Source organism: Lepidochelys kempii, chromosome 14 (genome assembly GCF_965140285.1).
Source record: "Lepidochelys kempii isolate rLepKem1 chromosome 14, rLepKem1.hap1, whole genome shotgun sequence".
Classification (NCBI taxonomy): domain Eukaryota; kingdom Metazoa; phylum Chordata; order Testudines; family Cheloniidae; genus Lepidochelys; species Lepidochelys kempii.
In genome coordinates, this window is record NC_136393.1 from 42,410,055 (window position 1) to 42,481,106 (window position 71,052).

General features: G+C 49.2%; 1 protein-coding gene across 5 annotated transcripts; it reads left to right on the forward strand.

The window, feature by feature from the left end:
* The first annotated feature begins 18,105 nt into the window (after window positions 1-18,105).
* LOC144929315 (butyrophilin subfamily 1 member A1-like) lies at window positions 18,106-37,397 on the forward strand. 5 transcript variants are annotated; one of them, XM_078848491.1, is made up of 10 exons: window positions 18,106-18,354; window positions 19,729-19,838; window positions 25,656-26,003; window positions 27,378-27,509; window positions 30,997-31,281; window positions 32,978-33,082; window positions 33,713-33,733; window positions 33,930-33,950; window positions 34,078-34,104; window positions 35,377-37,397. In XM_078848491.1, the coding sequence occupies exons 2-10, from the start codon at window positions 19,739-19,741 to the stop codon at window positions 35,895-35,897; spliced, it is 1,560 nt and encodes a 519-aa protein (XP_078704617.1). In that variant the 5' UTR covers window positions 18,106-18,354; window positions 19,729-19,738; the 3' UTR covers window positions 35,898-37,397. The 5 variants fall into 5 exon arrangements, with proteins under 5 accessions (XP_078704617.1, XP_078704618.1, XP_078704620.1 ...); XM_078848492.1 differs by having other exon boundaries at window positions 19,735-19,838; XM_078848494.1 differs by lacking the exon at window positions 19,729-19,838.
* Window positions 37,398-71,052: the final 33,655 nt, after the last annotated feature.

Genomic DNA, 71,052 nt, shown 5'->3' on the forward strand with positions numbered 1-71,052 from the left:
ATGAACCAATCTGAAGTGTATTGCTTGTCACATAGGCTGGAAGGGAGAGCATATCCTCTGCCCCACAGGCAGGAACTGCTTAATCCATCCCAACACTCACTGGGGATTGAAGTGGGGACCGACAGCGCTTAGCACAAGTCTCTACAGCTGGAGCTAAAGAGTCAGTTTGTGAAGTTCAGAGCTGTAAAAACCCATAAACCCTGTGGCTCAGCCATCAAGGGGGGTGTGAATGACACACACTCACCAGAGGGTTACAAGTGCACTGAGGGATTTTTCGGCTCCCTCAGGAGAAAAGGGGGTGTCACAAAGCTCAGGTAGAAAGTTAGGGTTACGGATGCTTTGGAAATTTCTGTAAATATAAATGCTACAGGACACTAAGGATTCAAAGCCCCTGTCATTTTGAACCTCACTTTGCTTTGTGTGGCAACCTTTGGCCAAATTCTCCTGTCCTTTAGACAGTGGAAACCGGAGACCATTTAGGTTATGTCTACACTGTGCAGCTGTTAGCGACAAGGCTGTGTCAACAAAGCGCTGTTTACACTTGCACTTGCCACAGCAAAACTTTTGTGGTTCAGTTGCAAGTGTAGCCTAAGCTACAGCCCTGAGCTCTGCCTTGCCCGCAGTGAGGGCACTCTGCAGGCAGGCCGTACAGCGCAGGCTGGCACTGCGTGATGGCACAGCTGAGATTCAATTCCATGCAGAGAACAACATTAAAAAAAAGTTCAGGTGGCGAAGTCAAGCATGTAAACACTGTGAAATGCCAGAATTAAGGTGCCTGAACAGCCACATCACCAGTATCAAGAGTCGACAGCTCAGGTAAGAGCATCAGAGGCAGGATTTTTAGTGCAGTCACAGTAGCTTTATTTCTCTGTGGGCTCCATGGGAGTGTTGACATTGACTCCGATAGAAGCAAGATCAAGCCCTATATAGGCAACCTGGGGGCTTGGAGCCAACTGCTAGAAAGGTCCAGGTGCTGCACCTTGGTTTCTGCTGCATTGTTTTCCCAGAAGCCACTGGTGTCCAGACTTTTTGGCTTACTCTGACAAGCTGACAAGTTGATCTCATTTTGAAGGTACAGCCTGAGCCTCTCCATTTTGATGGCACAGTCTGGGGACACACATTGTCAGGCTGTAGGAGGATTCGGGTTTTATCTTTGACCCCTGCCCCTCGTAGTTTATGCAGCTGTAGCCATGGATCTCAGCATGCTCAGAGCTGCACACCTCAGGGGGGCATGGGAAGGAAATGCCTTGGGGACGTTCCCCTCTGGGAGCCCCATGACCCGCTCCTGGGGGCACACAGATCCCAGAGCTCTTCGGCTTCGTTGGAGGAATTTACAGTGTCTGCTGTGACTCGGAAAGCTGCACATCTCTTCAGCTACCTGCTAAGAGCATCCTGACCATTAACAGCAAGTTGTTGCTGATGTCTGGCTCACAGGCCAGAGAGCCCATCTAGTGGGTTGTAAAGAATGAAACATGGGAGGAGCACAGACATGACGAGAAGTTCATACCAGGGTGGTTTGATCAGGGGTTCATGGGCGCACTGACGTCCGCAAAAACCCTGCAGTGATGTCTTCTGTCCCACAGGGCTGGGCTTGGCTCCCTGCTGTGGGTGTTGTGACCTGGGGGCTCTGACCACTTGCAGCAACACCTTCCACCTCTGCACTGTGACCCTAAACCCAGACTGGTGGAAAGGGGCAATGGGGGGAGGGGCTATAGTGTGAGCCTGCCCCTCACTCAGCCTGCAATGGGGAGCCAGGCACAGCCCCATGGGACAGGACACAGCACTGCAGAATGAGTGTGGGCTGGGCTCACTCTCCAGCCCCCTGCCCTCTGGCCTCCCCTCGGCACTTGGCTAGGATTGGGGCTGCGGTGCTGAGGCAGAAGGTGCTGTTGTGGTTGGTCTGAAGAGGAGGAGGAGGAGGAAGAGGCAGTGGCTGAGTGAAGTGGTCGTTAGGGAAGTCCATTTGTGCAAAGCCATCCACGATGTCACGCATGTTGCCCAGAGTCACGGCCTTTCAGAGTCCAATGGTCAACTTTCCCACTCCGCACTGGTAAGTGGCCGATCAGTAGCAGTCTGGAGTAGCTAGCTTCCACAGTGCAATCACCATGTGCTTCTCCAACGACAGGGCAGCTCTCATTCTCATGTCTTTGGGCTGCAAGGCTGGGGCAAACTCATCACACGGTCCCACGAATGTGGCTTCCTCATCTGAAAGTTTTGCAGCCACTGCTCGTCATCCCAGACGTGCATGATGATGTGATCCCACCACTCAGTGCTTGTTTTCTGAGCCCAAAAGCAGTGTTCCACTGTGGTCAGCACCTCCATGAATGCCACAAGGAATCACGTGTCGTAGCTACTACACATGGGAAGATGAATGTTGCACTCCTCTTGCCTTTGTAGCTTAAGGAATAACTCCACTGCCACTCGTCATGTTGTGACACTCTGTACCTTAGGGGAACACCCTGCACCCCCATGTTCATCCTTATAATATGATTGTGTGGTATCCAATGCAAAGTTTGTCATCTTGGGTGTCTTTGGAAGGCTCATGATGCACTGAGCATTGTTGTTATAGTAATGTTATAGGTTGTAATTTCAGGTATATAGTTATGAGGCTGAAAATGTGTCCTCATGGCTTAAAAGAAGCTCAGGCAAAACTCTCCAGGAGCAGAGGGGCAGTACACACCTCATCAGGGTATGTATGGGACAAACCCAGCCCAGCTTCACAGGAACAAAGGACACTGGCTTAGGCAGCAACAAAGGATCTATTGGACTCTCAAGTGAGTCACCCCCCTTCCCTTGGTCAGTTTGGGACTACAGTGAGGTAATGCTCACCTGACTCTGAAGCGGGAGGGGGGGGAAGCCAAGAGGGAAGAAAGAACACGATAAAAGGGAGAGACCTTTGCCATGCTCTTTCTTTTCCACCTACATCTACAGACACCACCACCAAGTGACTGAAGCACTGATCAAAGGGGAGAGCCTGGTTGAAGGGCAGCCAGCCAGCTGTGGTGAGGCGTATCTTAGTTTGTAAGGGAACTGAAAGTGTTAAGATCAGCTTAGAATGTGTTTTGTTTTTCTTTCATTTGACCAAATCTGACTTCTTGTGCTTTGACTTATAATCACTTAAAATCTATCTTTTGCAGTTAATAAATTTGTTTGTTTATTCTACCTGAAGCAGTGTGTTTGGTTTGAAGCATGTCAGAGCCTCCCCTTGGGATTTCAAGCCTGGTACATATCAATTTCTTTGTTAAATTGACAAACTCATATAAGCTTGCAGCGTCCAGCAGGCGTAACTGGACACTGCAAGACGGAGGTTCCTAGGGTTGTGTCTGGGACCGGAGATATTGGCTAGTGTCCTTTGATTGCAAAATGCAAGCAGCGGCTGGCCAAAAGTGCTCACTCATGTAGCTGGGAGCAGCTTACATGCTAGAGGCTGTGTGTGAACAGCCCAGGAGTGGGGATTCCCACAGCAGAGCAGGGTAAGGCTGGCTCCCAGACTCAAGGATTGGAGTGACCTAGCAGATCACTGGTCTAGACAACACCAGGGGAATGTCACAGTGTCCCATCTATGTGCTTGACTAAGCTGTCTGCAATATGGGGCTACTCATGCATATGTAACCCACTATTTTTTGTGGATGTTGTGTGGACGGTAACAGCCTACTGCTGCTGCCAGCTATTGTAACTAGTTCTTTAGTTCAAGTGGTGAAGAGCTGCGCTGCAGTGAGGAAAGACCAGCGTTCAAACCCTTGTGATGATGTAGAGGATATTCCAATTATACTGAAAATAACTTTTATGTTTTAAACAGTAGGAAATGACTTACCAAAAGCTACCTTACCAACATTGTAAATAACAAGAATTACTGTGGCCATGGGGAGCATTGAGCATTTGCAGGATTCCTGTTTGCTAAGACAACCTAGAGCCAGTGGGGTGTGAGTGTCCTGGGGAGCTGACCCATGCTTGGAGATCAGTGGTAGCTCCTGGGCCCCATATTCAGCATTATTCACATAGTTAAATGTGTCCAGAGCATCAATGTGGTGACAGTTTATGGTTCGGGCAGATGCCAGCCATAAGGGCGAATGGTGATGAGGGGAAACATCTCGGTTGGTGTTTCACAGGGTAGAGGCCCATCTGAGTGCACTGGAAATGCACATGCAGAAGCGCACAGACATTTGCACGCACAGCTACCAGAACCCCCCCTCCCCCCACACACTAACGTCCTGGCTCCTCTTCCCTCACTCATTGGAGGAGCCCCATTGATGTCAGGGCACCAGTGAGATGGCTCACGTGAACCAGGGCTGCAGGATGGGGCCCACGGGGGGGATTATGCCCACAACCAGCCCGTGCAGCAAGGCCCTTCGCAAGCACATTCTGCAGTCTCCAGGGCAGAAGCAGGTACAGAGCTGAGCTCCCATTTTCAGTGCACGAAGCTCCATCCTCCAGTTCTGAAACTTTGAGCCCATAAGTTAATTCAACATGGAAAGAGACTCTGCCAGTCCTAGCTCTTGCTGTGCTGTTCTCTGTGGCTGGGGCACTTCCCCTCTTCTCACAAACACCCTCCCTGCGGAAGTGCCGGGGCTGCAGCTCCCCACACATGAGAGATGGTTCCTTTAACCCTTCAGCTGCTGCAGATACTAGCTCACTCACCGCCCACTCTGGAGCAAAAAGGGCCAGAGTCTTGGGCCAGGCTGAGCTGCTATTTCTGCAGGACCTGAAGGGACCAGGGCAGAGTCCAGTGGAGACATTTTCAGCCCCATCTGGGCCTGATCTGGAGATTAAAACCCTGCAAAAATTCCTGCTACAGAACGAACTTTGAAAAGCTCCACCCCCCGCCCACCCCCTGCCATCCTCAAAGACCTGAGGAAATTCATAGATTCGGGGGAGGGGAGCGATTTTGTTAAACTGGAGCTAAAGGTGGCAGGGGAGAGAAGTCTCACTGAAGGGGAAAGCTCCCCGTACTAAGAGAATATTGTAGTTTTCTCAAAACCACTAAGGTTCAAAAGCCTGGAGATTCTAAGTGAAGGCGACCCTTTCAAAACACACCCCAGTATTGGACAGTCTGCCAGTGCACAGTTAGGTCACCAAACAACCCAGGTTCTGTCCTGTGCCAGCACCAGCCTCTCACCCCCACCCCAGTGAACCATGTGTGTGTCCTGGGCACGGAGTGGGCTTCTGTGGGGGAGGACTCTTTCTAAATGAGCGTTTGTTCACGGAGTCTCCAGGTTGGCGGGAGCTCGAACAGGCCCACAGCCACAGGCCACGTCTGCACTTGAAAATTAGGTCAACCCAGCTACGTTGCTGAGGGGTGTGAAAAATCCACACCCCTGAGAGATGCCGCTAAGCCAGCCTCGCCCCCGGCGAAGACAGCGCTAGGTCCATGGTAGATTGCTTCTGTCGACCTCGGGAGCTGGATTTCCTACTGTGCTGCTGTAGTGTTTTTAGTGTAGACATGGTCTCTGGTTGCAGAAACCTTAAAGTCTGACAGTCCCCTGGATTTGCATAGTTCATCTACCTGTGCCACAGACCCATCCAGCCATTACCATCTGGCAACGGTTAGGCAAGGGGCGAGTTCAGACTTCTATTTTTCTGCTGAACTCTGTCAATTGTATTACCAGATTGGAAAGGCCAGATCTTGAAGACATTTTGTAAAGGACGAAGTGGTAAAATTCAGACATGACTCGGAAGTGTGGGGCTACAGAGAGGGCTGAATCGAAGGCAAAGCCCAGTTCATGGCCTGAGTGACCACCCCTATGCCGCTGCCCATGGTGACTGAGAATGGAGGGTGAGTGGGAGGTTGGATGTGGGGAGATTAGGAGCTTTGTTTTAACTGTGTTGCGTTTAAGCTGATGGTGGGATATCAGTGAGGACAGAGACAAGGAGACAGACTGGAGGTTTCAGTCTGGACTGACAGAAACAGGCCCAGAGTGGATAGGCTGATCTAGGAGTTGTCAGCATAAAGATGATAATGAAAGCCATGGTTTTTAATGAGATTGCTCAGAGATAAGGTGCAGAGGCAGAAGGGAGGAGGGGAGGTGTGGAGTGAAGCTGAGGTGCATAGACTGTGAGCAGGGGAAGAGGAGGAGTAATAGTTTTACAGTAGTGCCTAGGGACCCCACTCATAGACCAGGGCCTCATTGCGCTAGGTGCTGTACAAAACCAGAACAAACAGAGAGTGGGATGCTTGTGGCTAGGCCCTTCCAGAGATGCATTGGGGACACCACTGGGATGATCCAATGGCTCTCCTCCAGCTGCCTATCGCAGCACAGTACTGAGGGCAAAGGGGAATTCTGCCACTGACTTAAGTGGGGCCTGGGTTCTCCCTGAGAGTATCAAGGCTGAAGGTCTCATTGCACTCGGCTGCAGTGACTGTCTGTGTCACTGATCTCCAGCTCTTCCAGATCACTCTCAGCCAGTTAAAGTGACTTTGCACCATAAGTGCAGTTTCAAGGGGATTTTGGAAGGTGGCTGTTTTTAACTGTAGAATTGTTTCGTTTGTTTCCGAAGCCCTTGCACAGGATGTGGTATGACTGAAAGAGAATTTATAGCTGTGCGGCTCACGCTCTGACTACAGCCGGCCTTTATGTCCTCTGCAGGTTCAGTTTCTAAGACACCAAGGCTGAGAATTGGTCAGAATTCAACTAAAAGAAATTCAGTTAGGACAAGTGCAAAGTATTTCATTTAGGAAGGACAAGTCAAATGCATAACTACAAAATGGGGAATAGCTGGCTAGGAGGTAGTACAGCTGCAAAGGATCTGGGGGTCATAGTAGATCACAAATAACAATAGGAGTCAACAATGTAACAGAACTGTGAAGAAGGCTAATATCAGTGTGGGAAGTATTAACAGGAGTGTTCTGTAAGACAGGGGATGTAATTGTCCCGCACTGAAGCCTCAGCTGGAGTAGTGAGTACAATTCTGGGTGCCCCTCTTTAGGAAAGATGAGTCCACAGGTGAGCAACAAAAAATGATCAAAGGTTGAGAAAACCTGACCTCTGAGGAAAGGTTGAAAAAACAGCTAGGCATGTTTAGTCCTGAGAAAAGAAAGCTGAGAGGGGATCTGAGAACAGCCTTCCAATCTGCTAAGGGCTGCTCCAAAGAGGACTGTAAATAGGCTTCCAAGGGCGGTTGTGGAATCCCCATCACCGGGGGGGGTTTAAGAACAGGTTGGACAAACACCTGGCAGGGATGGTCTAGGGTTTACTTGGTCCTGCCACAGCTCAGGGCCTAGATTGATGAGGTCTTGTGGCCCCTTCCAACCCTGTATTTCAATAATTCTGTAATCCCAGACTGATGACAATAGCCCACAAGGTGTCCTGCAGAGAGCAGAAACCAGTAGGAAAGACAAAAATTAAGTGAGTAAGTGGCCAAAACATTAGTGACCTAGAACAAAGTGGAGCTAAGGGCAGCAGTCCCTGGCAGTGGTTGAAAGCTGGGGCAGGAGGAAGGGGTGGCAGCCCTTTTAGTGCCCCTGGCCACCACCCTGTTCCCTCTAGTGCACATCAGGTCTGATTCTCCCCTGCCTGTCCCCTTGCGTCGGTGTTCACACCTGTGCAAAGTGAGGGCTAACTTGGTTTTAATGCCACTGTTGGTGTGAGAGGAGAACTCTGGCTGGCAGGGTTTACCCCCCACTCTGCCCAGGCGTAAATGGCAGCAGGAGGGGCAGGGCAGGGGAGAATCCTGCCACTGTTGCTTAAGGCCCCGGCTGACAGTCAGCATCTGCTCCCTCCTGATCACTCGCATGCAATGGAGCTTTCCGGAGGAAGCCCGGTGACCATGTGAGTTTCCTTCACTACAAACTGTCTCTCTCTCCTGCTACTGCCCTGCCCGCTGCCTTGCTCAGCGGCTCTGCTTCTGCCCTCACACTGAATCCCACACACACAGCCCCAGCTCTCTCTCTGGGGACGTCTACGTTGCAGCTGAAGGTGGAATTTCCAGCTGGGGTGGACGTACCCCATAAGCTTTGACTGAGCTTGTGAGCTAAAAAGACCAGTGTCGCTGTGGCAGCGGGGGCAGCTGGAGAGGCTGGATGCTCAAGTATCTACCTAGAGTCTGGGGCGGGATCGTACTTGGGTGTCTGGCCTATCCCACCACCCGCACCTTCACGGCTACTCTGCTATTTTAGGTGCTCTACCTTGACCAAAGCCAGCACGTGTACGTCTCCCCTGATCCCTTTAGGATCCCTTGATGAGGGGGCTGGACTAATTCAGGGAGATCAGGGGGTTAAAAAGCCAGCTCATAAACAACCAGAGCAGCTAGTGAAGAGAAGCAGCAAACAAGGGAGTTCTGTGAGGGAATTTAGAAAGGGAGCGTGATAGCCAGATAGACCTAATAAACAGTCTCTAAACTCCCTCCAGCCCTCAAGAAAGAAAAACACATATGTAAGCAGTGTCAGGATGAGCTCCACCCTGACATCTGGTGGTGAGGTGTGGCAAGTTGTGGAAAAGAACTTCAGGGGCCAATCTCATTTGCATAGGCACACCCACCATGCCTAGAATGAGCTGCCCAAATGGTCACTTTGGCTGCTGTGGGATCCCCAGTGTCTCTGTTATTGGGGCAGGAAGAATAAATTGTTATTACCCTGATTATGGGAATTGTGCTTGGAACTGTATGTGGCCTTTTGTTATGATAGAGGGATTCACCATCAACTAAGTAGCACTCGCTAGGCAAGGGTCATGGGTTCCAAAACTGTGTGAATGAAGAGAGGCTGGGGATAAGTATTAATACTTGGTGGCATGGGCCCTTTGGTGAGGGCCTTACATGCTGATTGCACTTCCTCTTCTCTCCACTGTGGAATATCAGAGCTAATTTTGATTTCATTAGAAGTCTGGTTATAGGCTGCTGAGCTCACTTTGGGCTGACAGTGCACCAGCACTGGGGCTCCACTACTACAAGCTGAATTCACCTAAGAGCTGAAATCACTGAGTGTTGTGTTAAGTAGTGGGGGAGCCTGAAGATATATTGTGGAGCAGTTTGTGGGACAGCTGGAGTGCCTTGCGGACTGGCTGGTGAAGCAGTTCGACGTGGAGCAGTTTGTGGATGGCAGGAGCTGCTTGTGGGCCGTGGAGCTGAGCGAAGGAGCTCGTGGGGCGGCTGGCGGAGCAGAGCGCAGCTGAGGGAAGGAGTTCGTGGGGCGGCTGGCGGAGCGGAGCGCTGCTATGGGGCGGTCAGCTTCAGATCATGTAAGGTGCCTCTTACCCCCGTCCCATTTCCACCCTGGTTGGGAGGTAAAGCTCCACAAATAAACTTTCAAACTCTGGGGCTGCCCTGACCAGGGACAGAGACTTTTGGGGCATTGGACTTTTGGGACTTTTGGGACTTTGGGTGATTTGGGGTTGCTGGACTCAAGAACCCAAGGGAAAAGGGCATGCCCCAATTTGCTTGGGGTGGGTTTTTTTTGCTCATGGGTTGTGTTAGGAATCCTGTTGGTGGTGTTTCCCCAACATAATGCCACATTGTTTCTCTCTGTTATTAAAAGGCTTTTCCTACACTCAGACTATGTGCTTGCGAGAGGGGAAGTATTGCCTGTTGGAGGCGCCCAGCGGGGGTGGTATATATTTGTCCCAGGTCACTGGGTGGGGGCTCGAGCCGGTTTGCATTGTGTTATTGGAATGGATCCCCTAGATATTGAACCCGGCCCTTGTTGCTGCCAACTCTGACGGGCAGAAGGGTTACACATACAAGGAGCAAACATACAACCCCCCTTACGAGAATCAAAGTAATGCAGGCAGAAATCCAGCAGCAGGATGGGGGCTCTCCAGTTCATTACACTGAATGCAGTGTGTGTTATTACCTCCCCTGTGGGCAGGTGGCGTATGTGGGCATTAGGTGCAAGCAACCCCTGGCCCCCAGCGACCGAGTACAGGCTCTGGAGACCGGAGTGGCGGAAGGTTAATGGGGAGACATACATACACTGGAAGGAGAGATACCGGGATTTCTAAGACCATAGATAAGCCCCACGCAGTGAAACCCCACACCGTCAGACGCTCCCAGGGTGTGAACTATGGATGGAGGCTCCGGGTGTAAAAGCCTTCCTGCTGCCTGTGTCACAGATTTCTACCCAGCCCCCGGAAGGGTCGGGGGTGCGGGCTGTAGCTGTGCTGTCCGGTTTGCCACGTTCTTTGCTTGTGGGGAATGATGTTCTGGCTGTGAACACAGAAGGGCTGGATCAGCCCCCTCAGGTAGCTCCAACAGGCAAAAGGATGTGAGCAAAACCGCAGACAGAACAGCTGATGGGGAACGGGGGGGGGGGGTCACATTCCCTGGTTAGATTCCCAGAGCATGGGCGGCGCGTTCAATAGGCAGGGGAAGGCTGAGCCTGCCCAACCAGCCCCACGTGGCTCCACCCATGCTCCGCCCAGAGGCCCCCTCCCTCCGCTGCTACTTGGCCCCAGCCCAGGCAGGCTGCTCCTCTCCCAGGAAGGGAAGCCGGCTGGGGCTGGGGGTAGGGTGGCTGGGACTTGGCATAGCTGGGGCTGCCCAGTGCCGGGGGGGCCCTGGCACTGGGGCCATGCCACCCAGCGCTCCAGAGCTGGGGGCAAAGGGGGGCTGCCTGCCACCTGCCACTCCAGGCCTGGGGGGGGGGTGTCTGCGCCTTCCCCGTGCTCTGGGGGGCTGCTGCTCTGAGGCTGGGTACCGCTTTGTGCTCTGGGGGGCTGCATGCCATCTGCCAGCCCAGTGCTTTGGGGTTGGGGGGGGCCAATCAGCGCTCTGGGTGGTGCTCACGGCTGCAGGGGGATCTGGCCTTGGGGGGAAGTGGAAGTGGGGACCATGGCCTCAGGTGGAAGTGGTGGCCAGGGGCCTAGCCTCCCTGAGCCGGTCACTCACCCACCGCCCATGTCCCAGAGCAATTAGGTGACACCCCCAGGTTTGCAGGCAAGTGGGTGAGATCCCTGCTGCTCCGGAGAAGGGACAGAACCTACTGACTGAAAGGGAAATCCGCTGGGCCCTACAGCTCAGCTCTGGGAATTAAGCTCTCTGCTAACCCATCGGAGGGACCCAGGAGCTGTACAGACCATGAGGTTGGCAGTGTCTCAGGCCACAAGGAGGGACACAGAGGCAGCTGCAGAGCACTGCCAATCTATGGCACCCAGCCAGGGGGGAAATGCCCAAGCGGTGGATCAGAAGCTGCTTGGGAGATGGTGAAAGATCCTGAGTCAGAGGGGAGAGGGAATTCAGCTCACCTTGACTCAGGGGGCGGGGAACCTCCATCCAGCATTGGGGCAGCCTAGGCACTGCATGGGAGGAGAGAGGGGGAGAACCAGGTCAAGTTTATATGCAAAGGTTTGGGGATCTAGCAGGGGTAAGAATTGGCATGAGAAAGTTCAACCCCATGGCATCTGAACTGAGAACTTATTCAAGATGGTTGACAAGCGACTCTATGGATTTTGGAAGAATGTTTGCTGGCTTACTAGCAGAATGTTTGTTATCTAAACACACCTTATGGAATTAGAATAAACTTTCTTGAATTAAGTTAGACCTCATTGAATTAGGGTTAATACTTTTGGGGTCCATTGTCTTAAAATTGCAGTTGTGTGAGTGTTGTTGTTGCATTGTATGTAGGGAGGAGGGATGCTAATGAACTTCCCCCATTATCAACCCTTGAAGTCGCTCTTTCCCCCACCCCCCAAGTCTGCATATGCTAGTTGGAACTGGATTCTGTAGAGACCCAGAGACAAAGCAAAGCTTTTTGTATAAAAGCCTGAGTTTAAAATGACACAGGGCCTTCTTCCTGGTCCAGCAAATGGACAGAACCCTGGTCCCCCCGAGGGCCCCAATCCTTAGGGGAGGACTGGAAGGACTTGGCCTGCTGAGGCCTCATAACATTGGGTGCTTGTTCTGAGCTGAAGCTCTGAGGAGCTTGAACCACAAGGAAACCCCTAAGTGGGGGGATGCCCGATAAGCTTATTAGCATGTGTGTAGGTTCTTCTATTATTTTTAATGTCATCTTTTTACCTTAAGAATAAAGCTAACCTTGCTTAGAAAGAGCTGGGTGGTTGTTTATTCCTGTAGCAATTACACTGTATCCATCTCTGAAGGGAAAGCAAGCAGGTGTCCGAGGGCAACCTGTCTGGGCTGGGAATTACACAGTGAAGGCAGGGCACTGTGCAGCCTGGACTTACCCTGGTCAGAAGGGAGAATGACGTGGGTCTCCACCCAACAGAAGCAATGGCTGGGGAGCTGGGAGCCTGAGAGTGGGTGCCCTTGCTGATTCACTGAGGGGAGATACAGGTGCAGTTGTCCTGAACTGTGACACCTATTTCTGTGAGAGGGACAGGGCTTAGGTCACATCCTGCTCGTCAGCATCACCCACTGGCTATCTTAGGAGGTGTCACAGATCCACAGGATCCGTGCTATGCCCCCAGCTTTGAAACAGTCTCTAAGAGGAATCAGTTCAGTGTGCCAGACCCCCTTGGGCGTCTCACTCCTCCTCCAGGGTAAGCCACATGGCCTCACCGCCTCCTTACACTGAGCCTCTGAGCTCCAGGACTCCTGCTTCACACGAGGAGCTCTGTTCAGCGAGTCCAGCTGAGAGACTCCTGGGGGAGACTCGTCCACTCTTCAAAGACTAATGCACCTCATCTGGCATTTGCAGGGACACTCAAACAACATTGTCCAAAGAGTAGGATTTATTAATCATCTGGAAACAGTATAGGAAGTCCTTAGGTTAGCACAGAGAACTGAGGGTTAAAGCATAGACCTTTCTATGCGGGTGCAATTCATCCCATCATCCAGATCATTCATAAAGATGTTGAACAAAACCGGCCCCAGGACCGACCCCTGGGGCACTCCCCTTGATACTGGCTGCCAACTAGACATGGAGCCATTGATCACTACCCGCTGAGCCTGACGATCTAGCCAGCTTTCTATCCACCTGATAGTCCATTCATCCAATCCATACTTTTTTAACTTGCTCGCAGGAAAACTGTTGGAGGCTGTACCAAAAGCTTTGCTAAAGTCAAGATATATCACATCCACCGCTTTCCCCATATCCACAGAGCCAGTTATCTCATCATAGAAGGCAATCAGGTTGGTCAGGCATGACTTGCCCTTGGTGAATCCATGTTAACTGTTCCTGATCACCTTCTTCTCCTCCAAGTGCTTCAGAATGGATTCCCTGAGGACCTGCTCCATGATTTTGCTGGGGACTGAAGTGAGGCTGGATGGTGTGTAGTTCCCCGGGTTCTCTTTTTTCCCTTTTTTAAAGATAGGCACTCCAATAGTCCAGGACCTCCCCCGATCGCCACGAATTTTCAAAAATAATGGCCAATGGCTCTGCAATCACATTAGCCAACTTCCTCAGCACCCTTGGATGCATTAGATCTGGACCCATGCACTTGTGCATGTCCAGCTTTTCTAAATAGTCCTTAACCTGTTCTTTCACCACTGAGGGCTGCTCACCTACTCCCCATGCTGTGTTGCCTAGTGCAGCAGTCTGGGACTGCCCTTCTCTGTGAAGACTGAGGAAAAACAAGCATTGAGTACTTCAGCTTCTTCCACATCATCTATCATTATGTTGCCTCCCCCATTCATTCAGGGTCCCACACTTTCACTAACCTTCTTCTTGTTGCTAACATACCTGTAGAAACCCTTCTTGTTACCCTTCACATCCCTTGATAGCTGCAACTCCAATTGTGCCTTGGCCTTCCTGATTACACCCCTGCATGCTCTAGCCATACTTTTATACTCCTCCCTAGTCATCGGTCCAAATTTCCACTTCTTGTCAGCTTCCTTTTCGAATTTAAGATCACTGAAGATTTCACTGTTAAGTCAAGCTAGTCGCCTGCCATATTTGCTATTCTTTCTGTACTTTGGGATGGTTTGTTCCTGGGCCCTTAATAAGGTGTCTTTAAAATACAGCCAGCTCTCCTAGACTCCTTGCCCCCTCATATTAGCCTCCCAGGGGATCCTGCCCATCAGTTCCCGAAGGGAGTGTAAGTCTGCTTTTCTGAAGGTTAGGGTCCGTATTTTGCTACTCTCCTTTCTTCCTTTTTTCAGGATCCTGAACTCAACCATCTCATGGTCACTGCTGCCCAGGTTGCCACCCACTTCTACTTCCCCTACCAATTCTTCCCGGTTTGTAAGCTGTAGAGGAGCATGGCCCCTAGTCGGTTCCTCCAGCACTTGTACCAGGAAGTTGTCCCCAACACTCTCCAAAAACTTCCTGGATTGTCTATGCGCTGCTGTATTCCTCTCCCAGTAGATGTCAGGGTGATTGAAGTCCCCCATTAGAACCAGGGCCTGTGATTTGGAGATTTCAGCTAGTTGTCCGAAGAAAGCCTTGTTTATCTCATCCTTCTGATCTGGTGGTCTATAGCACATACCCACCACGACATCATCCTTGTTGCGCTTGCCTCTAAACTTAACCCAAAGACTCTCAACAGGCTTTTCTCCAGTTTCATACTGGAGCTCTGAGGGGAATCATACTGCTCTCTTACATTCAGTGAAACTCCTCCACCTTTCCTCCCGTACCTGTCCTTCCTGAACAGTTTATACCTCAGACTATGGGACTTCTGCATAGCCCATGACTTCTCCCAGAGGGCCTTCCACCTGCCGGTGGACCTGTTCGTGACGACGCAGAACAGGCATTGCCCCCGGTTCTGTTCTGGGGGGGTCTGGGACGGGGCGCTATCTCAGATGCCCTCCTCCTGTTCTGGTCAGATCAGCTTCTCTATGCCTTCCCCACATTCCCTCTCATCAGCAGGGTCCTGGAGAAAGTAAAAATGGACAAGGCACGGGTCCTCTAATTGCCCCAGCATGGCCCCAGCGGCATTGGTAAGGGACCCTCATGGGCCTGACACTGGCCATGCTGAGGCCACTGCTGCTCCGCCCGGACCTGCTCTCCCAGGACCGGGGCCATCTCCTCCATCCCAACCTAGCGGCTCTCCACCTCATGGTGTGGCTGCTCAGTGGCTAGGCGGGAAGGAGCGGACATGTTCGGAGGGGGTCCAGTGCATCCTCCTGGAAAGCAGACAGTCCTCCACATGCCGCACCTACTTGGTGAAGTGGTCCAGGTCCTCTAGATGGGTTGGTGAGCAGGGTGTTTCCCCAGTGGCCGCCCTAATCCAGCTTATCCTAGACAACCTAGGGCCTGGCACCCTCATCAGTCAAGGTGCACCTGGCGGCCATATCGGCCTTCCATCCTCCGGTGCAGGGACACATGGTGTTCTCCCATGCTACGACTGGATGTTTCCTTAAGGGATTGGACCGTCTTTTTCCATATGCTAGGCCCCCTGTCCCACAGTGGGACCCGAACTTGGTGTTATCCCATCTCACGGGGCCCCCGTTTGAACCTCTGGCCACGTGCTCTTGGTCTCACCTCTCATGGAAGGTGGCCTTCCTGGTTGCTATCACGTCAGCCAGGCGGGTCTCGGAGCTCAGGGCTCTGATCTCTGAACCCCCGTACATAGTCTTCCATAAGGATAAGGTTCTGCTCCGCCCACACCCTGCATTCCTCCCTAAGGTGGTCTCCGCCTATCACATGGGCCAGGACATTTTCCTGCCTGTCCTCTGCCCTCACTCGTCCAATGAGGAACACTGCTCCACACGCTTGACGTGCGTAGGGCACTGGCCTTCTACCTGGAACAGACTAAGCCGTTCAGAAAGTCATCTCAACTGTTTGTTGCCTCGGCTGAGTGCATAAGGGGTCGGTCGATTTCCACCCAGCGCCTCTCCCATTGGATCACCTCATGCATTCACACCTGTTATGATCTGGCCAGTGTTCCTCCACCACCGATTGTGAAGGCATACTCGACTTGGGCCCAGGCCTCATCGGCTGCCTTCGTGGCCCACGTCCCTATCCAGGACATTTGTAGGGCCACTACTTGGTCTTTAGTTCACATGTTTACCTCGCCCTATACAATTGTCTCCCAAACCAGGAATGACGCCGGGTTCGGCAGGGCCGTATTCCGTCCCGGGAATCTGTGAACTCCTACCCACCTCCAACAGATATAGCTTGGAATCACCTATTGTGGAATACACAGAAGCAATCACTTGAAGAAGAAAAGACAGTTACCGTTTCCGTAACTGGTGTTCTTCGAGATGTGTTGCTCATGTCTATTCCACATCCTGCCCTCCTTCCCCTCTGTCGGAGATGTCTGGCAAGAAGGAACTGAGGGTGGGGGGAGCATGCAGCTCCCCCTATACCGCGCCATGGAAGCGCCACTCCAGGGGTCGCAGGGTGCTCCCCCTACGGGTACTGCTAGGGGAAACACTTCCAGCACCAGTGCACATGCCAAGCACACATACCTATTGTGGAATAGACATGAGCAACACATCTCAAAGAACACCAGTTATGGAAAAGGTAGCTGTCCTTTCTTATCGCCACCAGCTGCCTTCAACACCTGTAGCTTCACCACACCACCCAGCCCTGCAAACTACAACCCTTACCCACTGCACTCAACCCCCATCACCATGCATTTTAGCCAGCCAGAAGTGCAACACTCATTGCACAGCACTCCAGACAGGAAGACTGAGTATGAGAACAGGACATACGCAATCTGTGATTGAACTATTCCCCACCCCACTCCCTTGCCCTTTCTGTTTCCCAAGCAATTGTGTTCCTTTTCAATAAATGAATTTTATTTTCAATAAATGGCTTTTTTGGCTTTGAAAACATTCTTTATTATTGCATTAAGTAAAAGATACCTTAGCCCATGAAAGCAACAGGCACTGCAAGTCAGTGTTGCAAGCACAGATTCCTACTAACATTGGAACCACTGCACTTCACTCTCGTGCAGGGCACCAAACATTACTGGTGGCTTTCAGCGTCAAATTGCTTCCTCAAGGCATCCCTAATCCTTGCAGCCCCGCGGTGGGCCCCTCTAATAGCCCTGCTCTCTGGCTGTTCAAATTCAGCCTCCAGGTGTTGAACCTCCGAGTTCCATGCCTGAGTGAATCTTTCACCCTTCCCTTCACAAATATTATGGAGGGTACAGCACGCGGACATAACCGCGGGGACGCTGTCATTGACCAGGTCCAGATTTCCATACAGGCAGCACCAGCGGCCCTTTAAACTGCCAAAAGCACACTCCAGAGTCATTCTGCACCAACTCAGCCTGTTGGTGAACTGCTCCTTTCTGCTTTCAAGGCTCCCTGTGTAGGGTTTCATGAGCCACGGCATTAAAGGATAAGCGGGGTCTCCAAGGATCACAATGGACGTTTCGACTTCCCCCCAGTGTTGGGGCCAGCTCGTTGTAGAAACAGCAGGTCGCAGGGGCAGCATTCAAATTGGCATTCCTCAGCAGTTCAGGCTCCATTCCCGCAGACTGAAAGGGAAGACAGAGCGTGCAGTATAAGAAATGTTGAAAGATGGCGCCAAATGTGGACAGAAGCACAGGGATTCCTGGGATGTGAACCGATGCATCATGGAGCGTTGGGACAGGACCCAGAATGCCCCGCACCGCATGCCCCCTTCCCACAAGCCCCAGAATGGGAAGAGGTGCTCTGTGGGATAGCTGCCCATAATGCACCGCTCCCAATGCCACTGCAAGTGCCGCAAATGTGGCTACGCCCAGTGCGCTTGCAGCTGACCGTGTGAACACACTGCAGCGCTTTCCCTGCCGCGCTCTCCGAAGGCTGGTTTAACTCCCAGCGCTCTACATCTGCCAGTGTAGCCGTGCCCTTCGAGTCTTCTCTAACAGAAACAGCTCCAGTCCTGCTGAGGTGGAAGGGTCTGTCCCTGCAGACTCAAGCAATCTGGTGTCCCAAGTGATCTGAATCCGGGAATGAGATTGAAGAGAGTGTTCGTCCTGCTTTTCTGTGAACTAGAGTAAATGGAATGGCCAAAACAAACTAACAAACAAAGGCAGAGACAGCTGCTTCCGGCACCCGGAACCCGCCCAGCTCTGGACGCGGCTGGCTTGTGCACTGCAAGGGGGCTGCTGAACTTAGTTACCCTGAGGGGTGCGGGAAAGGGTCCTGCCAGGGTGGAAGAAATAAAGCAGCCCTCCCTAGAAACCTTCGTCAGAGGATTGCAGGGAACTACCATGGCTCTGGGTATCTTGGCCCCCCTGAATGCTGGAGGCTGCTGGCTTGGCAGGGCCCTTCCAGCTCAGCTGGGCGGTCGCTGTTTCTTTAAGAGAAAATGTTAATCTCGTCACCTGACCGCCTGGGTGACTTGACTTTCGCTTTCAATTTCGGGCAGCGCTGCCAGAGGGAAGCCCCGGGCTCTGGTCGGAGCCCAGAGATTTCTCCCCCGAAGGGCGAGGAAAAGCTGGGGAAACTGCAGCGATTTGGTAGCCAGGGAATCAGCCCTGCAATGGGATCGACTGAAAGAGTCACCGACAGTGGAAATCATCGCAACAAACCCCACGGAGTCTGATCCCACCCTGGAGATTGTACAATTTCTCCAGAAGGACCAATCAGGTAGGTTAATTTCGCTTCAAAATGATTGCTTGTATCCCCTCATGTGGACTGCTCATTGCCTGGCCAGATTGTTACTAACACAACGATTAAATAACCCTGTGTAATTTGATTTACACGTTGTGGAAACACTACAGTACAAGTAGGTTCACAACGATTGACACTCCGATGCCTTTCAGACTCTTGTCCTAGCGGCGTAACTCGGGATTTGCGCGGCAGGTTGGGTTCGAAATTTGTTTCTTTTGCGGGTACGTTTCATTCAAGAACCCTGGGCCCGACCTTGTTCTCAGTGACGTCCCAGGGAGATTTGTAACAAGTAACTTCCTGTACTGAGAATACCGGACGAGCTTCACTGTGCCACACTCCCGGCTGTTCTGTCCTTCTGCCTCTTAACGTGCCAGTTTCTATCTCTGCCTGTGGGGCTGAATCCTGTTGTTTCTGATCATTTTCCTTTTTTCCCTTGAAAGTATTTCCACAATCAATCAAGACAGACTCTTGCATCCTGTTCTCCTTCTGAAGTGAGGGGGAATTAAGCATGTGCCTAAAGCAGACCATGAGCTCAAGTGTGCTGCTGAATAAGGGCTTCATGACATAATTTAGAAAGAGGCATATTTACACAGCGGTTGACAGATCATCTCCTACTGTGTGAAGGGTGTGGAGGGGAGATTTCCTGAGGAAATCTATAGGACTAAAGGTAGTAAAAAAATAATTTTAAAACACATTTACAACAATAATTAACTTTTGTTTTGTTTAATATTTTATAGACTTTTTCATTTTTAATCAAATATTATTGAAACAGATTTTTTTTACAATCATTGTTACTCTTCTTTTAGCAAGAATAAGGGAGGGGTCAATAAATTGTTTTGATCAATTTGATTAGAATTTCTTTTTGGAATCAATTTGAACTATATATTCTCATTTAGCATCATTTCATTGAAAAATTAGAAACATTCCAATCATAGGAAAATTCATTTTTAATGTTTTTTTTTTAATTCATTTTCTAATGAAAACATCATTTTGTTTAAACATTTTTTAACTGCGGCCACTGGGAGGTGCAGGCGGCCGTGCAAATGTAAACAAACTGGCAGCCCACCAGTGGATTAGCCTGACAGGCCACGTGTGGCCCGCAGGTTGCCCACCACTGGTCTAACCTGTTGTGACGTTATTGACGTGAACTGGGACCGTATAGATCATTGTTACAACCAAGGTCCTGTAGTGGCACCAAATCTTGTATAAAGGGGTCAAATAAAGTGTCTAAAACAAGGTTATGGTTTGCTGGTTAGGATTATGCTATCATTTTTGTCTTAAATCATTGCAACTATGTTACATTCAATACACTGTTTGTTTTCTCTCTTTTCTTTTGTCATCTGGATCAAGTAACAGTGAGATGAAAGTTCTCTCAATCTGCCACAGCTCCAGAGCCAGAACCCTTCTACCCCATTTTATCATTTTCTTCATTACGTTTTATGTTCACAAGCTGGAATCAGGTAGGAATGTCCATGGCTTCTGCTGCTTCTTAGAATATTGATTTATTTGTTTTGATTGATAAAATTTCTCTGTTTCACTAGTTTATTCCAAAGTGAACAAAAATTAGCACAAATCCCCAAGTGTATCAACACCAAGAAAATATAAATAACAATTGTTATGAGCTGGGTGAAATTTTGTTATGGGTTGAGTTAAATCTTATTCAAACTGACATGTGAATGCACCCTTTCACTTAAGACAGTTGTAAGAGGCAATAAAAGGGGCCACACCTAAAACGAGGCTTAATAGAGTCTGCCCAGAGACTAGCACCAATGATGTGAAGGGTGAAAGGACATGGGCAGGGAGGAATCCTCTGGGTATTTTGACCAAATGTGGGTGTGAGAGCACGAACACACAGAACTGAGAACAGACAAGGAGAGAGAGGTGGAGACAAGCAAGCAAGGAAGCCAAGCAGGAGCCTGTGAGCACAGTGCGACCCTGGGAAAAGCTCGAGAGAGAGAACTTCTGGGTCTGTTGGTTAGGGAAGGTTGGGAGTGTAAGCTACGAAACTGTTCCATGTGTTCTTAGTTCCTCCTGCACTTGGAAAAGCAGGACTTGGTACATTCCCTTTCAATAAACGAGATTGCATCAAAGAGAATACCAGGCTATGCCAATTTGTTGAGGCATGTCTACACTACGAAATGACATCGACCTATCGTACATCGGCATACTTGTGCGTGTCTACGCTTTGCTCCTTGTATCGGCGGTGAGCATCCTCACCAGGAGTGCTTGTATCGACTGGACTGTCAGTGTAGGGCATTGTAAGAAGGCTCCTGAGAGCTGGAAACAGTCAATGTAGGCAATGCAGTGTCCACACTGACACTGCGTTGACCCAACTACGTCAACCTTGACTCTATGCCGCTTGGGGAGGTGGAGTTATTAAGTCAGTCTAGCGGGGTAGTTATGTCAGAAGGCACAAAATGTAAGTGTAGCACTTCCATAGTTAAGTTAGCCTAAGCTGCCCTGAATCGGCCCAGCTCTGTAGTGTAGATCTGGCGTACATCCCACAGGAACATCCCTGAGGCTCCAAAATTTGACTAGCTGATGAGGTTGAAATGAGGTAACATTAAAATGTCTCCCCCTGACTTCAGGATTAATAACTCTTCAGCCACTGTCATGCTGTCTGGAGTGACTCACGGCCATGAGTGCCTTCCTCAGGGCAGACTGTCAAACAAGGCAGACGCCCCAAGCTGGCGGTGTGGTCTGTAATTAGATTTCACCAAGCCAGTAACAAATGTAAAGTCCTGGGTCACTATACCAGTCTTACCATGGAGTCACAGACAGTCCCCTCAGACTTTCCAGCCTATCTTGTCACCCAGACAAACTGGACTTAGTGATAAAAGGTCACTTACACCATAAATCATGCACTGTTTGCTTCCAGTCCCAAGAGACCAGTCACTTACCCCAGGTGAATTGGTACCCTAGATCTTACGCCAAAGACAATGCCTGAAGCCAATCCTGTAATAAGCTATCAAAAGGCTTATTAGCTAAGAAAAAGAAATTATATACAGGTTAAAAGAAGTGAACATATACACAAATGAGTTACCCTCTTAATCCTAAGAGTGACAGCGTTATAAAGATCTGCCCATTCAAAGTGTCTGTCAGGGTGGACCCAGGAGATAACCCCTGGGGATCTTCATGTCAGCTACATTGTTTCCCTCTTCCAGCTTTCCAAGCGATGGGACAAGGCCTCCCACACATACTTCTCCTTGGGTGGATGAAGAAAGAACAGGAGTACTTGTGGCACCTTAGAGACTAACAAATTTATTAGACCATAAGCTTTTGTGGGCTACAGCTCACTTCATCGGATGCATAGAACAGAACATATTGTAAGAAGATTTTTTTATATATATAGACACACACACCTACATACAGACACACACACACAGAGAAGGTGGAAGTTGCCATACAAACTGTAAGAGGCTAATTAATTAAGAGGACCTATTATCAGCAGGAGAAAAAACAACTTTTGTCGTGATAATCAAGGTGGCCCATTTAGACCGTTGACAAGAAGGTGTGAGGATACTTAAAATGAAAAACAGAGAGAGGAGGGAAAGTATTAGCTCAAACACCCCAGCTGAGTTCACAGAGCTCAAGTGCAAAGTACGCCCTGTGAGCAGCAAGTCAAGCAAGTGGTTGGCTGTAGGAAACCTTCTCCTCTTCCTCTCCATGGATGCCAGTTGAACAGGCTCTGAATGAAGCGGGGCTTCTGGAGCAAGGCTAGTAAGATCACGTAACTGAAGACTGCATCGTACACACAAGTGGAGAGAAATAAAGCAGCAACATTAAATCTGAGCTATTACCAGCAGGAGAGTGAGTTTGTGTGTGTATGGGGGTGGGGGGGATGTGAGAAAACCTGGATTTGTGCAGGAAATAGCCCAACTTGATTGTCATGCACATTGTGTAAAGAGTTGTCACTTTGGATGGGCTATCACCAGCAGGAGAGTGAATTTGTGTGGGGGGGTGGAGGGTGAGAAAACCTGGATTTTCGCTGGAAATGGCCCACCTGATGATCACTTTAGATAAGCTATTACCAGCAGGACAGTGGGGTGGGAGGAGGTATTGTTTCATATTCTCTGTGTATATATAAAGTCTGCTGCAGTTTCCACGATATGCATCTGATGAAGTGAGCTGTAGCTCACGAAAGCTTATGCTCTAATAAATTGGTTAGTCTCTAAGGTGCCACAAGTACTCCTTTTCTTTTTGCGAATACAGACTAACACGGCTGTTACTCTGAAACCAATTAAATCTGTTGGTTCCTAACATATTCAGTGCTTTATTTGCCAACCTAAGGCTTTAACTCAGTAAAGCATTTAAGCATCTCCTTAAAATTAAACATGTGTTTTCGCTCCCTTCCGGAAGAAAAATTATTTCCTGAATGGTACCCTAATAATGTTCTTTAAATTAGTTTAAATATTTTTAGAATAGTCAAAAAACTTTAAAACAATCTCCAACAGAAAGCAGTGATTTGAAATGTTTGCTAATGCTATGCAAGTTAAATCTGTCAGGAGCCGCTTGTAAGGGTAATGGCAAAACATATTTCAGCTTCCATTTAAACCAGTGGTTCTTAACTTTTACTGCAGCCTGCACCCCTTTGGTTCTCAAAATACGTTCTCGTACCCCTTATCAAAAATCGTTGAAGTAGGTCAGTTCTTTAAACCTAGATATGTCATAACTATACAATGAAAGAGAGATAATTATATTTATTTTAATTTCGCAGTAAACTTAAGAATACATGAAAAATTACACACTTTTCATTTTAAAGTTTACCGGCTCAGTGACTCTTCTGCTGTTGCTTTTGTTCAATGATGTTCAAGAAACGAGGAACGTTTTTTGAAGTAGCCACACGCATGTCATCACTCACATTTAGGTGGTTTCTGGCCTTTGTTTTGATGTATAAGAGTGATGAAAATCCTCTCTCACACACACACACACACACACACACACACACACACGTATGTAGTCACAAATGGCACAAGGATCTCCAGCGCTGTCTTTGCCAGTTGTGGAAATGGTGCTAGTTTAGCACACCAGAAATTCTCAAGCTTCATTGTCTCAAACTCTATTTGGATTCGACCATTGGCTCGTAATTCAATGAGATCATCTTTCGTGAAATCGCTAGCGTTGATGGAATCCGGGTTAAAGAGAAATGGATCCAGTATCCATTTCTTTGCCACATCAAGGTCTCCCATGGAAAAATATCCTTAGAAAGAGTCACTCAGCTGTTGCAAATGCTTTGTCACTTCAGTTGCGATGGTCATTCCTTCATTTTCCAAAACAACTGTTTCTTCAAGAAAAGGAAAGTTAGTGAAATTTCTTCTCAGCAGGCTTTATCCAAACTGGAAGTTTCTGAATAAAAGCAGTTAACTTCTCTCTGGTCATTACCGTGTTCATCCCAGTTCCTTGCATAGATGTGTTGAGTTCATTTAGGTGTGTGAATACATCTGCCATGTACACTAGGCAAAGGATAAACTCTCTATTTTCAAAGTCATCAACTAAATTTCTGCTTTGATTAAAAGAGACTTATTTCTTCGCACATTTCAAAAATACGAGTAAGCATTCTGCCACGGGAAAGCCACCTCACTTCTGTATGGAAAAGGACAGTGTGCTCGGCCCCAATTTCTTTGCAAAAAGCATGGAAGAGGCGATGATTTAGAGCACGTCCTCTGATGAAGTTTACTGTGCTCACTGCAGTAGACAAAGTATCCTTCAATTCTGTAGGCAAAGTCTTTGCGGCAAGGGCACGACGATGCAACATACAATGTGTGATCATGATACGAGGTACTTCTTTCTTTACGTAGGCAACAAATCCTGAATTTTTTCCTAGCATGGCAGAGGCACCATCAGTGCAAGTTGATGCACACACGTCAAACATTATCTTATGCTTCAAAAAGAAGTCTTTGATGAGACTGAACACATCGATTCCTTTCGTAGTTAATTGCAATGGTTCACAGTACAAGAATTCGTCTAAGATCTTTCCCCTTCACGTACTGCTCAGACACCAACAGCTGACTGCAGCCATCAACGTCAGTTGACTCATCAAGCTGAATACTCATTTTAAGAGGACTGGCTTTGATATCTTCTAGAACTTGCTGCAAGATATCCTGGCTCATCACATGAATTCTAGAACGGATCACGTCATTTGACAAGGGCACCTGCTGAAGCTTCTTTTGTGCATCTCGTCCCAATACTATTTTTGTCATTCCCGATGCACAACGTTTCACTAATTCCTCAGCTACTGTAGGGGGCTTCTTTTCCTTGGCACGCAAATATGCCACTTGATAGGATGCTTGTAACAAGGCCTTCTCAAGTGACACAAACCCAAACGTCCTCAAGGTTCCGCTATGTTCAAATCGTGCCCTTGTAGACTTCGGGGTGTCAATGTCATGTCCAGCAGCTTCACCACCATGCTGTTTGTTGAAATGTTCAGACAGCTTTGATGGTTTGAGATTGGCATTTGAAAATAACGAGCCGCACAGTACACATTGCGGTCGTTGATTTCCATCCTTCTCTGTTGTACAAGTGAACCCGTAACGAACATAGTCATCATTCCGTTTGCGTTTCTTCAACATGGCAAGGGTTACTGAAATGAAAAAATATATAAATGGAGATGGTGGGCCTATACACTTTTAAATGCATATTAAATATATGTAAAGTAGTTTTATGTTATTACTCACCACAAATAGTACAGTGGGCACACACAAATCTACAAGTACGACCCAGAGATGTTGGAGTTTTGCTGTGGAAGTAAACTGTAACCGGCGCGCTAACAGCGGCTAACTGAATTCAAACAAAGCTGCCACATCATCATCTGTGCATGCGTCAAGAAACACCCCCCAACGTGGCGGTACACTGTATTTTGTAGCGAGATAATTTCACTACCATTAGCTTAAAAACTTGAAAATAGATTTTCTGTTTGTATATTACAGTGATCGTTAATAAATACATAGGTGATGAAACAAAGTAGTTGTACTTACGTGCCTGTGCCTAATTTGTGTTTTCGATGATTTACCTTCTAAAACAATCTGGCATGTCTTGCACCCCCAGAAAGGGCATCTCACACCCCCAGGGGGTGTGTGCACCCCAGGTTAAGAACCACTGATTTAAACTCATATAAATTATGGATATACAAATTATGGTTATCCAAATGCATTGTTTGTTGTAAAATTCATATATATAAATTCAGGACACATCCTATTCAATGACAGAGCACTGCAATAGATGCACAGAATATTTAATATATTTATTTTATCTTTTCTGTGCCCTGGTGCGTTTTACAGCCCGGTTCACAGTGATTGGACCTGATCACCCTGTCACAGCCATCATGGGTGAGGACATTATTTTACCCTGTCACTTGTCCCCCAAGATGAGCGCTGAGAACATGGAAGTGAGATGGTTCCGATCTGAGTTCACTTCGTTTGTGCACCTGTATCAGCATGGGAAGGATGAGTATGGGCAGCAGATGCCAGAATATCATGGAAGGACAGAGCTTTTGAAAGCTGGCATTGTGGATGGGAACGTTGCCTTGGGAATTGTCAATATCAGACTTTCTGATGAAGGACAGTACCGCTGTTTTGTTCAAGATGGTGTCTTTCATGAAGAAGCTGTATTGGAATTGAAGGTAGCAGGTTAGTAACATGTGTCTGTCTCTTTTTAGATGGCTCTTAGACCCAGACCCAAAAAAGCACTTGGGCACCTAACTCCCCACTTCAGTCCAAATTTTAGGTGCCCCTGAGATCCTCAAAGTAATCATTAAATTAAATAGTCATTAGGCGCGAGAGAGAGACTCTCTGTAGTCCAGTGGTTAGGGTACCCACCTGGTAGGTGGGAGACCCAAGGGCTAGTCCTCCTGCTCTAATTAATCTTTGATTATTTATCCAATCTGGACAAACCATTGGAAGAGGGGGTCTGGACTGGGGTTTTCCAACCTCCCATGGCTGTACCCCAACCACTGGACTACAGTCTCTTTTTCTCTCTCTGGCCCAATGACTATTTAAATATTTATAAATAGTAGAAAAGTCATTGGGCCAGAGAGAGAGGCAAGATTTTTCTATGCCATTATCCTTAAATTTATCTGTTCATACTAAAACATTTTCAGTTAAACAGTTCATGTTGTTGGATTGAGATTCACTTACTCAGCAGGTGGGTCTAACAAATCTTTAAGGCAAAACACTCAGCAAGTAGCAATCAATTATTCACAGGCTGGAAGCTAATTGGGATGATCCCGTCAGTCACCTCCAACAATGGACAATACAGCTTCAACCTCCCTTTATTAACCAAGCTTATTTATAACTTGGTTATATTATATGTATGTATCAGTGTGATAAATGGGGTGTGGGGGAGGGCGGTAGCTCCCTTTTATGGACACCCAGCCAGCCAATCGCTATAAAATCCCTTTTAGTAGCTGTTCTCTAATTGCTCTACCTGTAAAGGGTTAAAGAGTCTCACTGCTATGCGTAGGTAAAAGGAAGTGAATGGGCAGCTGGACAAAAGAGCCAATGGGAAGGCTAGAACTTTTTAATATGGAGAAGAGACTCCCCTTTTGTCTGTCTGTCGTTGCTCTCCTAGGGAGAGGCGGACAGGGCAGCAGCTATGCTGTAAGAAGCTTGGGCCAGGCATGAAAATCAGTATCATACCTAGAAACTACTCATTTGAAACCCCAGATACGTAAGTAGAGCAGGAAATGTCTAGGAAGACGTGATTAGGTTTATCCCTTTTATTTCTTTATGGCTTGTGGATTCCCCTGTGCCAACCCCAGGTGCTTTTGTTTTGCTTGTAACCTTTAAGCTGGACCTCAAGAAAGCTATTCTTGGTGCTTAATCCTTGTAGTTGCTCTTTTAAAATCTAGCAATAGCCTGAGTTCCCAGATGTGTTTTCTCTTTTTCTAAAATAAAATTTACCTTTTTTAAGAACAGGATTGGATTTTTGTGTCTTAAGAGGTTTGTGCACTTTTTTTAATTAGCTGATGGCAACACCTGATTTTTTATTTTTTTCTTTCTCAGCTGTTCCCGGGGGCAGGTGTGTGTGTGAGAAAGGGCTTAAGGGTACCCTACAGGAAGGAATTCCCAAGTGCGCCTTCCTGGGCTCTCAAAGGGGTTCTGCACTTGGGTGGTGGCAGCATCTACCAATCCAAGGTCAGAGAAATGTTGTAATCTTTGAAATAGTACAAGCCTGGAGTGGCAAGTATTAATTTTTAGAGTCATTGCGGGCCCCCACCCTCTGCACTCGAAGTGCCAGAGTGGGAATTAGCCTTGACAATTAGTCTCCCATTTCCATGTTCTCTCCTCCTCTGTCAGTACAGGTTTAGGGTTACTTCAAACCACTCTTTTTTTGCTTTGTTACTTTTATCTTTTTTTCTCCTCACAAACATGATTACTACACATATGCAGTTCTGCTTATGCTGTTAAACGTTATCAGAACAAACTCTGAAAATCCACAACAGGCTTCTGGCAGGCCTAAAGATGAGTTTGCTCCCAAAATATGCCACTTTTTGCTGCAGGTATCAGCTGATCTGCAATTGGTCTCGGCTGGGACAGTAGTGAAGAGAGCACATTTCCTCACCTCAATTGCATTAAAATAATTTAAAAAAAATCTTTGTTTAGTGACGGTTCCATTGGCATCAAGACACACTGCCCCCGCTCCAGTACCTGTGGTTATCAAATGTGCTCTAGCTGAATCCCAGCGTATGGACTTAAACAGTTAGAACACAAGAATTGCCCTACTGGGTCAGACCAAAGGTCCATCTAGCCCAGTGTCCTGTCTTCCGACAGTGGCCAATGCCAGGGGCCCCCAGAGGGAATGAACAGAACAGGCAATCGTCAAGTGATCCATCTCCTGTCGCCCATTCCCAGCTTCTGGCAAACAGAATGAATTAATGGAAGCCCTATGGCCTGTGTTCGGTAGAATGTCAGATCAGATGATCACAGTGGTCCTGTCTGGCATTACAATCTATGACTCTCTGAAAGCAAAACTTTTAAAGTTCTCTGATTGGCCTTCTCTGATTGGCTGCCCACCTGCGCAGCCTCTCTGGCCTGCTGAAGCCCCATCTAGCATAGGAGTGGGGCAGCCACCCCACTACGGTCCCTCTCTGTCTTTCTTATCTGCGCTGCATCAACTAGAGAAGTGAACAGCAGTGCAATAAGCAGGAGGGTTTCTGTAGGCTGAGGTACTTTGGCCAGGCTATTCAGTATCTACTCAGAGCATCCACATTAGTGAATGCTTTCCCAGGTTTATACTCAAACTCATAGTCATAAGCTGATAAGCGAGTCCATCTCTGGATTCTGGCAGATGCCATTGGGGTACAGGTTTGCTCTCACCATACAGACCTTTCAGAGGTTAATGGTCTGAGTGTATAAAAAAATGCCTGGCATATAGGTAAGAGTGGAACTTCTTTACCCCACAAACCACAGCTAGCCCTTCTCATTTTAGTTGGGAATAGTATTTTTTTTCTGCTGAAGCTGGTGACCTTGGTACATAACTGATGGGACGCTCAGATTCAGCTGGCATTTGGTGGGCTAGTACCGCACCCACCTCGTATGGTGACGTGTCACCAGACAATACTAGTCCTTTCTGACTATCATAATGAACTAAATCCTAACTATACATATAAAATGATGGGGTCTAAATTACCTGTTACCACTCAAGAAAGAGAGCTTGGAGTCATGGCGGATAGTTCTCTGAAAATATTCACTCGATGTGCAGCAGCAGTCAAAAAACCTAACAGAATGTTGGGAATCATTAGGAAAGGGAAAGATAATAAGGCAGAAAATATCATATTGCCTGTATATAAATCCCTGGTACGCCCACATCTTGAATACTGCATGCAGATGTGGTTACCCCATCTCAAAAAAGATACATTGGACTTGGAAAAGATTCAGAAAAGGGCAACCAAAATGATTAGGGGTATGGAACGGCTTCTGTATGAGGAGAGATTAATAAGACTGGGACTTTTCAGCTTGGAAAAGAGACGACTAAGGGGAGATATGATAGAGGTCTATATAATCATGACAGGTGTGGAGAAAGTAAATAAGGGAGAGTTATTTACTCCTTCTCATAACACAAGAACTAGGGGTCACCAAATGAAATTAATAGGCAGCAGTTTAAAACAAACAAAAGGAAATATTTCTTCACACAACACACCGTCAACCCGTGGAACTCTTTGCCAGAGGATGTTGTAAAGGCCAAGACTATAACAGGGTTCAGAAAAGAAGTAGATGAGTTCATGGAGGATCGGTCCATCAATGGCTATTAGCCTGGATGGGCAGGGATGTAAAACCATGCTCTGAAGTGTTCCTAGCCTCTGTTTGCCAGAATCTGGGAATGGGTGACAGGGGATTTATCACTTGATGATCACCTATTCTGTGCATTCTCTCTGAAGCACCTGGCACTGGCCACTGTTGGAAGACAGCTTACTGAACTAAATGGACTATTGGTCTGATCCAGTATGGCCAGTCTTATGACTTTAGTAATTTCCTTGCTTCTGCAAAAGCTATTTTTTGACCCCACTGGAATTTCTTCCATTCTATAACAGTTTGTGTAATGGAGCCAATATAGATGTCAAGTTGGGAAAAAAATTACCATAATAATTTAAAAGGCCTCGAAAGGATTTGTTTATAGGTCTTTGCTCCACAAACGCTCAATAAAATGGCGTGTTTCTTGTTATCATCATCTGTATCATTTGTGATGAAGTACAGAGAGAGTCTGTCTCTGAGTACTGAATCCAGTCCTCCTGGAATACATTATGCTCTTTCATTTTTTCCACATGCAGCCATTTTTTCTTTACAATTAAAAAAAAGAGGTTTTCACTTACTCACGCAATGTGTAGAACTTGGTGCCTGTTGTTTTCATTTTATCCTCATCGCCTTTGTAGGGCTGGAAGGGGTCTTGAGAAGTCCTCAAGTCCAGCCCCCTTATGCTGATACAGGACCAAGTAACTCTAGACCGTCCCTGACAGGGGTTTGTCCAGCCTGGTCTAAAAAACCCCTCCAATGACGGAGATTCAACAGTCGACCTTGGAAGTCTGTTCTGGAGTTTAACTATCCTTCCAGTTAGAAGGCTTTTCCTAATATCGAACCTCAATCTCCCTTGCTGCAGATTAAGCCCATTCCTTCTCCTGTCTTCAGTGGACATGGAGACCCAAAAGAGATTAGAACTAAAAAAGGGGATCTTTTATTCTGGTACATGTTCACAGTGACAACTAACCGAGCTGCCATCTTGAGAAACTCCTTCACGTACGCCACAACTCCCCGGAGCACCATTAAGGCGTCTCAGAGCAAATAGCTACCTCACATTGGCCACCCAGAGGTCATAAGCATAACAAATATGCCTCCAACATTATAAAATCAGAACTCAAAGGGAAAATCTCTTGAATTCCTTGCTCCCTTCACATCACCGACAACACTGCTGATAACACGCTCCAACATTCTGTAAGGCTTTCGCTTCCACCTCGGAGACCCCAGGACTGCAGCACAGTTAAGCAAAGGTTTAACAAGTGCTCAAGTCCCGTTGAAGACATGTTTCCATGAATATCAGCCATAAAGAAAGTGTATTCAATCCTTTTGTTGAAAATGTAAACTTTTATATGCTGGGCTGTATATCTGATTTAACATGGATTCATTTTAGCTTCAGGCTCTGCACCTCGCATCTCTGTTGAGGGTCACCAGGATGGAGGGATCCAAGTGGTGTGTCAGTCGGCCGGATGGTACCCAGAGCCCGAGGCGCTGTGGAGAAATCTCAAAGGGCAGCCTTTATCTTCATCAACTGAAACCAAATCTGAAGAGCAACATGGTCTCTTTGAAATAAAAAATTCTATCGTTATAACAGAAAATTCAAACAAGAATTTGTCCTGTGCCATAAGGAACACCCACCTGAACCGAGAAAAAGAATCAATAACATTTTATATATCAGGTCAGTGACCACCAAAACCCCACGCTGTAATATCCAACAGGAAGAAATCAGATGGTTAAATAATACACAAGTTAAAATACTCCCTCACAAAAAGCTACGTTAAGATAAAGTTTAGGTGGAGAGCACACTTTTAGGGTAAAAAATATTTATCCCAAGTGGAATCCGTGTAATTCCAGGGATATTGTAGTTCTCCCCAAAACAAGCATTTTAAACCCAGTAGATTCAGGGTTAAGCTTAAATGTAAAAGAAATCCAAACATGTTAATGAATGGAAGTGCCCTGCAGTAACACTATATATGTATGTTATTGTGATTCGAACAGGATGATTAGTGTTTGTAGTCCCATATTACATGAAATGGATATTTAAAGTCACATTAGATTTTCATTCTCATCCAGTCACCACAGGGCAGTGGTAAGATATATTGGGGGCCCTACTGATTGGTTGGACTTTCTGCTTCCTAGTGGATTGATGGATCAAGGACTAGGCTTCTTGCCCCAGTGAATATGCAGAGGGAGAAGTGATATGCTGTGATCTCTTCAACACAGAGGAGATTTGTTGAGTCTCTGCTCATGGCAGGTCAGAAGCAAGGCAGGGCCATGAAAGTCTGGAGCCCCGGGAACAATCATTTGAGTGTGTCACTCACTAAAAGGTCCACGTTTTAATATGAAGTTTGATTTCTCACCCTTTAGCAAACTTCACAGGGAAAGGGGTTGCCATAACAACAAAACCCTGTGGGCGTGATCCAAAGCCCGTTAAAGACATCAATAAGATTTGGATCAGTTCCTATGCCCCCATTTAGTGGATCAGTTCCTATGCCAGGAATTCCTGTGCTGAAGTGAAGAGTATTTGGATATTTATCTGCTCTCCCTTAATTATTGATTTCCACTCGTAAAGCCTCAGATTTTCTTTTACTCTGAAATTCCCCGGTGTTACAAAAGTTTAAATTTTACTTACGTGTAAGTTTTCTGTTGGGAAATTTGATGAGTAATTATGATTTCTCTTCCTACATGTTTTAACTGTAGTAGTAATTTCATAAAAAGAAGGAATCACTTTTCCCTGAATTGGCTCCTGGGTTGGGTGATGGGGTCAGAAGCCCCGGTTAGTCAACAAAATTAAGAACATGTGTAAGGGAAGCAGAATTAAAATATAAACAAGCCCACTACTAATTATATAGATAATTATTCACACACATACCCATGTGTGCACACACACTGATTTTTCTTTTTTTAAGGATCAGAACAATGTGTTGTTCCCTAACCCCATTCTCAGAAATAGTGGAACCATTTTGGCTGAAACTTTTCAAAAAGAAAAGTTCAGCCTGAGGCAGACACCCAGCATGAAAATTTTCTCCCCAAATGGTAAAGTTCGGCAAAGTAATGAGCAAAGGAAAAGAAGACCCTATAATGGGAAATGTGTTTAACAACAAGTGATGTGACTAGCTCCACCTAGAGAGAGAGAGAGAGAGGAGGGGATGAGGTGTAGGGTGGTATTTAGTATTTAATACATCATTCAGTACTACCAAAAGAGTGTGACCAGAACCTCTTTTTAAAATTGGTTTCTGCCAGTTTTTATATTGTAGGGAGCAAATTTTTCCACACATATTTGACGCAAATCCTGATGTGACGCATTTTCCTACAATAAAAGTGTACTTTTGGTTATTACTGTTTTCAAACTAATGGTGGGCTTTGTGTTTCAGATTCTTTTTTCCCAAGAGCATCTCCCTGGATGGTGGGTTGGAGTGTGACTTTGGTGATTTTGTTGGTGTTCGTCGGCCTTACTCTTTTTCTGTTCAAATTAAAAGGTAAAGCTCCAAAGGGGAAAATGCTGTGTAATCAGAATGAGATTTCTCCTTAGAACAGACAGTTTAGACTTTTCTACATGAGAAAGTTACACCAGCTTAAGATGTGAATTTAAATGGATTTTTTTTAAGCCAGAGCAAGCTCCTATGTGGACACATATGAATTTAAGAAGACCTTACTTCAGTTTAGTTTAAAACTGTTCCTATTCATCTTAAGATAAGCCTAAAACTAGGTTTGCACTAGTTTAACTAGATTTTCCGTGGGGCCTGAGGTAGTTAGGTTCCCAACTCCCATTGGAATTCAATATGCTTTGGCTCTTTACTCCTCTCGGCTCCTATGAAAATCCCTGCCTTATGGGGTTTTTGATTGCCTGTGTGCTGTTTGTGACCATCTGTGTTCTAGGTCAGGTCTATGTATGTAAATAATCAAATTACACTAAGAAGGTACCCAGACCCTGTGTCACTGATTTCTCTTCCACTGGGAACCCAACATGCAAGTCCCTGGAGAGCTGCAACAGCTTGGTGGAGGGGCAACATTATTATTACTTGAGGACTCATAATGAAAAGATCCTTTGAAATCTGGAGTCACTGAAAATGTCTCTTAATAATTGTACTTATGTTTTCTTTTTTTAGGGAAACATCTCAACACTATCAGTAAGTTCAGTTTTTCTCCTGGCAGAACCAATGTTACGTTATGAAAGATTTTTCAATGACTGTGACAATGTCAACTTGAAAATCATAAGCGACACAACCAATACTAATTGCATAACTTGTTACGTCGGTAACGGGTAGGAAGCCAGTACTGTACATGTGTCTTGAGTGTGGCATTTTTTTTTTGTTTATTATTTAGGTAAACTTCGAACAGAGCTAGGTAAGGGTGTTTTTTTTTATTATTATTCATGTCTGTCACTGATAGAGCCTTTTCTATGATAATGAATCCTATTGATACTGCATTTGTCTGGCTTAATTCTCATCCCTATCTATGTGTTTGCTTCCAGAGTGGAGGAGATCCCTGGGTGATGCAGGTAATTAAAAATCATATTTAGTCAATGAGGGATCCTGCTCCCTTTCGCTGTGCAAATAAACAAGGAGAAAACTATAATATTTCCCAGGTGGAAGAAGGGAGGTTGCTGAGGTTCAAAGGAGGGAGAGGAATGGACCATCCTCACATGTCCTGCTTTCACATTGCTCCCATAACTCTGGAAACGTCCCTGCTCCAAGTGACTGAGCACTTACTAAAAAGAAAAGGAGGACTTGTGGCACCTTAGAGATGAACAAATTTATTAGAGCATAAGCTTTTGTGAGCTACAGCTCACTTCATCGGATGCATCGGAGCTCTAGCTCACAAAAGCTTATGCTCTAATAAATTTGTTAGTCTCTAAGGTGCCACAAGTCCTCCTTTTCTTTTTACGGATACAGACTAACACGGCTGCTACTCTGAAACCTGAGCACTTACTGTTTCTTAGGATCCCCGCCCTAGTGTCAGGTAGAGGAACAAGAGCCCTGACCAGACACACGAGTTCAAACCAAGGAGTCCCTGTGATCAGTGTTCAGCTTGTGCTTCTTTTCTCCATTCATAGTGATCTCCCCTTTCTGTTCTCTCCATCAGATCCCAACTTTCTGCTGTTTTTAACCATCTCATCCACGTTCTCCATTCATTCATTTATATCAGCCCCTCCACCCCAACTCTCTTCTCTTGTAGAAGCGCCTTGCTCATAAATAAAAATCTCTCTGTTAGAAATAAAATCTAGAATGATAATTCTCTTTGTCTGGCCCTGATGACTAGTTACAGAGTTTTAATTAGGGAATCTATGGAATCATGTCACTATCGACAGATCTCCGACCTGTGGCAGGATGGAGCAGGCGTCAGGCTGGTGTCAACAAGAGACGTCCAAGCTCCAGGACTTTACATACAAGGGAGGGAGGGTACATCAGAGAAAAGATAGTTGTGACCATGTGAATGATGTGAGGGGAAATCTCCTAGGGCTTCCCTGTGATTCCAGGGTCTCTAATCCCCACTCTGGGGATAGATGGGTGCACGAGGGGAAAGATTCTATCTCAGGACTGGGTCAGTAAATCTTTATGCTCTGTCACTGACCTGTCTCTGACTGGGGAGTGAAACTCAGGAGTGAATGCTGAGATCTCAGAGCTGCTCCCCATTCAGAGCTGGGTAAATCCTGGAGGAAGGAGATTTCCTGGTTCACACTCCAGCGGGGACAGATTCTGTCACTGATATGATGAGACACTCCCGCAGGGCGGAGCTGTGCCCCTAACGCTCTGATTCTCTCTCCCCCTAGCAAATGTGACGCTGGATCCAGACACGGCTCATCCACAACTTGTCCTGTCTAAGGATCGGAAAAGTGTGAGATGGGCAGACACATGGCAGGATCTGCCCCACCACAAGAATCCTGAGAGATTTGACATTGAGCGCTGTGTGCTGGGCTGTGAGGGGTTCACCTCAGGGAGACATTACTGGGAGGTAGAGGTGGGGGTGGGGCTACTCTGGGCCGTGGGGGTGGCCAGAGAGTCTGTGAGGAGGAAGGGAGGGATCAGCCTTAGCCCTGAGGAGGGGATCTGGGCTGTGGATCAGAGGCAGGGCCAGTACCAGGCTCTCACCTCCCCTATGACCCCCCTAGACCTGAGCCGGGCCCCCAGCAGGATCCGGGTTTGTCTGGACTGTGAACAGGGGCAGGTGACATTTATCAATGCTGGAGATGAGGCCCCGATCTTCACTTTCCCGCCGGGCTCCGTCCCTGGGGAGAGAATCCGCCCTTGGCTCTGGCTGGGGATGGAAAGCCAGCTCAAACTGTGTCCCTGAGAGACGGGGGGTATATCCCAGTGGGGACCCTGAAATCAGCCTGTCTAGCCTCACACACCCAAGCATCTATGATCTTGGCATCATCCTGTCCACCCAGTCCGATGGCCTCTTAATTCTATGTCCCCTGGAACCTCCTCCCACCTCCTTCCCCGCAGCACAAAGATGGGATCTAAAGGGAGACACCCCACTCTTGGCCAGGGCTGTGACTTTGTTTTCTGTGAGCTTCTAATTTCAATGACTAGGGGTGGCATCCATGAAGGGACTTAGATGTTGCAACTCTGGGCGTCACTGCACGTCATCTTTAGGTGCCTAGAACATCACAAGAACAACACTATGACCCACAAAGCCTGACTTAGGCACCTAGTCTCCCTATACAATGAACGGAGACAGACAGATACCTTACAATGCCATCCACAAGAGCCGGCATGCTCGGTGGGGAGCCATCTAAACTAGCCAATGGGAGATGCGAACAACAGGGTTGTGTCCTAAGCCCCGCCCCTCTCACAAAGATAAGTGCCTAAGTCTGCATTGCTGGGGGGCCCCCGTCTCTGCTTAGCAATCCACGAATGGGAACCCACCGCCTGAGGCATTTCTTCTGGGAACGAGTTAGGCCCCTGCTGCGCTGCACACAACTTGTGGGTGGAGGGCGGGAGGGGGGGTGTTTTGGTGCTGCTGGCCACCTCATAACTATAAGCCAGTGACAGCACACTTGCCTGGGACGTGGGAGACCCAGGTTCAATGCCCCCATCTTTGCTACAGGAGGAGAAAGGATTTAAACTGGGGTTACTCAGTTTCTAGGTGGGTGCTGTAACCACTGAGCTATGGTACAGACTGAAGGTGGGATTCTTCAGTCTCCCCTATGGCAGCTGGCTCACGGTGGGTAAATAATGAAGGAGCGACTGGAGCTGGGGGACTGGCCCCAGGAGCTCCCGCCCCTCAGATGGGCTCCCTGACCACAGGACCCCAGAGTCATTCTCACTTTCTGGCCAGTATCCATTTAAGTGTTTATCTACCATGGAACAGTCCCTGGGACAGAGAGAGAAAGAGAATGTCTCTGTAGTCCAATGGTTGGGGCACCCACCTGAGCAGGGGGAGACCCCGGATCCAACCCCTCTGTTCCCATCACTCTCATTATTTATCCCAAGTGGAACACCTATAACAGGAGAGGCTGAAGGATCCTAATACTTGGCTTTTCTTCCTTCCCCCCCACCCCCACATCCCCCAAACAACTTGACACCTGGAGGAACATTTGAAGAGCAAAGACTTTGAATGGGGGAAGAGGGTCCCGGGCTGGACAGCAATTCCAGCCTGTGTAGTGAGGATCGGTAGCCTGCTTGTACCATCTGTCAGGGTGAGACACTGCTTGACTGAAATCCTATTTAGTTTGTAGAACTCAGACTGCAAATTTATTTTTATTTCTTGAGAAACCAACTTTGATCTGTACACTTGCTACTTATAATCCCTTAAAATAATCTTTCTGTAGCTAATAAATCTCTTTTATATTTTACCTAAAACAGTGTGTTTTGGTTGAAGTGCTTGGGAAATCTCAGGTCAGTTTACAAAGGCTAGTGTATGTCCTCTCCACATCAAGGGGGGACGGACTGGGTGAAATGAACTGACACTGGCCAGGCTTCTGTGCAAGATGGTAAAGTTCTGCGGTGCAAGGCTGAGGAACTGGAGGAATCAGCTGGAGCCTCTCTATTGTTGGTTCATGAGTTGCTCGCAAAAGCATTCGTGTAACTCGGTTGGGTGAGTCCCTGCCGGTGGATGGCAGAGTAAGGGCAGCACCTGCTAGAGGTTTGTAGCTTCTCATCAGCATCACGGTGTGAGGGGAAGCTCAGGTTGGTGGGACAGAGGGCTCAGCAGTCCCATAGTCTGGGGACCCCGTCACAGTGATTAACATGCCCATCTGAGTGGTGGGAGACACACAGTTCAAATACTTCCTGGTAGGGAGGTGGGACTGAACTTGGGTTCCCCATATTCCAGCTCAGGGCTTTAACCACTGGGCTAGAAGTTATAAGGTGGGCACCACCACCTCTTTCATTGGACAGCTGTTTGAATGGGACCCAATCTGGTAGCCATGCTGGGAGGATCAGGCCTCACATGCAAGATCGGCAGCTGAATGCCAATCTTCCCCGGTCCATGGCTCACTTGGGGGCTTAGGTGGGAAATGGGCACCTCACACTCCCAGAATGGGGCAGCGGCATCTGGCCACATTGTTTTTTTCCAAGAAAATAGGCTCAGTCCAGTGAGAACAAAGGAGAAAAGTTGCATTTCAAAATTAAGGGAAAAAGTTATCAAGACACCCTAGTTAATGTCTAGCTCTACCCACCATTCCCAGGGAATTCTTACCACACACTAACCCATAGAAAGCTTCCTACCAACACTACAAAAAGAAGGATTCTGTGTGGACTCCTCCTGCAGGTCGAAACAACAGACTGGACTTCTACATAGAGTGCTTCCGCCGACGCGCATGGGCTGAAATTGTGGAAAAGCAGCATCACTTGCTCCACAACCTCAGCCGTGCCGAACACAACGCCATCCGCAGCCTCAGGAACAACTCTGACATAATCAAAAAGGCTGACAAAGGAGGTGCTGTCGTCATCATGAATAGGTCAGAATATGAACGAGAGGCTGCTAGACAAATCTCTGACATCACATTCTACAGGCCATTACCCTCTGACCCCACTGAGGGTTACCAAAAGAAACTACACCATCTGCTCAAGAAACTCCCTAAAGAAGCACAGGAACAAATCTACACTGACACACCCCTAGAGCCCTGACCAGGGGTATTCTATCTGCTACCGAAAATCCATAATCCTGGGAATCCTGGACGCCATCACCTTCAGCCCCCAACTAAAACCTCTCCAACGCATCATCAAGGATCTACAACCTATCCTGAAGGATGACCCATCGTTTTCACAGATCTTGGGAGACAGGCCAGTCCTTGCGTACAGACAGCCCCCCAACCTGAAGCAAATACTCACCAGCAACCACACACCACACAACAGAACCACTAACCCAGGATCCTATCCTTGCAACAAAGCCCGTTGCCAACTGTGTCCACATATCTATTCAGGGGACACCATCATAGGGCCTAATCACATCAGCCACACTATCAGAGGCTCATTCACCTGCACATCTACCAATGTGATATATGCCATCATGTGCAAGCAATGCCCCTCTGCCATGTACATTGGCCAAACTGGACAGTCTCTACGTAAAAGAATAAATGGACACAAATCAGACGTCAAGAATTATAACATTCAAAAAGCAGTCAGAGAACACTTCAATCTCTCTGGTCACTCGAACTCAGACCTAAAAGTGGCAATTCTTCAACAACAAAAAACTTCAGAAACAGACTCCAAGGAGAGACTGCTGAATTGGAATTAATTTGCAAACTGGATACAATTAATTTAGGCTTGAATAAAGACTGGGCGTGGGTGTGTCATTACACAAAGTGAAACTATTTCCCCATGTTTATTCTCCCCCCCCCCCCCCACTGTTCCTCAGATGTTCTTGTTAACTGCTGAAAATGGCTCACTTTGATTATCACTACAAAAGGTTTTCTCCCCCCCCCGCTTTTTTTTCTGGTAATAGCTCATCTTAAGTGATCACTTTCCTTACAGTGTGTATGGGAACACCCATTGTTTCATGTTCTGTGTGTATATAAATCTCCCCACTGTATTTGCAACTGAATGCATCCGATGAAGTGAGCTGTAGCTCACGAAATCTTATGCTCAGATAAATTGGTTAGTCTATAAGGTGCCACAAGCCCTCCTTTTCTTTTGACAGCACTCTGTGTAGTCAGTTTCACTGCTTCCCCCAGAGAAGCATTCATCAAATCTTTGGAAGCTGTGCACTGCTTCAGGACAATACAATCAGTCATATCTCTCTCCCCCAACACCCTCCACATGTGTATTCATCAAGACCTAATCATCTTTATTTATACCTCCTCTGTACCCCTCTAACGAGTGCTTCATACACATCCCCAGGGGAAGGGGAGGGCAAACGAGTGCACCCCACACTCAGAGACACTGACCTGGGAGTGATTTCTCGACACGGTTGAAAATCTTTTCCAAAGGAAGGATTGTCTGTAGAAAAGTGACTATTTTTGGAATGCAAGGGTTTTTCAGGAAAGATTGTCAAGACTGTAGGAATTTCCTGGTTTCACAGTATTGTTCTGACACTTTTAAAATCACTCTCTTCCATGCCTCCACCCCCTTTGACCCAAAACCTGAGTTTGTTCTACGTGAAAAAATGCAACTAAATTTTTTGCAAAAACGTTGATATACATTTAAACATTTGATGAGTCCCACCCCAGAGATGGCTGCGTTTCGGCACTGGACGAGCGATCGCTGCGCATTGTTACTATATGGCTGTCAACCAGCTGCTGCACCCAACCCCAGAGGCAGTTATATTTCAGTACTTGGCAAGCAATCCCTGGGCAACCTTGCTGCATGACTATTACCAGCTGCCCCAACCCAGAGGTGGCTGCATTTCATGCACTGGGGCTGTGATATACCATAGGGATTAGGCAAGCTGAGGACTCAGAAGTAGACCTAAAAAACCTGGATCTATGGAAACTGAGGCAGTAACACACCTATCCTCCTTTCAGGTATTTTGTTCATCCCTTTCCTGGTGCCACATGTGAACCCCGCCCCCCCGCCCTTCGGCCCGGGGTCCGCCCCCCGAATCGCCCCCCTTTGGCCCAGAATCCCCGCCCTTTGGCGAAGAACCGGCCCCCGCCACCGCGCTGCCTTCCCCATGCGGTCCCCAGCCCCCGCCCGAGCCCCGGCTCCCATTCGGGCCCGCGGTGCCCCCTTGCCCCAGCCCACCTGCGGCTGTAACCAGCCCGCAAAACCCGCCGCGCAGCGAGCGAGTCACCGCGGAGCAGCGAGCAGCACCCCCACCCACCCACCCACCCACCCACGCCCCGGGTGGCCCGGGCAGGGACCCCTGGGACTGGGAGCGTCTCACCCTGCGGGAAGAGCGCCCAGCGCCGCAGCCGGGGGGAAGGAGCTGAGGTCCCGCGCACCAGCCAGGCCGGCTCACAGCCGGATCCCGCCGGGTGAGTTCACAGCCACAGCGCGACCTAAGAGAACAGCTGAGACGCCAGTGCCCGATGTCATCACAACAGCGGCCGATCCACGTGCGCCCCGCCCTCAGTCCCGCCTCCATTTAACCCGGCTCCCCCTTCTCTATTGCATCAAACAGAAGTTGCTTGTCTTCGCTTTCAAGGCCCTTCACATACTGTCCTCTCCCAACCGGACATCTCTCATTCACCGTACCAAGGTGTTGACTCCCACCTCCAATCGGTCCATGCTGCCAGCAACACCTACTTGTTAAATTTTCAGACAACCACCTTCATGCTTTCTGCTACATGCCCTACATGCTTGGGAGGAGAGCCCCTTAAACATTCGCAAACCTACCTCATTATCCATCTCCAATTCCCAAATCAAAGCTCTTCTTTGCCCTGGTGTCTACCAAAAATTCAACAGCCTGTCTCCTGGGGTGCTGAGATCACTGCCTATCATACCGACCAATACAGTCTCATTATTTCCTTGCACTCCCCTGTCTGTCTGTCTCCATCTGTCTCTTGTCTTATACTTAGATTGTCAACTCTTTGGGGCAGGGACTGTCTTTTGTACTGTTTTGTACAGCACCTAGCACAATCGGGTCCTGATCCATGACTGGGGCTCCTATGTGCTACAGTAATACAAATAACACAGGCTAGAGAATGTCACTATTATGGCTTCAGTGCCCTCCCCCCGCACCACCAAAAAGCAGCAAAACAAACAAAAAAAATCAGCCTCCCAGCTCAAAAAGTATGTGTTTACACTCAGCTGGCGAACTCAATGTAAAGTACTAGTAGAGGTGAGGGAGAGGTGTCTTTTACCTTGGTGTAGCTAGTCCAGGAATGCTATTCACTCAGCCTGGAATTTACCTGGACAAGTGACACAGAGGTTAAAGCCACCTGTGCCTTGTCTCCACTCGGATTTTACATCAAGATAGCTATTTCCATGTAAACACACTTTTGCAGTGAAGACAATGCCTGGGAGACTCCTACCTCAAGACCCAAACTTCTGGTTGAGCTAGAAATTATTTGCAACATTTAAGAGCCCACTGATTGAAAGAGGTTAAACACACACAACATTTCTCCATTTTATCGTTGTGCAACTGACAGCACTCTGTGTAGTCAGGTTTCAGAGTAGCAGCCGTGTTCGTCCGTATTCGCAAAAAGAAAAGGAGGACTTGTGGCACCTTAGAGACTAACCAATTTATTTGAGCATAAGCTTTCGTGAGCTACAGCTCACTTCATCGGATGCATAAAGTGGAAAATACAGTGAGGATGTTTTTATACACACAGATCATGAAAAAATGGGTGTTTATCACTTCAAAAGCTTTTCTCTCCCCCCACCCCACTCTCCTGCTGGTAATAGCTTATCTAAAGTGATCACTCTCCTTACACTGTGTATGATAATCAAGGTGGGCCATTTCCAGCACAAATCCAGGGTTTAACAAGAATGTCTGAGGAACCGGGGGGGGGGGGGGGGAGGTTTAGAGGAATAAACAAGGGGAAATAGGTTACCTTGTATAATGACTCAACCACTTCCAGTCTCTATTCAAGCCTAAGTTAATTGTATCCAATTTGCAAATGAATTCCAATTCAGCAGTCTCTCGTTGGAGTCTGTTTCTGAAGTTTTTCTGTTGTAATATTGCAACTTTGGTCACGCGAGTACAGACATGAGAGAGTGAAGAAGAGTGAAGCCTGTTGATTGTTCTTTAGCCACTTGGATGTGCTGCAGTGCAGCTGCTCACAATGCACATAGAGGCAGGGGTAGGAAAATGGCAGTCCAGCCTTAGAGTTGCTCATGCCAAGCCACTGGCCAGGTGGCCTGGACATGAGGAGGGAGCAGGGCCTTGTCAGATGCACATCTGATGCTCCTGGAAGTTGGTTTGCAGAATCAGACCCCCAGAGAAGCATTCACCAAATCTTTGGAAGCTGTGCACTGCTTCAGGGCAATACAATCAGTCATATCTCTCTCCCCCAACACCCTCCACATGTGTATTCATCAAGACCTAATCATCTTTATTTATACCTCCTCTGTACCCCTCTAACTAGTGCTTCATACACATCCCCAGGGGAAGGGGAGGGCAAACGAGTGCACCCCACACTCAGAGAGACACTGACCTGGGAGCGATTTCTAGACACGGTTGAAAATCTTTTTCCAAAGGAAGGATTGTCTGTAGAAAAGTGACTATTTTTGGAATGCAAGGGTTTTTCGTGAAAGATTGTCAAGACTATAGGAATTTCCTGTTTTCACAATATTGTTCTGACACTTTTAAAATCAATTTTTTAGTCACTATATACTCTCTTCCATGCCTCTACCCCCTTTGACCCAAAACCTGAGTTTGTTTTGGGTTAAAGTGGGTGGAGGCATGGAAGAGTAGCAGCCGTGTTAGTCTGTATCTGCAAAAAGAAAAGGAGGACTTGTGGCACCTTAGAGACTAACAAATTTATTTGAGCGTAAGCTTTCATGAGCTACAGCTCACTTCATCGGATGCCTGCAGTGGAAAATACAGTGTGGAGATTTTATATACATAGAGAACATGAAAAAATGGGTGTTACCATACAGACTGTAACAAGAGTGATCAGGAAAGGTGAGCTATTACCAGCAGGAGAGCGGGGGCTGGGGGGGGGAGGGGGCGAGGGGTGAAGAAAAACTTTTGTAGTGATAATCAAGGTGGGCCATTTCCAGCAGTTGACAAGAACAGTAGGGGGGGAAATAAGGGGAAATAGATTTACTTTGTGCAATGACACATCCACTCCCAGTCTTTATTCAAGCCAAAATTAATTGTCTCCAGTTTGCAAATTAATTCCAATTCAGCAGTCTCTCCTTGGAGTCTGTTTCTGAAGTTTATTGTTGTTGAAGAATTGCCACTTTTAGGTCTGAGTTCGAGTGACCAGAGAGATTGAAGTGTTCTCCGACTGCTTTTTGATGTTATAATACTTGACGTCTGATTTGTGTCCATTTATTCTTTTACGTAGAGACTGTCCAGTTTGGCCAATGTACATGGCAGAGGGGCATTGCTGGCACATGATGGCATATATCACATTGGTAGATGTGCAGGTGAACGAGCCTCTGATAGTGTGGCTGATGTGATTAGGCCCTGTGATAGTGTCCCCTGAATAGATATGTGGACACAGTTGGCAACGGGCTTTGTTGCAAGGATAGGATCCTGGGTTAGTGGTTCTGTTGTGTGGTGTGTGGTTGCTGGTGAGTATTTGCTTCAGGTTGCGGGGCTGTCTGTACGCAAGGACTGGCCTGTCTCCCCAGATCTGTGAGAGTGATGGGGTGTCCTTCAGGATAGGTTGTATATCCTTGATGATGCGTTGGAGAGGTTTTAGTTGGGGGCTGAAGGTGATGGCTAGTGGCATTTTGTTATTTTCTTTGTTGGGCCTGTCCTGTAGTAGGTAACTTCTGGGTACTCTTTTGGCTCTGTCAGTCTGTTTCTTCACTTCAGCAGGTGTGTATTGTGGTTGTAAGAATGCTTGGTAGAGATCTTGTAGATATTTGTCTCTGCCTGAGGGGTTGGAGCAAATGCGGTTGTATCGTAGAGTTTGGCTGTAGACAATGGATCGTGTGGTGTGTCCTGGATGGAAGCTGGAGGCATGTAGGTAAGTATAGCGGTCAATAGGTTTCCAGTATAGGGTGGTGTTTATGTGACCATTGCTTATTAGCACCGTAGTGTCCAGGAAGTGGATCTCTTGTGTGGACTGGTCCAGGCTAAGGATGATGGTGGGATGGAAATTGTTGAAATTATGGTGGAATTCCTCAAGGGCTTCTTTTCCATGGGTCCAGATGATGAAGGTGTCATCAATGTAGCACAAGCAGAGTAGGGGCATTAGGGGACGAGAGCTGAGGTAGCGTTATTCTAAGTCAGCCATAAAAATATGGGCATACTGTGAGGCCATGCGGGTACCCAAAGCAGTGCCGCTGGTTTGAAGGTATACATTGTCCCCAAATGTGAAATAGTTATGGGTGACACACCATGAGGAAGACTGATCATGGAATCCTGCATCCAGTTTTGGCGTCCACCTTTGAAAAAAGATTTGGAAATATTGGAGATGGGGCAGCAAAAAGCAATGAAACGTTTTGAGGGCTGGAGAAAAATGCCTGCAAGTGAGCTATTGAAAGAGCTCAGCCTGTTTAGATGATAAAAAAGATCGGGAGGTGACGTCATTGAAGTGTTGAAGTGACTTCATGGAGAGAAAAGATCGGGTATGAAAGGGCTCATTAATCTAGCAGAGAAAAGAATAACAAGACCCAGTGGCTGGAAACTCAAAAGAGACCAATTCATATTAGAAAGAGGGCACACATATTCAACCGTGAGGATGAATCACCAAAGGAAGAAACTAGAAAGGGAAGTGGTGGGAATTCCCCACCTCTTGATGTCTTCTAATGAAGACGAGATGCCTTTCTGGAACATGTGTAGTCAAAAACTAGCTCCTATGCTCTCCAGAAAGCATGTGATAGGCAGGGGGTCAGATGACATGCTCTAATTGTCTCTTCTGTCCATAAAGTCTGCTAATTTATGAAAAATTGAGCATAGCACGGGGAGAAGCCTCTGATGTTTTACTTTGTTCGACTTGAGCCCACAATGAACGCTCATTGTGTGGGGTGATCCAGGGGAAGCGGCTGAAACATCCAGTGTGGCTGGACAAGGGCAAGACATCAGCACTGCAAGGGAGGAGTGGGTGTGGCAGTGACATCACAAGGGCCTTTGGCAGGACCTCAGCTTATTGGACAAAGGTGGTGGGGAGGCGATGACCTCATAGAGAGTTCTTGACATCAGCCAGGCAGGACAGGGGTGCAGGACAGGGGCCACCTCGGAGATCCCTGTGGCTTTGCTTCAGCACGTCTCCTTCTCGAGGTCTCTCCTGGAGGACTGAGAGAGCATTCCCTTTCACGTTCGTGAGCGCAAGGAGGACCCTCTTCGGAGTTTTCTCCTTTTCTTGTAGTGGTTTTGCTCAAAAACAGACGTCCCTGTATAGAAGGTAAGAGCCTCAGAGAGGTTTGGAACCTCTTCAGTCTGATCCATCAGGTGCCGGCTGATTTTTAGGAAAGGAAAACACTAGATTGTGTGGGCAGCATTTGATTTCTGACCTAGGACTTTGTCCCTTAGAATCACTGGGGACACTGGGGTTTCTCCTTTTTGTTTTCCCTTTTCCTGTCTCTCCCTCCTTTCTCGTCTTCTCTTGCATCTTTGTCCTTTTCCCCTGCTTTCCTTTCACCACCAGGACCTGTCTGTGCCTGTAGAGTTGGGGATGGGGGGTTGCACTCCAACTCTCATTGCGGGAGGCCCTCCCAAAGACATGTGGCTGGAATGGTGCTCTAAGAGTGACTCTCTCCGGCGGTGGCCTGGGACATCTGGTGAGGACTCTCAGTTTTCTGCTTCTCAGAGTCTCAGTGCTGATTGGGGGAGCTTGGGGCTATTGTGAGGGAGGAGACTCAGGTCCTCGTTACTCTCTTTTAAGACCAAGGAAATAAGCCATAACCAAACATGTATTTGATTGCTCTTGCCGCATTTCTCCATTAATTGTCTTGGAGTAATTCATGATTCTCTCTCTAATCGGCTAGTTCTTCTAAAATACTTACTAAATAATTAGGTTTTAATAAACCCAAGTGCAACCGTATAGCTTCAGTAACAAAGGAGTCAGGCGGCACCCTACAGAATGGGGGACAATCCGCTGGAAAGCAACGACCCTGAAAAGGATTTCGGGGCCATAGTGGACGAGCTGCTCAGCATGGTCTGTCAATATGAAACTGTGGTAAAAAAGATTAAAGCCATTCTTGGCTGGATAGAGTAGTGAGGATGGAAAGGGAAGTGAAAGAGCATTGGTGAGACTGATGCTGGAATGTTGAATCCAGTTCTTGTGTCCACATTTTGAATATTATGTTAAAACAATTGGAGAGGGTACAGAAAAGATTCGTAATTGAGTGATAGGGATGGTGCCTTCTAATGAGACATTGAAAAAGCTCAATCTGTTTAGTATACACAAAAGACAAATGAGAGGTGAATTGCTTGACTTCATGGAGAGAAAATGTTGAGTATAAAAGGGCTCTTTTATGTAGCAGAGAAAGGCATGACAAGACCCCATGGATGGAAGCAGAAATCAGAAAAAGTATAATGACAATAAGACCCGGATTTGTAAGAGGGTGATTCGTCATTGGCACAAACTACCAAGAGAAATGATGAATTCTCCATCTCTTGATCTGTTTGAATAAAGACTAGACGCCTTTCTGGAAAACATTTGAGTAAAAGAAAAGCCCAGCTCTTCTGATATACAGGAGGCCTTAGGATACGCAGGGGATGAGATTAAATACTCTAACGGTTGCTTCTGGCCATAAAGTCGACTAACTTGTGAAAACCTAATTGCGGCCTGGGGAAGAACCTCTGTGTTCTACTGTGTAGTCGGTGTCACCCCACAAGGAAGAGTCATTGCGTGGGGTGATCCAGGGGAAGCGGCTGAAACATCCAGTGTGGCTGGACAGGGGCAGGACATCAGCACTGCAGGGGAGGGGTGGGTGTGGCAGTGACATCACAAGGGCCTTTGGCAGGACCTCAGCCTATTTGGACAAAGGTGGTGGGGAGGCGATGACCTCACAGAGAGATCTTGACATCAGCCAGGCAGGACAGGGGTGCAGGACAGGGGCAACCTCGGAGATCCCTGTGGCTTTGCTTCAGCACGTCTCCTTCTCGAGGTCTCTCCTGGAGGACTGAGAGAGCATTCACTTTCACGTTCGTGAGCGCAAGGAGGACCCTCTTTGGAGTTTTCTCCTTTTCTTGTAGTGGTTTTGCTCAAAAACAGACGTCCCTGTATAGAAGGTAAGAGCCTCGGAGAGGTTTGGAACCTGTTCAGTCTGATACATCAGGTGCCGGCTGATTTTTAGGAAAGGAAAACACTAGATTGTGGGGGCAGCATTTTATTTCCGACCTAGGACTTTGTCCCTTAGAATCACTGGGGACATTGGGGTTTATCCTTTTTGTTTTCCCTTTTCCTCTGTCCCTCCTACCTTTTTCTTCTTGCTTCCTTTGTCCTTTTCCTCTGCTCTCCTCACACCACCAGGAGCTGTGTGTGTGGAGCGGGGACCGGGGGGGTTGTGGGAGGCCCTCACAGAGAGGAGACTGGAATAGGGCTCCGAGAGTGATTGCCTCGGTGGTGACCAGGGCCATTCTTTGGGTTATTTAATGAGAACCCTTAGCCTCCCACCCCTCAAAGTCTCAACCCTGATTGGCTGAGGAGGGGGCTATTGACAGGGAGGAAACTCTGGTCTTTGTTGTTCTCTTTTAGGCCAAGCAAATAAGTCACAACCAGTTATATGTCTGACCAATGTGGATGCTGCTCTCCATTCATTGTCTCGGAGCAGTTCATGATCCTCTCGAACATTCCAATTCTTCTCAAATACTTGCTGCAGAATTACTATGAACAATTGCTGGTCTGTAGCTCATTTGAGAGCAACTCTGCTACTGACTGGCTGCATCAGCTAAGACAAGTCCCTGCCCCTTTCTCAGCCTTCGTTTCTCCTTCTGTCAAGTACAAAGAACAATCCTCTCCCACCTACCTCGCCATGGGTGGATGCTGGGGATCCACTAAAGAGTGTCACTCGTAGCAGTGCAGACTAGGAGGTGTCCGATCACACTGAGCCATATCCGATTATGACCTAATATTCTCTTTTCTTTGTATTTTATTCTTTTGAAATTGTGAAGAGCAGCAACTACTTAGCTCAGACTGAAGCATCTCATACAATTTTCTAGATCATAGTTGGTTTCAGAGTAGCAGCCGTGTTAGTCTGTATTCGCAAAAAGAACAGGAGGACTTGTGGTCCCTTAGAGACTAACCAATTTAATTGAGCAGAAGCTTTCGTGAGCTACAGCTGTCGAGAGCTACAGATGCATCCGATGAAGTGAGCTGGAGCTCACAAAAGCTTATGCTCAAATAAATTCGTTAGTCTCTAAGGTGCCACAAGTTCTCCTTTTACTTTTTGCTAGATCATAGTGTGTCCCCTTTGTGTACGACGAGACAGTTGACTGCACTGTGACAAACAGGAGATGCTCTTGTTTTGCAAACAAATATTTTTGCAAAGAATTTTCATCCTACTTGTTATGATTTCAAGAAACAAAGTGGTTTTGTCTGAATGGATTTTCTGACAGAAAACGGTTTCCATGCAAATGTTCACACCTTATTTCCTGGGCTTTATCCCTGCCTCCGGGGGGTTGTTGTCTGTTAGTCAGAACCGGAGTCAGGACTGTTGTCTTCTCTTTCTGGCTCTGTCACCGCTTTGCTGTGTGACACCTTGGGTAGGTCCAATGGGAACAGGGTCAATTCTCTAACTCCAGGCAGCAGGGAGCCTGGGTGAGATAAGGGATGTTAAGGCCGTTTGCGAAGGAGAAAGGGATGTTTCCAGGTGTTGAATGTCAAGAATTCTAAACTTTGCTGAAATGGCTAGTCTCGAGAAACAAGAACTAGTTAGGGCCAAACTTGAACCATTGTTTTTTTTAAAGCCCATTCAGGGATGTGAGTCCCAGAGAGCCATAGAGAGGGGGAGCAACTTGCCCAAAGTCCCACAGATCAATAGGCAGCAATGGAAGCAGGAGTGACCCTCTCTCTCAAAGGCAGGGGGACCAGACATTAGGGCCTGGTTGCAATTGCCAGCTGTGGGAGGCAGTGTGTGGCCGTGGTTAGTGAAGGGGTCCATCCATGGCTCTGACACTCGATGTGACCCTGAGCCGGTAGCTGAGGCCCGTTTGCCGTCAGTAGGGTTGGGGTCCCGTTGCTACAGCCCAGTGGGCTTGGGAGGCTCCAGGAAGGTGAGTAAAGTGCTGGGATGTCAGGATCCCGGAGGCGCTGTCACCTCCGCCCTAGGGCCGTGTTCTGCACCCCCTGCTGCTGGCTGAGTTTCTCCGTCCCTTGGCAATCAGACAGACTCTTGTTTTCACAGCCAGTCGATCGCCCTCGTGTCATCACCCTGCCTGCTGGCTGGGCAGGGTAACTCCTGAGGTCACCACCCTCTCCAGCCTGCCTTGGGCTTGGAGAGTGAGGAGGAGGGCGTGGGACGTCTGCTGACCCTGAACATCCGCCATCCATCGTACCATCACTGAGAGCAAGTGAGTGGCATTCAGGTTCCTCGGTGGCTTCCCCTGTCTGTCTGGGGGAGAGACTATCTCCAAAGGGGGATTTCCTTTGCAAACAGCCCCCAAGAGCCCCTCCCTCTTAGGCCAGGCAGGGGCTTCTCCAGAGCCGTCTCCAGTGTGTTTGGAAAGGTTCCAGCAATGGGGCTCCCAGCCCTTCCCTTGTGGGACACTGTTCCCCAGGCTGAGAGTCTCAGAACTGGGCCAGACCCTGTGAGCTGCTGAGCCTGGAAATCAATGGGGAACGAGGAGGGCCCTGGTCTTCCTGTGCCTAGGGTCTTTGTGTCTTTGACGTGGGGAATGATTTCCCAGGAGTAGTCCGGACTCCTGCGTTCTGTTCCTTCTCTAGCCTGGGTGGGAGAGTGGCCTGGGACGACAGGAGGGGGCTGCTTGTGCAGAGGAACCGATGGTCTTTGGGACTGACCTCATTGCTGGAAAAGGATGAGACTTCCTGGATATTGCAGCAGCAGGGATTACGAGGGGGAACGTTGGGAGCAGATCATGCAATGAACTCCTGCCCGTGTGTGTAGATGGCACTCCCTGAACTCCTGTGGGGGCAGAAGGGGCTGCTGTGGTTGGAGCAGGGAGGAGGAGGGACGGAAAAGGGCCAGGAGTGAAAGGCTGCCTTGAGCCCAGACTCACACCTGCTCCCCGCTCGGTTCCAGGATGGCCAGGCTCCTGCGGATGTTGCGGAGGAAGGCTCTGCAGGTGGCCCCAGAGCCTGAGGGAAGAAGCTGCCACCTTCCCAAGGGGCAGAGCAACCCCTGCGTCCCTGCTGGCGGGGAAGCAGGTCCCGTCCAGGCCAGACGGCGGAAGTGCCCGGCCTTCTGGAAAAGGAACCCAGCTCCCGGCGCAGGCGCCGAGCTGGGAGAGGCCCCGACCAGGCCCCAGTGGAGCTGGCCCAGGCTGCGGTTTTGCAGACAGGACCCAGCCCAGGAGGGGCGCCGGGCAGGGTGGCTCTGGGGCTGGTTGTGTGGGCAGCAGCGGCCCCAGGAGCCCAGCCCTCATTCCCATCACGAGGCATCGCCCTGCCCGGTCTCTGAGGCCCTTCCAGCCCCCGCCGGCCAGGAGGCGGAAGGTCCCTGTCCCAGCACCGGCAGCTCAGCAGGGGACAGCGGCAGCACCTGGGCCTCTGGCAGCAGCCAGGCCGATGGAGGCCACTGCTTTGTGCCAGGTGAGGAGCCAGGCTGGGCTGAGGGAGGGGTGAGGACGGGATGTGAACACCCTGGGCCCAGACGCTCTCCCAGGGATATGCGGGGGAGGTCCCCAGCCCAGGTGTCTGGCCTGAGCCACGTGAATCCCACTGAGAGCAGCAGCCGTCACACAGCTGCCCCTTCCGCACGGGGACCTGGGGGTGGGGGTGTGAAGAGCTGCTGCCACTTTGGTCCTTGCTGCTCCGGGGCCGGGGGAATCGGCACCTCCCCTGGAGTCCTGGGCAGTGGAGGGGGGCTCTGCTCTGGGCTTCTGCAGCTGTTGGGGGCTGAAGGCATCCCTGAGAGGGAGGTTTGGGGCCCCATCTGCCCTGGGTGCCTGAGGTGGGAAGGGGGGTCTTGAATCCTGCTCTGCCCACCACGCCCCTGTCCTTCCCTCCCTGGTGCAGGGACCCCCCTGGATTCAGAGCAGGAGGAAGGGGTGGACATGGCCAAAGATGAAGCTGCTCTCAAAGTCATCCGAGAGCAGCTCCAGTGCAGAGATAAGGTACAAATGTTCCCCACCTGGGCTGGAACCAAGATTGCCCTGTCCCTTCCCAGCATCCCCACCCCCTGCCAAGGGTCTTGTCCCTCCTGATCCACCACCCCAATAGGGCCCTTTTACATCCATGATGTGGGTCCCCCAAGATGGGGGTGTCCCACAACAGCTGAGGTCGTCTCCCCCCACAGGCACTGTCCCAGTTCCTGATCCTGCTTGTGTAGGAGTGGGGGGGGGATTTGGACAATAGGCGGGTCCCCACAATCCCCCATTGAAGCCTGAGCCCTGAAGCTGGTGTGGGTGGGGCAGGAAGGTCCCTAGCTAACAGGTTCTCTCTCACTATACCCCACTCCCGGTGGGTCCAGGACGAGGGGCAGCAGCTCCTGTTCCTTCAGGCCATCTACCCCGCATGTCTGGCTGCATGGGAGAGAGGGGAGGACACGCTGGAGCCGCGCTGCTGCAAGGCGGCTGTGGTGAAGAGGATCGTGGTGAGTGAGACACGCCATACGGCAGCTGGAGGGAGGGGGAGAATTGTGGGGCTGGGGGGCAGCTGAGAGTGGGGGATGTCACGGAGTCCCTGGGTGATGCTCTGGAACTGCTCCCCATGAAGCCAGGCAGGACTCTGGGGCAGTCGCCTTTCTGTGAGCAGCCTGTCTTCAGGACACGCAGCTCACACAGCTTCCATCTTCCTGGGTCTGACCTTGGAGCATTCAGCATCATCTGCCCCTCCGTGCGCTTCCCCCAGCGAGTCCGCTCAGGCAGGGCTCCTGGGGAAGCCAGAGGGTCCTGCCCCCAACTCCGCAGTCAGACGTGACTCTCAGCCAGCCAGTAAAACAGAGGTTTATTAGATGACAGGAACAGGGTCTAAAACAGAGCTTGCAGGCGCAGAGAACAGGACCCCTCAGCTGGGTCCATTTTGGGGGGCAGTGAGCCAGACAACCACGTCTGCCCTTCACTCCATGTCCCAGCCAGCCCCAAACTGAAACTCCCTCCAGCCCCTCCTCCTCTGGGCTTTGTTCCTTTCCTGGGCCAGGTGGTCACCTGATTCCTTTGTTCTCCAACCCTTTAGCTTTCACCTTGCAAGGGGGGGGAAGGGCCCAGGCCATCAGTTGCCAGGAAACAGGGTGTCGGCCATTCCCTGTGTCCAGACCCCTGCACACACCTGCCCTCTAGGGCTCTGCAATGATCACACACCCTTACCCCACTACATAGATACTTAAGAACTGCATAGGGGAAACTGAGGCACCCCCCACAATATTCGGAGGAAACATTAAGAACAGTCCCACTTCGTCACAGGGGACAAGGAATCTCATGGTCCCAGCTCGGTCGTCGGGATGGGGCTGAATGGGGGCAGTTTTGACAGGGAGGAGGAGAGAAGGGGATTGGGAGTGAGCTGGGCAGGAATCCGGGAAGGGGAACAAGTCTGATGGGCAGGAAGGAATCGGAGGAGCGGGAGGTGGTGGGGGATCCTGCTGGCCATGTGGGGCACTGGCTGTGTCATCTCCTCACTGGGAGGCATCAGTCGAGCCTGAATCTCACACGCTCCTTTGTCTCTTTCGCCTCTCACAGGAGCTCATCGAGGAGCTTCCCAATGACTCGTCACCCAGCGCCGTCCTCGCCCACTCCCTGGCTGCAGTGGGCTACCTCTGGTACCGAGACAGCCCCACCCCCCCACCCCGCCGGCTCCTCTCACCCCAGTGCTGCTCAGGCCCAAGGCTGGGAGTCACCGTCACTGTCCCTCCCAAGTCACCTCCCAAGAGTGGTGCCTCTGGCAGAGATGGTGGGGTGGGGAGGGTCACTCTCTCCTGGCGGGGCTCTTCTTTTCACTCCCATAACATGACAGGGGCCTTGGGGAGGGGCTCACTCCCGGGCTCAGATACAGGAGGGGCAGCAGGCTCCAGGGAACAGGAGCTATTCCTGTCCTGCCACTGTCTGTCTGGGACGCCTTGGCCTTGTCATTCCCTAGCTAAGTGCCTCAGTTTCCATTCTCGCCAGCCTGTGCCTCTATCCCTGTGGCTTGATGTCCGTGTTGGCGACAGTCCCACCCCCGTACTGCACAGTCAAATACCAGCTCCTCTCTCTTGTCAGCACCATGAAACCTGCCCTGGAGCCAGCCCTAGAGACCCACCTCTTGCGAGCTGCCCTTCACTCCGTCTTCACCCTGGGCACGGAGAAGGACGCCACTGGCATCCAGGTACCTCCTCCTCCTCCATCCTCCTCCTCTTCCAGAGCAGTCCTTGGTCCCTGCTCCCTTGATTCGCTGGAGCTCCAGATTTAGGGGTGGGGTAGCGGAGATGGAACAAGCTGCAGGGTTGGATCCTTCCCTCCAGCAGGGAAGAGATTACCCCTCCCTGGGGGATTTCTTTCTTTCTTTCTTTCTTTCTTTCTTTCTTTCTTTCTTTCTTTCTTTCTTTCTTTCTTTCTTTCTTTCTTTCTTTCTTTCTTTCTTTCTTTCTTTCTTTCTTTCATAAGCCGTGTTTGGCCCAGAAGCCAAGCTTCCATCCATAGCAACTTGGCTGTTTCATACTCTTCTGCCTACAAGGCCCTCTGCAGAGACCTGCTAAGCTCATGGATTAAAGGTCCAGGGGTCATCAATTCTTGCAAATTGCCTGCAGTGGGATGTGAAGGAGAGAGGCCAGGAGATGTGTTTGGGAGTCTCCCCAGTGCTTCCCAGAGACCCCTCTTCCCATCCTGTGGCAGGTGTAGGCCCAGGTTCCCTAACTCTGACCCATGCTTTGCAGACTCTGCAGAAAGTCATCCCAGAGGTCCTGGATGCCATGCTGGGGAACCTGCTGGCAGAGTACCCTGACACAGACAGGCTCCACTTCATCTTGGAGGTGAGCCCCATTTGACCGTAACTCTTTGGGGGACTGGTAAGGAGAGACTGGAAGATGCATTTTCTACTCTGTCCTCCTTGCTGGGTCCCCAGTGGGCCGTCCTTGGTTGGGGAGGTCAGTGCAATGTAGTGTCAGGTCCTTCCTTCTTGAGGGACAGAGGAAGGAGCTGGGACTCCAAGCCAGAGCTCTGCCTGCTTCTGCTGAGCACTAAGCACAGGGCTCCTGGCTGTCTTGGGGAGTGAGAGTCTGAAAACCCACCCTTCCTCCACCCCTCCAACACACAGAGCCCATGAGATTGGGGAGATGGTTCTCAGAGAAGAGGCACATGCTCCTTCCTAGAGAAAGAGGAGGAGCCCAGGGAATCAGCCCTTCCCTCTGATGTGCTCTGAAATTCCTGGGGGGATTGTGCTCTCAGTCACTCCCTACATCCCCCCAAGGATTTGCATAGCAGGGAAGGGCCGAGAGTTCAGTCGTCTTTCTGGTGAACTGTTCAGGAATCAGGAGTTTTGGGAGGATGGGACCAGCCCCGACCCCGAACATTGTCCCAATCTAAAGAGACGCTGAGAAGTTGTGACCTGCAGGGTACAAGCTGCGTCCTGGGGGAAAGAATCCCCTTCTAAAGCTCTGCCATCAATGACTGCGCAGAATGTCTCAGGCCCCTGGGGCTGGAGGCATGGGGCTCATTTGCAAAGCAGGAGCAGCTGGCCACTGAGTCTGACCTGCCTCCTTTCCCCACAGCATGTCAACCTCTGGGTCGTGTCCCGGGTGTCGCAGGAGCGAGCCAGGGCTATCAGGAGCAGCACAGCCCTGCTGAGATACACAGTCACCCTCCCTGAGTTTGATGTAAGTGAGCTCCGAGCCCAGCTTGCTGGCTCCAGGCGGAGGCGGGCTGGCTCCAGCGGGCTGCAGGATCTGCTGCTGCTGCCGGGGCTGTGGGTTAGGAGGGTTCTTCATGGGGAGGCAGAGTCAGAGCAGAACTGAGCTCGGCTTGAGTCAAGTTCTTCTTGTCCTGGTTCAGTGTTGTCCCTGGGCCTTTAAGGGGACCATGCTCCAGCCCCTGCTTGGCATCCCAAAGCAGCTGCGGGCTCCCTTGGCAGCAGAGCAAATGAAGGGTCGATCTCAAGCTCCTGTCCCCCAGCATCTCCTGCAGAGGGGTTAAGAGGAAGGAGCCCTCTGGCCCAGGGGGGACAGGGAGCTGAGAGGAAAATGCTGATGGAGTCCCCTCTGCTCTCCCTTCCATTAGATCTCAGCCGAGTTCCCTCAGATGGGTCACCATGTGGCCCAGCTGGCTCTATTGGTCAGCGATCCAGACAAGGACATCAGCCGGCAGGCCAGGGAGGGGACTTACCGGCTCTACCAACTGCTGCTCCGACAGAGGGGTAAGGAACCCAGCTGGGAGACGGAACCCAATACGGGACTGAGAGTGACCACAGGTTGATAATGGGACCCCAGACCATTTCTCTCAGACTGACCCCAGCCGGAGGACAAGTCTCTCTCTGCCTCTGTTCTTCTCCACTCCACTGTGCAGACACCAATGCGATTGGAAGGACACAGAAACTGCAACCAGAATGAGGAGAAAAGTCTCTCTCTCTCTCTCTCTCTCTCTCTCTCTTCCAGGCCTGACCATACATGACGTGGAAGATCTCTGGTGCTATGACTGGCACCAGGACAGCAGGCTCTTGGGCTACAAGAACACAGCCAGAGTGGGGGAGGTAAGGGCACTGTGCCAGGGCATGACACAGCTCAGGGAGTGGGGCTGGCTGGGCTCCCTGCAGTGGATGCCTCCTGGAGACAGGAAAAGAGCCCGCTCCTTATTTCCAGCTCAGAGTTCCTCATCCAGCAACCAGTGGGACACGCTGGTGCTAAAGGTCCCACACTGGGACTGGGCCAGGAGTCTCTTTGTTCTTGTCAGGCTGCAGGTTGGATTCCCCTTGAAGAAACCAAGGAGCTGCAGAGGCCATAGCCAGCGACTAGAGAAATCACTTAGCTGGGGGAAGAGACCTTTGGTCTGTCAGCTCCAACCCCCTCCCCCCGTAACAACACACGCACACTCCTCTAGCCACTGAGGTGCAGGAGATCTCTCTGCTGGAAGCAAGACAGGGTCCCCTGTCATCTCTGTGCCTTGCACAGCAGAGTAGGCCTGCTCACACACATTAGAGATCCATTTCCAGCCCATCCTGGCCCCTGCCATAAATTGCCTTCCCGAAAGAGCCACTGGAGGCTTTGGTCCCTCAGCATCTGCCACCTTTTAATAAAGGGGCTTCCCTGAGCCCTGGGACCCTGAAAGCCTCCTAGGGAATGAAGTGCCTTGGCCACAGCAGCTCTCTTCCCCGCCCTTTGGGGCACGAGATGCCATTGTACCGCCAGGACTTGGAGGCTGGCTCTGGGCAATCTGCTCGAGCCTCATGTCCTCTTGGTTTTAGGTCTTTGGAAAATTCTTCTCCGTCGGGCAGAGAAGATCCTTCGTACAGACAGCATTGCTGGCCATCCACGACCCCCTGCTGCGTGTCAGCCAGGCTGGGCTGGTGCTGGTCTACTCCCTCCTGGGGGAAGCCCAGCAACTGATGGGGGACACGGTAAGCAGCTGCAATCGACTCAGAAGCTTGGGGTGGGGCCCAGGGCCTTCTTCCCATCCTCTCGCCATTCGCTGGCCTGGTAGCAAGGAGCCTAGTGGGGACTTCTGGCCTTCATGGACTTCTGTTCTTTGGATGTGGTGCTCTGCTATCACTCCTGGGAAGGACAGTTGAGTCCCCTAAGTGCCCTCTGGGAACCTTTCCTGCCCCACAGAGCTGCACCCATTTCCCCACGGCCTAGTGTCCATGTCACCCGAGCCACCATCGAGAGTTGCTCCCATCCCTGGCATCCTGGGAGGCCAAGGACTGACTGGTGATGGTGACTGACTGAGGCACATGGGCGTGGGAAGCGGGTCTTGCTGCTGGTAGGGCTGGACCCACTCTTGAGAGATTGGGAGGATTCAGTCGTCAGGGGCTCCTGACCTGTCCCGTTCCCCAGGGCTGCCATCCTGTGGTTTCAGGTTTTGGCACTGGGGTGTCTTGGGGAAAGGTCTCAAGCTCTCCCCATCCCACTTCACTGCTGCCAGAATCCCTCCCTCCCCCCGCCACCCTTCTAGAGCCCCCTCCCTGCCCTACCTGGGTGGGGATGGAGGTGGGGGTGGAGGAGAGGGTTCTCCGAACTTGAGCGGTGTCCCCAGGTGGGTTGGAGGTGGAACAGCTGTCGGGGCACTGATGGGGAAGTGGCAGGAGCTCACCCGACAAGGAGGGGGGTTGGCACTGGAGGTCACTAGAGAGGACAGCAAGCCTCCATCCTGGGGGTCAGGAGGGTGAATCCACCACTCAGACATGAGCAGCTGCTGGGTGGAAATGATGGCACTGGTTCCAGGTGCCCTTCATCCTCCCTGATTCCTGGGGAGTGTCTCAGTCTCTGACATGTTCTCGTTCCCCTGCAGCATGAGGATGTCACAGCCAAGGTCATGGGCCAGCTTCACATCATCCGGCACTTGCACCAGATGCCCGAGGCGCTGCAAGGGCTGTGGTTCATCTGATGCTCTTCAAGGTTCCCCTCCCTGTTCAGCAAGTCCCGCTCCCTGCTGCAGGTACTGCTCTGTCTCACTGTAAATGGGGGGCTAGTGGAAGCACAAATGGAGGCCCCTGGCACTCACAGAAACTCTCTCTCCTCTCTGTGGAGCTGTGTCCTTCCCTCGGCCCCCCAAATTCCTTCATCTGGGGCAGGAGCTCTTTCCCTCACACCCATATCCCTCCCCTCTTTCCTTGATCTCACCCCCATCCCATTTCCGGTGCTCCCAGGCAGAGATCTTCCTGCCCCATATGGCGCAGAAGGACCTTTGTGTCAGGGCTACAGACTGTCTGCCCAACTGAAGCTCAGGAAGCTCCACATTTGAGGAGGTGAGGATGGGACAGAGGCTCCGGGCAAGCTTCATCTCCTGCCCTTTTTTCTTCCTTTGGCCCTTCTCTGGGCTCTCAGAGTCTGACATGAAGAGGAGCCTCCTCCCTGCATCTCTTCTAGGCCCTGGCATATGTGACAGCCTCCCAGATGGGTGCAGTCAGAAGCTGAAGCACCTCAGGGAGCAGTGGGGACAGGTCCCTTATCCTAAAAAAGCCAAGCAGTGGTAGTTCTCAAAGAGGCTGAGAGGGAAGAGCCCGCTCCCTCTTGGAGGTAAGAGCCATTGACTTCTTTGGGCAAAATGGGTTTCTTGGGGGAGAAATGGGATCCCTGCTGCATAGCCTGGCTGGGAGCTTCCCCCATCCCTGGGACAGAGACATCTTCATCAATGTGCCACCCTTGTTTTTTTCCAAGCAAGAGGCTCCCTAGAGAACTCCTCCTCAAACCTGTTCTCCTGGGAGCGTTTCTGGGAGGAGGCTCCCGTCCCTCAGTCTCCAACTCCATCATGCAGTCTCTTTCACCTAACATCTCCGCTCTCCAGCTCCACTTCCCGCAGCAGGACAAATGGACCTTCAGCTCCTAGAGAACAGACTCTGACCTCCTTCTGATCAGCAATGGGGTTTCACCATCCCCTCAGCAAACCTGTCAGCCGGGCTGGAGAGGATTGGAAGGAGGAGGGTATCTAACAGGGTGGCTTGGCCTATGGCTGCCTAGCCTGGGGCTAAGCCAAATGATGACCAAGTGAGCCCCAACGGAGAGGAAAGAAGGGAAAACAGCAGCAAAAGTCCAGAAGCAGAGCGAGCTGTTCAGTAGACGGCTTTGGGCCAAACCCTGGAGTCCAGGGTAGGACTGGCTTCTCTCACCATCCCTAAGGAAGGGGACATAGAAGACCATAGAAACCCAAGAAGGGCAGGCCGAATCGAAATCAGGCTGAGGAAGAACTCCCCACGAGGGTGGAAGGCCTTGTTTCTGTTCAAGACATTTTGGGACTTTGTTTGCAAGGAGCACGACCCAGGAAGGAGTGGAGTAAAGAACAGTCACCTGGTTGGTCGGCTGAGTTCCCAGCCGACAAACTGCAAGAGTGAGTATCAGCGGGGTTGCTAGCCCAGCGAGAAAGCAATGACACGAGGCCTGGCCAGCATCTAGCGGTGAGTGAACTCTGGTACACACCCAAAGTGGCTGTGTCTGGAGCCCTGTGTAGGCTCTTCTGTGGCAAGTTCCCATGGGTCAGTGGGGCCGGAATCTCTCCTGCTCCTTTGGTCTCTTTGGGCTTCCCACGAGATGTCTGGTGAACTGCCCTTGGACTCTGGGCCCAGCACCGCTCAGAAATTATTCATTACCTTCAGAGAGACAGGGCACAGCTCAGCCTGTTGGGTAGGCTGGAGACTCACACTTCACTGGAACACACAACACTGAGGTGGTTTGGGAAGCATAGTAACAAAGAAGAGATTTAAGTGATACTAAGCAAGAGAAAGAGACACATTTCAAAGAGACACACAAAACACAACACACTTTGTAGTGACTAAAATTGAATCTTAATAAGTCACAATGTTTATCTTAGCAGTTTCCAGACTAACATCTCAGCTTTCCTAACAGACCTTCTTTGATGTCCCTGTAGGGTAGAAAACTTCTCTGTCGAATTCGCTGATTTGATTGCTTCGTCTTCTGGTTTCAGAGCCTCTGTTCTCCTTCTGGGGACCCTGATTGTAACATCTCTCTGGCCCAGCCTCTTACACAGATGTGTGCTGCAGCCAGCCCAGCGCAGGGAGCAGTGGGGACAGATGATCTCCTCCTGTCAGACCAAGCAACAGGGGTCCCCTTGAGGCTTAGATGGAAGATCCCAGGCATCTCCTGGAGGTAAGAACCGTCCACTCTTCTGGACACTTGGGGCTGTTGCAACAAAGAGGGGGCTCCTGTTCCATAGCCTATTTGTCCTCATGACTGTGTTTTTTTCTTCTCAGAGGATGCATCCGGGACCCTGGAGACTGTTTCGTGCAGGAGGTTTGAGCTGGGAGAGATCACTCACTGTTCTGACCCATGGGTCATTAACCCCGGTCTGCAGGGTTCCTGGGAGCAGCCACCCTCCAGCACGCCACCTGGAAGCCTAAGAAAAACTGCTTACCTAGTACTGACGAAGTCCAGACCCAGTTTGAGGCTCCTATTGGCAGAGTCCCAGAGCAGCTAATCGGCCCCCGGGACCTCCTTAAACCAGCAGCAGGAAGAAGAAGCTGTCTGAACAGCCGAGCTCCTCCCCGGCTCTGGACCGTGTGTTGGCTGTTCCTGCTCCCACTCCCCAGGCTTGATTTCCTGGCATCCGGACTCAGGGTGACTCACCTGACTTGAGGTTCTGAACACAATTTGGTCTTTTGCTTCTGCTCTTCCAGTGTCCTCACCCAGCTGACTCTCGACTCCTGTCTTGTGAGTGTGGACTCTGCCTCTGACCACTAGGTCTGGCTGCCCATGACCCGGCCATGACAATGACTTTTCTACAATTCCTCCAATGCCCTTTTCTGCTCTCCAGCTCTGCTCTCCCAGCAAGACACACCTATGCCTTGGCTCCCAGAGTGCTGCTTGCCTGCTAGTCAAGGGCTCAGGGGGAGTGCTTGTCTTGCCCCCTCCCCCACCACAGCTGCTTGTCCTCGGGGACTCTCCCTAGCGCAGAGGAGAATCCGTCCTGGCAGCAATTCAGGAAGTCACAGAAGGGACGGTCTGCTCAGCTCCCTCTGCAATGCCACTGCCCGAGACCATTACGAGTGGGTGCCCAGTGACTGCGCCGGCAGCTCCTTGAGAGACTCCTGGGGGCAGGGTAGTCGTGTTTCACTGTGACCGCAGGAAGCCATGCGAAGAGTGCGGCATTGAGGAGACTCTCCTGCTGTCCCAAAGGGTTTCTGTTCTCCTGCACGGTCAGACCGTGGGGCCAGGTTGGAGAATGGGGAAGAGCTGGTTTGGTGATGAGTCGGAGGATTCACCATACAGGTGGCAGCAGCTGCAGATCCTGGAGTCCCTGTGGTTGGGTTACCATGCGTCCGGAGTTTCCCGGACATGTCCGGCTTTTGGGGTTCTAAATCGCCCTCCGGGAGGAATTTGTAAAATTCTGAAAAGGTCCAGGATTTCCCTCCCAATGCAGCACTCTGGGGGCGGAGGGGGAGCTGCACGCTCTGCGGGGGAGCACGGCACTGTGTCTGGCTCCGCACCCCAGACACACTGCTCTGAGCAGCAGGGTACGGGGGCTGGGGGGGCTGGAGAAGGGGCATGGGGTCCCAAGGGACAGTCAGGGGACAGGGAGCAGGAGGGGTTGGATGGGTGAGGGGTTCTGGGGGGAGCCTGTCAGAGGGTGAGCATATGAAGAGGGGTCGGGGGAGTCAAGGGACAGGGAGCGGGGAGGGGGGTTGGACAGGGCAGAGGTTCGGGGGGGCAGTCAGGGGCAGGGAGCAGGGGGGAATAGATGGGTTGGGGGTTCTGTGGGGGCAGTCAGGGGACAGGGAGTGGTTGGTTGGGTGTGGGAGAGCCGGAGGTCTGTCAGGGGGCAGGGGTGCGGATAGGGGGCAGGGCAGTCAGGGGACAGGTAGGGGGTGGAGTTCTAGGGGGGCAGTTAGGGTGGAGGGGTCTAAGGAGGGGGCAGCTGGAGACAGGGAGGCGGAAGGTTTAGATAGAGGGCAGGGTCCTGGGAGGGGGCGATCAGGGGACAAGGAGCAGAGGGTGTTGGATGGGTTGGCGGTTCTGTGGGGGGCAGTCAGGGGGCAGGAAGTGGGAGGGAGTAGATAGGGGGCAGGGCTACAACTCCCCCCCCACCCTCGGAGTGTCCTCTTTTTTGAAAGTTCAAATATGGTAACCCTACCCTATGGGCCCAGCCGCCACTCCTGAGAGTTCAGGCGAACCTCCCCCTGTTCTCAGGGAGTCTTTGGCTTTGGCGGCTGGGCCTACCTGCCGAGACAGAGGACTCAGTGTTTCCATCCGGCTGCTCAGTTGCAAATGCAGCCGTCCAAAGACGTGAAGAATGGAAGCGAAAGAGCAAAGCTGGACCCTGCGCTGAGCTCCTGCCATCAAGTGAGCCCAGCCTGGGAGAGAGGAGGGAAAGCTCCAAGGTGGCTGGTGGCTGCAGGAATCCAGGGGAGGAGAAATAAATAATTCATAATGAATCCTACGGGCTTTGTCTTTTGTGGTGAAGGGTTTCAAATGGGTCTAGTTACGATCACATTCAACTTTACAATCGCTGTGTCTCATTGAAGGGCAGGTCTAGAAAGGTCAGAGGTCACTCGAGGAGCTTCAAGTCTCAGATTCTGTCCCTATTGCCTGCTTTGACCAGCTGATCTCAACCCAACACCTCCCTCAGGTGGTCGCAGTGGTGAGCTCTTTCCCTCTTTTTCTGGATTCGCCGCCAGCATGGGGACAGGATACATGTGGCCAAGGAAATGGAGAGGCATGGGGGTCACTTGCAGAGGCATGCAGATAACTTGCAGAGTTGCCTGTTCATGCAGTTCCTACGGGGGAACTACGGTAGGGTACCGTGCACTCCGGGGCACCATTTCCAATTTTGATAGTGGTGGGGAGGATAATTTCACCCTGATTCCAGGGGCTACTTAGGCACCTGAAAACTCTAGTGTTTTGACAGATAACTTAGCAATGAGCTGACAGGAACACTTGCCAGACTGCTTTCCGGGGAAGACAGCTATAAGAATGGATCCAGGGAATGGTTCTGTATCTCTGAGCTGTTTGGACACTTTCAGGGAACATTCCCGATGCGAGACAGAGATCCCCAAAGTTATCCTGGGTAACCCTGAGAGACTTATGGAAAACTAGCAGATCCCACATCTCTGCTGTCACTTTGCACGGACAAACTCGGACTGTCCGAACCTGTTCATGTATTTTACCTGCTTTAACCTCTCAAGAACTTTTACATATAAAAGAAAGAAAAGACATTGTTACACCGATATACGGCCGTAGCGTAAACCCGACCTCAGAGTTGTCCCATTGAAATGGAATTATTCACAGCAGTAATTAAAGTTAAACATGCATGTAAGTGTTTCCAGGACCAAGGAAACCTGGCCCAAACAATGCATCAGGAAAAGTAAACTCATCTTGTTATACAATAACAGAGCTGGTTCAAAAGGGTTTTACACTGACAATGCAACCTTTTAACTAAAAATGCCACTTTGGATTACATTGATCATTTGAAAAAAGTTCCCTCTTTAAAAAAAACATTTTGGATTTCTCTGCCCACTTGAGAGAGAACATGGAGTTTTTCCCACCAAAACAAAACAAAAATTTGATAATGAAAAACATTTCCAAATAAGTTTGAAGAATATGGGGGGAAGGGGGAAGGAAGTGGTTTCTTCTTCAATTTTCATGACCCTCCCCACCCCCGCCATTTTTCACCAGTTCTAATTATGAATAAATGTCTGTCTGTCCATGAATGATAAATATGTCTGCTCCTGAAACATTTACAAACAATGGCTCTCATCAGGAGCAGTGAGGTCACATTACGTAGAGAAACACCCAGGCCTGCAGGGTTCACATTCTCCAAGACATAAACCGCCCCAGGACGGGAATGTCACACACAACACAGCGTGACTGGCCCGGGTTGGTTAGGTGCATGTTTTGCTGTTTCTGTCAAATTGTGCTGTTTTGAGGGGCGGGGGGAGTTATATTTGAAATGAGTTCTTCATCCTCTCCCACTCTCATCCAGGGGTGCCGGAACAGGGGAGACCAGGGCCCACCACTTTTTACTGGCCATAAGTGTGAGCGACTGGATGATGGGGGAGAGAAGGGAGGGGCGGGGGGCAGTGTTTTGGGGGCAAGGGGCGGCATGAAGTGGGAGCTCAGGGAGAAAGGCGGTGTGAAGGGGGGCCTCAGGGAAAGGGGTAGTTTGAGGGGGCAGGACCTCGAGGAGAAGGGGTGGCACAGGGGCTGGGCCACAGTTTGGGTGCCAGCAGCCCCCCCCACTTTTAGGAAGCTTTTGCCCATCCTGCCCTCATCCTTGCAGTAAGAAAACTTTGAGCAACAAGGAGACTTAGAGACCCACAATATAACTGCCAAAATCCTCACCTGCCCCTCGAGCTGGGCAAACAGAATTTTTTGGTCCCTGGCAATTCCAAAAAAGAGATGGAAAAAAACCGGTTTCAGGTTGAACAAAATTAACATTTTTCCAAATTTTTGATGAACCAAAAAGCTTTTTTTAAAAAAAAAGACCCAGGAACATTTCAAGGGTTGTAACTTTTTGAATTTTTAAAATAAAATTGAAGGACATTTTTAAACAAAAAATTGTTTCAAACTGAAAAATCAAAATGGTTTGTTTGGAAAGCGTCTAAACGAAATGCTTTGACTTTTTAAGAACTGTGGGGAGGGTCTGGACGTGAGCAATTCAGCAGACCGGATACGAATTCGCAAACAGGTCTCCTTCCCCATTCTCCAGGGCTGGGTCTCGATTCCTGTTTCTGGTTCCCTGGGCCTGGTCCCCGTCCCTGTCACACACTGCGGGGAGCTCAGATTCCTGGGAATCCTGCCGACTTCCAGGCTGCGGGGAGGGATGAGTCAGCAGCTTCCTGAAGACGAGTTGCGAGTCGGCAAACACTTTCCCTCTACCTTTCCAAAACCCACATAGGTATAGTAAGACTATCACCCCCACCACTGCCACCACTCCACGCACCATGAGACGATTCCAGGACGCTGGCTCTGAAACAAAAGCGAGAGAAAGGCCCCATGGCTAAGGGAGTCCGTTAAATCATCCCACTGCTGCCATGAGGATCCCAGAAGATGAAGACGTTCCTGCGATACAGGATGAGCTGAGCTGAGTCATGTGCACATGGGCACCACTCAGAGCAGCGGGAATGAGATCTCCAGGCTCATTATCCCCATCGGCCAACCTGACGCAGGGAGAAAGGTGAGCCCGGCAAAGCAGCCCCTGTTCCAGAGTCTGGAAACTGTGATTTTTAAGATGCTCCATGATGGGATCCCTCAAGTCTTAAGGTTAGAGGGGATGGTTAGGATCATCTCCTTCAGCATCTCCTGAAGCGTGGGGAAGGGCTAGCCATGGTGGGAAGGGTGGGGTTTGAAGACGTATCCATGAAAATGGGGGGTGGGGTCGCTAACACATTGCTGACGGGTGAGGGGCACGATTGGTTTCTTTACCTTGAGGAGGGGGCTCAGCTTTTAAAAGTTTTGGGAAGAATAATTTAGTCTGAGCCCTGGCATAACCCAGGCCAGAGAACGTCGCCTACTGATTCCTGCACCCAGGCCAGTGATTTATGGCACTGACTTGGCATTGAGAGGGATTTTATCATAGGATGAAATCCAGCTGCAGAAGGGAAAGGGCATTAGAAGCTGAAAGACCCCAGAAGTGGCTCTGGTTTTCTACTCGAAATAACCACCCGGGGCTGATTTTCCCCGGCCCAGCACCTTGAAGTCATGCACCCAGTGCCTAGTGAGTTTGGTGTGCAGGCAGGCTCCCAAATCCAGACAGTGGCACGTCACATCCACTTTGCCCTGGCCTCAGGGACTGCCCTGAGCGCCCATCCTGCAAACACTTACGCACCTGAGCCCTCCCACTGCGATCCAAGGCTACTCCTACGGATGGAGTTAAACACGTGGCTAAAGCATTTGCAGAGGTTCCAGGGAGCTGAGGCTCTGTGTAAAAGGAACATTACTTCAGTTATTCCAATCTTGGGTTGATGAGATGCTCCTGCCCGCCCCCTCCCTTCACAGCTGAGTCTCCCACCCAGTGGAATTCTCCATGGAACTTCCCACTCCGAGACCCTAGACACTGTGGCCAGCGCTAGCTGTCCCTCTGGCCCAATCCCATGCTTCAGGACATAGTCTGAATGCCACCGAGGTCAGTAATTAATTCCCCACCTGCATTTACAGCATGTTAAAACTAGCCATGTATGTTACAGCGGGTTCTTGCTTTTCCTGGAAGCATCAGATATTGTCCCCTGGGCTGGATCAGACAGGACAGCAGCCTGAAATGCCCTACGGCATTGGCTTGAACTCAGACTGACTCTGTGGAAAACAGGCTACAGCTCCCTTTAAAAAAAAATAAAATAAAAAATTAATTCATAAGGAAGACTAGAGGTAAAATTTCCCAGTGCACTTAAGTCACTTTGATGCTTTTGAAAATTGTGCCCTCTAAATTCAGCCCCGATCCCTCTAGCGGCCACTCCTGTAAGCTGTCAAGTTCTGGCCCATTCCTGTAAGTTTGGGTTTGTGGCGTGTTTAATACAAGCCGCATTACATGCCACAAAGAACCCTGGGTGGTAAATTTTGAAATACATCAAGAAAAACAGGAAGAGGAGAAATATGCTCTACACATGCAAGTTGATCAAGTTCGTGTTGTCACAGGAAATTTAACTTGTGTGTCCGAACCATACAACATTACTGCTGCACTCATATTGGTTTTGCATCTCATTATTTTTAAATAGCAAAGAGAAAAAAATAATGGGCTTAATAACGGTGCCATCTGGGCTTTGAGTTTTACCAACTCTCCACAGCAGAAGAAAGATTGGGGTTCTCCATTGCCTTATGCCTGGGTCTGAATTCTCAGCAGTGCCAAGTTTTCACTTGGCTCAGCAGAGAGGGATGGGAAAAGGGGGCTTGAAGTCACCCTTTTGTTCCCCCAAGATTCGGCTGGCTGGTGCCTGAAATAGCACCTGACATAAAACTTAGAGCACTGTTGAGGCTGCTCTAAGTTACACTGGCTGTCGTGGCAGCAGTTCTGAGCCAGCATTTTGCACCACACTCTCTTTGCTACCACACCACGTCCCCAGACTAAAGATTGGAAGGAGGCAGGTGACATAGGGAGACACACCAGCTTTGTACAACCGAAGAATTTCTAAGCTGCCCCTTATGGGCAGTTGGCATGAGGCCCAGGATCAAACTCCTTGTGCCGTGATGGGTGGGTGAGGGAAGAGTTCTGGGCCCCAATCCAGCCTTACCCTGATCCTGGTGTGTGTCATTTACACTAGTGCCTGCAGTTCTTTTGGTATTTCTTGCTCACTTTGCATCAGTGTAAAGGTGACACAAACAAAGCGCAAGGCGACAGAGCGTCCAGACCCCGCCCCTCCCCCTCCACTGATCGCTTTAACTAGAAGTTTCAGTTGCAACCAAAATTGTGGAGAGATTTAAAAAAAAAAAAAACCCAGAATCAGAGGAGCTCTGGTAATCAAGTGATCCATCCCCTGTCACCCATTCCCAGCTTCTTGAAAATATAGACTAGGGAAACCATCCCTGCCCATGCTAGCCAATAGCAGTTGGGGGACCTGTCCTCCATGAACTTATCTAGTTCTTTTTTGAACCCTGTTATAGTCTTGGCCTTCACAACATCCTCTGGCAAGGAGTTCCACAGGTTGACTCTCCATTGTGTGTAGAAATACTTCCTTTTGTTTCTTTTAAACCTGCTGCCTATTAATTTCATTGGGTGACCCCTGGTTCTTGTCTTATGAGAAAGAGTAAACAACACTTCCTGATTTACTTTCTCCACATCAGTCATGATTTTATACACCTCTATCGTATCCCCCATTAGTCATCTCTTTTCCAAGGTGAAAAGTCCCAGTCTTATTAATCTCTCCTCATACAGAAGCTGCTCCACGTCCCTCATCATTTTTCTCATCCTTTTCTGTACTTATAGATTCATAGATTCATAGATATTTAGGCCAGAAGGGACCATTATGATCATCTAGTCTGACCTCCTGCACAATGCAGGCCACAGAATTTCACCCACCACTCCTAAAAAAGACCTCACACCTATATCTGTGCTATTGAAGTCCTCAAATTGTAGTTTGAAGACCTCAAGGAGCAGAGAATCCTCCAGCAAGTGACCCGTGCCCCATGCTACAGAGGAAGGCGAAAAACCTCCAGGGCCTTCCAATCTGCCCTGGAGGAAAATTCCTTCCCGACCCCAAATATGGCGATCAGCTAAACCCTGAGCATATGGGCAAGATTCATCAGCCAGATACTACAGAAAATTCTTTCCCGGGTAACTTGGATCTTACCCCATCTAAAAACCCATCACAGGCCATTGGGCCTATTTACCATGAATATTTAATTACCAAAACCATGTTATCCCATCATACCATCTCCTCCATAAACTTATCGAGTTTAATCTTAAAGCAAGATAGATCTTTTGCCCCCACTACTTCCCTCGGAAGGCTATTCCAAAACTTCACTCCTCTGATGGTTAGAAACCTTCGTCTAATTTCTAATCTAAATTTCCTAGTGGCCAGTTTATATCCATTTGTTCTTGTGTCCACATTGGTACTGAGTTTAAATAATTCCTCTCCCTCTCTGGTATTTATCCCTCTGATATATTTATAGAGAGCAATCATATCTCCCCTCAACCTTCTTTTAGTTAGGCTAAACAAGCCAAGCTCCCTGAGTCTCCTTTCATAAGACAAGTTTTCCATTCCTCGGATCATCCTAGTAGCCCTTCTCTGTACCTGTTCCAGTTTAAATTCATCCTTCTTAAACATGGGAGACCAGAACTGCACACAGTATTCCAGGTGAGGTCTCACCAGTGCCTTATATAACGGTACTAAAACCTCCTTATCCCTACTGGAAATACCTCTCCTGATGCATCCCAAGACGACATTAGCTTTTTTCACAGCCATATCACATTGGCAGCTCATAGTCATCCTATGATCAACCAATACTCCAAGGTCCTTTTCCTCCTCCGTTACTTCTAGTTGATGCGTCCCTAGCTTATAACTAAAATTCTTGTTATTAATCCCTAAATGCATGACCTTACACTTCTCACTATTAAATTTCATCCTATTCCTATTACTCCAGTTTACAAGATCATCCAGATCCTCCTGTAGGGTATCCCTGTCCTTCTCTAAATTAGCAATACCTCCCAGCTTTGTATCATCTGCAAACTTTATTAGCACACTCCCACTTTTTGTGCCCAGGTCAGTAATAAAAAGATTAAATAAGATTGGTCCCAAAACTGATCCTTGAGGAACTCCACTGGTAACCTCCCTCCAACTTGACAGTTCACCTTTCAGTAGGACCCGTTGTAGTCTCCCCTTTAACCAATTCCCTATCCACCTTTCAATTTTCCTATTGATGCCCATCTTATCCAATTTAACTAATAATTCCCCATGTGGCACAGTATCAAACGCCTTACTAAAATCTAAGTAAATTAGATCCACTGCGTTTCCTTTATCTAAAAAATCTGTTACTCTCTCAAAGAAGGAGATCAGGTTGGTTTGGCACGATCTACCTTTTGTAAAACCATGTTGTATTTTGTCCCATTTACCATTGACTTCAATGTCCTTAACTACCTTCTCCTTCAAAATTTTTTCCAAGACCTTGCATACTACAGATGTCAAACTAACAGGCCTATAATTACTTGGATCACTTTTTTTCCCTTTCTTAAAAATAGGAACCATGTTAGCAATTCTCCAATCATACGGTACAACCCCTGAGTTTACAGATTCATTAAAAATTCTTGCTAATGGGCTTGCAATTTCCTGTGCCAATTCTTTTAATATTCTTGGATGAAGATTATCTGGGCCCCCCGATTTAGTCCCATTAAGCTGTTTGAGTTTCGCTTCTACCTCAGATATGGTGATGTCTACCTCCATATCCTCATTCCCATTTATCATGCTACCATTATCCCTAAGATCCTCTTTAGTCTTATTAAAGACTGAGGCAAAGTATTTGTTTAGATATTGGGCCATGCCTAGATTATCCTTGACCTCCACTCCATCCTCAGTTTTTAGCGGTCCCACTTCTTCTTTCTTTGTTTTCTTCCTATTTATATGACTATAGAACCTTTTACTATTGGTTTTAATTCCCTTTGCAAGGTCCAACTCTACTTGACTTTTAGCCTGTCTCACTTTATCCCTACATATTCTGACCTCAATAAGGTAGTTTTCCTTACTGATCCCTCCCTTCTTCCACTCCCTATATGCTTTCTGCTTTTTCTTAATTACCTCTCTAAGATGCTTGCTCATCCAGCTTGGTCTACAACTCCTGCCTATGAATTTTTTCCCCTTTCTTGGGATGCAGGCTTCCGATAGCTTCTGCAGCTTTAATTTAAAATAATCCCAGGCCTCCTCTACCTTTAAACCCATAAATTCTTCAGTCCAATCCACTTCCCTAACTAATTTCCTTAATTTTTGAAAGTCAGCCCTTTTGAAATCAAAAACCCTAGTTGCAGATTTATTTTTGTTAATCCTTCCATTCAGTTTGAACTGAATTAGCTCATGATCACTTGAGCCAAGATTATCCCCTACAACCATTTCCTCTATGAGGTCCTCATTACTCACCAAGACCAAATCTAAAATGGCATCCCCTCTAGTCGGTTCAGCAACTACTTGCTGAAGGAATCCATCAGCTATCGCATCTAGGAAAATCTGAGCCCTATTATTATTACTAGCACTCGTCCTCCAGTCTATATCTGGGAAGTTAAAGTCTCCCATGATCACACAGTTTCCATTAATATTTATTTTATTAAAAACATTAAAAAGGGCTCTATCCATATCCAAATTAGATCCCGGCGGTCTATAGCACACCCC

What these genes read in the sequence shown, in the direction of transcription:
- LOC144929315 (XM_078848491.1), top strand. Translation starts at nt 19,739, where the DNA reads ATGAAAGTTCTCTCAATCTGCCACAGCTCCAGAGCCAGAACCCTTCTA. An exon ending in TGTTCACAAGCTGGAATCAG is followed by an intron (nt 19,839 to 25,655) that starts GTAGGAATGTCC and finishes TGCGTTTTACAG; the next exon opens with CCCGGTTCACAGTGATTGGA. An exon ending in AATAACATTTTATATATCAG is followed by an intron (nt 31,282 to 32,977) that starts GTCAGTGACCAC and finishes TTTGTGTTTCAG; the next exon opens with ATTCTTTTTTCCCAAGAGCA.